Source organism: Melozone crissalis, unplaced genomic scaffold (genome assembly GCF_028551555.1).
Source record: "Melozone crissalis strain CALT ecotype California unplaced genomic scaffold, PUWL_Pcris_2 ptg000042l_1, whole genome shotgun sequence".
NCBI classification, from domain to species: Eukaryota; Metazoa; Chordata; class Aves; order Passeriformes; family Passerellidae; genus Melozone; species Melozone crissalis.
In genome coordinates, this window is record NW_026535820.1 from 40,255,194 (window position 1) to 40,322,242 (window position 67,049).

The 67,049-nt window shown below is 37.1% G+C and overlaps 1 protein-coding gene across 1 annotated transcript; it reads right to left on the reverse strand.

Moving 5' to 3' along the window:
* Positions 1-19,592: 19,592 nt before the first annotated feature.
* Positions 19,593-38,896, reverse strand: SPATA48 (spermatogenesis associated 48). Its single transcript, XM_054285446.1, is given in 10 exon segments — positions 19,593-19,696; positions 23,070-23,075; positions 29,713-29,819; positions 30,355-30,393; positions 31,504-31,571; positions 32,031-32,169; positions 37,809-37,974; positions 37,977-38,027; positions 38,030-38,093; positions 38,849-38,896. Coding segments are annotated over 10 exon segments (792 nt in total).
* Between the last annotated feature and the right edge of the window lie 28,153 nt (positions 38,897-67,049).

Here is a 67,049-nt window from a genome sequence, read left to right on the forward strand (position 1 = left end):
GCACAACAGAGCTACTACACTGCTTTCAATTCAGCCTAGGACTCCTCTGATGTGAAGGGATCTGTTGAGATGCAGGCTTTCTTTGGCAGCCTGGTATGCAGGGATGCAAACTCGATTCCATGTGGTCCCTTCCTGCATCCCATGGTAAGGATAGGTGCTTGTTGAAACACCTTTATGGGAAGCCCTGTTTAGAAGTTTAGATCAGCTGTGAAGTTAGGTGGCCCTGGACTTTTGTGCTTGGCATAAATATGTAATTTTTTACAGGCAAATGCACACAGTTATAACTAAATACATATTTTTTTTTCATGTCCTTTAATATTCCTTGGATTCTCTTTGCTGTAAAATGAAACACAGATGCCTTTATGCTAGTCATCTTGAAACTAGAAATGCTCATTACTAGACACAAATGATTGATATTTAAAACTGTGTGCTATTCCTCTTTGTGTACCAAACTAGAATTAGTCACTGTCTGGGATATTTATCCTACATCCATGGTCTGGTTCCCGCTTAAAAGCATGCAGCAGGAATCAGGATCACTCTAAAAACTACCTGATACCAGAAAGTACTTCTGTCCCAAGATGAAAAATTAGGATACCCAGGCAGAAAGCTACATTTGTAGAACAAAGGCAGTGACGTGTTCCCCTTGTTACCTAGCTGAGCTCACTGCTCTGACTGAGGCACTCGAATCCTTACACCATGCATGGAGAGAAGTCTGTGCATAACACAGTGTCCCACAAGAATTGCTGTCTGTCTGGAGTACACAAAAACTGCCAAGGAGGAGAGCTGCAGACCCAGCTAGGAGAGCAGGAGGCATTTTTCCTGCAAGGAGAAACATCTTCCCTTGCCCCAAGAACACGCTACAGAGATGTGGACCAGGGATTTGAGACAAGCACCTTGTCAGAAGGAGTGCAACCTCACTTGTAACTAAATGCTTACAGGGCTTTTCTGAATGCAAGTTGTTTTTCATCTGTGAGGTCTTACAGAATAACAGAATGGTGAGGGAGAAGAACCACAGTGAGTCATCCTGTCCAACATCCCTCCTCAAGCAGGGTCATCCTACAGCACATTTTACAGGATTGCATCCAGACAATTCTCAAATACCTCCAGATTTACAACTCAAACCTCCTTCTCTGGAGAAAGTCCCTTGCTGGTCAGACACAGGTCAATTTGTATATAAATCAGTCATAATTCCATGTTCTATTTTTAATGGGTTAGGGAAATACTTGTGGGTCAAAAGATGTCTCCCAAACTTGGAGCCTCTGCTTCCAAACCAGAGAGAAATTTCAGTGGCTACTAAATATTAAATGTCTGAATATACCTCTACTAGATCTTCTCTTATCAAGCTCTAAAATATCCACTTGATTTCACAGCAGAAATATTTTCATGTGCTATTAGACATCTTCAGACTGACGACTATGATGATTCATTTTTATTTCTTCACTTGCAGGAACCTTTTTTGAAATTACAGCAGATAATCACTGGTATTTCACATTTCTGCTGTAAGCAGAAGAAAGTGAATCTAAGTGTGAGTGAATTGCCATATAAAAGGGAAGTAGTAGCAGAAATAGAAAGCAAAGAGGATTTCAGTAATTTTTAAAATATTTCCCTTTCTTTGGTTACAAGGATGGATTTACTTTGAAAATAACAAATTTTCAATGGAATAACTATCTTAAGCAGTTATCTGTCTACTTTATAGTCTCTAGCTACAAATCCACTAGTTTGATTCTTTTTTCACTTACTTGCACAGCTTGCAGCAGACTGAATGCTCCAGGGATTTCACTGCCTGAATTCTGTGACTTCAGTGAGAAACCAGCTCAGCAGTCTTCTTTATCAATTGGTATCATAGTGTGATATTATACCTTTGGCTCTGTTTTCAGTGCAGATATGGTTCAAGTACACCATCTATCTGCCAGCAAAACGTCCTGTTCCAAGCCCACAGAAGTTAGGAACAGCCTTTCTGCTGGTTGGCCACGTCACAATTAAATAAAGTTCTAACACAAAGAAATCAGAATATTTAATGGCATGTAAGAATGCTAAATTAAGACAGATATTTCTTGAGGAGTTTTTTTTCGTTGTCATTTTAAAGTCATGTCTTTGGAAGAAGAGGCCAGGCTTTAGGCCACAGCATTGTAAGTCTATCTTACATCCAAGTAAGTGATGCATTAGTCACACCGTTTATCTGAACATTTATTATTCCTAACTACAGTACACACCTGAAAGAAAGCTCAGGTCCTTGTAGACTTCCATGAAAAAGAATAAAAGAACACTTAAAAATAGCAAGGTAGTACTCAACATACTGCTCATTCCAGCTGCCAGAGTTCAGAACACAGTAAACACACAAGTTACTCCAGATGTGCACACCAAACAGTATGGTTGTCACTGGGGCAGATGCATTCTCTTCCAGTTTTAGTCCTCATATGTATGATATCCTTTTCCTCCACCTCTTGAAGCTAATGTCCAAAGCAGAAACAAAAACCAAAACTCCAAACCAGTTCCCGTGTCTAGCTTCTTTGCATTTCAGACAGCTTAGTCAGGTTGGGGCTGTTCTCTTATTCCTTTTCTCTTTTAGTTTGAGGACTGGGGGGGGTGGACAACACACTCTCAGCATTTTCAGTAGAGCTGTCACTAGATAATGTGTGGGGGATTTTCAGGTGGTCAGTATTTGCTTGACTCTGTAATCACTGGTTATAAATTAACGCAATAGTAGCTACGTTTCTCTGTAGATTTTTCTTGGTTTTCTGCAAACCCAAGACCATCTGCTCATAAAGCCATGGGAATTTTGCCTTTAGTAGAAAAGAACTTTTACATAATATGCCTATACACCTATCCTTTCCTAGCTGTTTACACACCCAGACACTTGCGTCTTTTCTTTGACAAAGTGATATTTGTGGTCTGTCCATTAACTCACATTCATGTCTACATCTCTTCCTTTTACCTTCCTGCTGTCACCAGTCACTTTACCCTCATCGCCACTTCCCCATGTCATTGTATTTTCCAGCCACATCTCCCTCTTTCTCTAAGTTGTCAAGGTTGACTGCTTTAGTTGCACTCTTTCTCTCACTGTCAGCATACTCATTTCCTGCGCTTCTCCAAATCTTGATCATCCCTTACTGCTTCAATGGTATGGTGTGGAAGAGGTTTTACAGCAACTTCTGTGAGCCAGAGAGAAGTTTGATAAGAGGATCCATGTTTACCCCTGAAAGAATTTTCTACCAAGGTCATTAACATAGAAACCAAGAAAGAAAGAAGGATAAATAAGAGAAACCTGCAACTGTCTGTACCAATAAGCACTTCGTCTTTTCTGACCAATGAGTAAAGTGTAAGCTTATGAGTTTTGTAAGAATGTATAAAAAGCATGCATGCTATAACAAAAACGGTTTGGAGCCTTCTGAAAATGGAGTGTGTTGCTTTATATTGTCTCCATCTCAACTATGACAGTATGGCAAGGAAAAGCTTGTCAGCCTGGCTGTGGTGATAATGCCATGAAGGAAAGCAGCAATATGTCCCAGTCTTGAGCTTTCCCAGCACTCAGGAAAGCTTCCTTCCCTCAGGCCACCCTGCAGCCTCATTGAGGCCGCCTCCCTCCCTGACCTCTTTCTCTCCAGCAAAATTAAAATAGCTGGAAAAGAGATTATCTAGCCATTTGGTAGCCTTTCTTATGTACACATTTACTGGGAAAAGCGACTAATAGAAAGTCTAAAGTGATGAAGTTAAGCACATATGTATTGTTCACAGAACAAGGCCCAGCGACTGCTGCCCCTCTGGAAAATGGCGGCGCTGCCCGACACTTCCTGGTCAAGACTACTGTGGGAGGCTCCAGGGAACAAACTTGGTTCACAGCCAAAGAGAAAATCTCAACCCACCCTCTACTATATTAAACAACCTCAGCTATAATAAAACATAATTATTAAATCAAACTCGTTTACTTAATGACAAGAAAGCCAGAATCAAAATGAGTCGCACTCGGAGAAAGCCTTAAGGAAGAAACCGTTACAGGGTAATATTTTTTAAGACTAACTTAATAGAAACTTTCAAGCGAGCTTTCCACAAGCCCGTACTTTTAAAACCACCAAACCAAGACAATTTAAAGCACGTACCTTTGGGCAGCTGGGAGAGCTGTGCCGCTCGGGACGGAGCCTGTGGCCCGCTGCTTTCCGGCGTCACCGCGCCTCAGCAGGGACAGCCGGGGCTCGCCTGCTGCCCCACAGGCCACGGTCACCGAGGGCCCGATGGCGGCCGGGCTGCCTGGGTGCCTACAGTGGGGCCCTGGCCAGCGGGTGCAGAATTGGGTGAAGCCCATAAAGAGCCATCAGTGCTCTGACATCATTTTACAGCAACTCCCTGAGGAGGGAAAAGATTTATCAGCTCAGGGTTGGTCACCGCTGCAAAATGGCTGCCCCCCGAGAGAGAGGGAGAGCCCAGGGAAGGCCTCAGCGCCCATTCGGGTGCTGGCCCAGAGGTGGTGACATGGCACTGTCATGTCCTAGGCCATATTTGTTGTCTCCTTATAAAGAAGCAAGATGAGATGCTGTCTGCCCTTCTCTACCGAGTGGGAGATAACCCTCTAGAAGTTTCCAAAGCTGCATTTAAACTCCATTTTCCATCCAAAACAGTGCTTCTTTCAGACATGTCCATGGCTGCCCACAGTGTGCAGTGACAGTCTCAGTCATATGCAGCTCTAGCCAAAGAGTATCCTGGACCACATGTTTTTATTTTGTGGGAATGTTTTGTGAACTATATCCCGATGTCTTCTAAATACCTCAGGTCTTCAAAGACCTGAGAGGTGAGGCTCAGATCTCCCGGGGAAATCCCTGGTGGTCTGGTCCCACCTCTGCACAGGTGTAGGGTATGTGATCTTTCCTTCTCTGACTAAAAATAGTGACATCAAACTGCTCATTCATAAGAAAAACAAAAATAAATAAAAAGGAAGAAAAAAATGACAAGACCACCTGCCAGTTTAGAAAATGGTCTTGAATGATGTTTCAATGGAAGTTAGGGTTTTCACTAAATGCCAAAAGGATACAGCATATCCCCCCTGCTACACACTCTCCTTAATAAACTAGTCTATGACAGAAGTGTACCCCTCTACGTGTCTCTGCCAATGTTGTGCAATAATTTCCATTCTAACCCACTTTTCTCTGTCACCCACCTTAACGGCTCGTGCAAATTTTACCCTGCAGGGTAAAAATTTCCACGCCTGACCTCTGCATGAAGCAACATTTTTTTGGAATTATGAGGTAAACCTGTCTTCTGAGAATAAGAGAAAAGGCAAATGCATTTCTCTGTATAAAAAAGAACCCAAACAAACCTCACCCCAAAACAGAAAATAAAATTCACTGCTTTTTCACAGCTCTGGGGATGGTGTAAAAATCATTATAAAAAGCGTCTTGTAAAAGAGCAGAATATTGCCTATGCTCAAAGACCACTTCGTTGGACGTGACAGCACCATGCATCTGCATGCTACAGTAAACAGCTGAAATGTGGCTTTATAGGCTTTTGTATACATGTAGTGTACAAAGTACATACTTTTGACACTATGTGTCCTTTTATATACATGTTTATACATTCATAAAATAAAAATGTGCATGACTGTGTGTGCACTGTAGTCCATACAGATACTGTATATGCAAGTTTGCAAAGTGGCTTCTGCGAATCAGGTTTTTTGAGGGGAGGAGATGCAGTGCTGGGCACAGGCACAGCTGGGATGTGTCTGTCATGCACCAGTCGAGTTCCTGTCTAGACTGCTATAGGTAGGCAATGGTTCAGAAAGTACTGTTAGGGTCACTGACCGAGGGCCCATTGAATTTTATAATTTTTCCTCTACTTATTTTGAAAGTTTTAGGGCTGTGATTTCTTAAAGACTACAAACACCTTTGAGAGGAAGGCCTTGTGTTGGCACAGATGATAAATGTAGCTTCCCCAGCTGCTTATCTCCTCAGATGCCAAGGCCCCACCCTAATCACAGGCAAGCCAAGCTCAGGCAAATACCTACCAGGCAAGATCTTTTCTTTTTCAGAGGAACGAATTTTTATATAAGCTGGTGAATTTTTGGCAAGCTTCAGAAAAGGAAATAATTGTTTTCAAACGATTGTTTTTCTCTTTTAATTTTCTAAGAAATTCTGTAGAAGGATTTTGCCAGCAGAAGCTTGATCATGGTTAAAAACTGAGAAAATATTTTACGTTGTAAGTGCATTTAATCTCTTGGAAAAGAAATTGCTCAAGACAGCATGCCAGCAGGCAATGTCTGCTATAAGCCACTGCTGCTCCCTTGCTGTCACCCTCAGGTAAGCCATGACCTGGAGAGATGTTGACTTCAGTGACATGCAATCCCTTCAGAGTCATCATACCCACTGTGCTTCCGGTGATATTGACTGGCTCTTCTCTGCATTCTGGGGCACTCTTATAGGCACAGTGCTTTCTAAAAACAACTAATTTGAAGTTAGGACTGATGTCATTACTGACATTATGCTCTTTCCATTTTACATTGCGTATCTCTGGTTGTAACTAAAAATGGCACAGTTTTACATTTAATTTTAGAAATAATACTGAGTCAAATAATTCCCTCCTTCTATTTGCAGTTTCTTAGCTTCTCTTCTGAAAATACAAAAAGCATGCCTTTGACAAAGCTGTTTCAAGAAAAGACAGACAGAATTTATTTTCAAGTAGATTATCTGAAGCCCCAACAATTTGTCTTATTCTATCCATACCAAAAAAATTCTTTCTTTGGCTGTAGTGTCTTTTATTTAAATAACAAAGAATAAGAAAAAATGCTATCTGAGCAGAAGTTCTCTGTACCATGCCATCAGACCAAGGGTGGTTAGGAGCCCATGAGTTTTCTCCAGTTTCAGGAGGAAGAAATGATCCTATGTCCTGACTTTGCCCCTAGTAGGGTTTCAGTCAAGGTTCTGACCAGCATAATTCCTAGAATATCATGTGATAGGAGCTTCCTATCTTTGGAGAGGGCACTTCAACCCAGAATGAAAAGAGTATCATAAGAGAATATTTAAAATCAGAATTAGCTCTGTTTGTACAACCGTTGTGCACATGCTACTCAAATTCTATCGGCAGATCTGGCATCTTACAAATATTTGTCACACACTCTTGACAGTTTTGTATTTTTTGTTCTCTGACTCTACAACCTCATGACAAAATGAAACACAGAAAAGTTGTCTTAAAATATTTAGCAAAACTTTTAACAAAAAAGAGCAGGCTTATAAAATTCCATTGCTCGAATTCTCTGGTTCAAGTATTACTAATATGGAAGTTTAGTGAACAAGCAAAACTTCTGGACTTCATATGAGAAGGATTTTCAAGATTAAAATAATTATTTTTTGAAAGACTCAACCATTTGGGCCTTCCAGGTTGTGCTTTGTGTGTTCTGCTTGCAAGGTACACATGCTGTATGTTTGAAATAATTATTTCTTATGAAGACCAAACAGTTTAATAGAGATTAATTAAATTAATCTAATTCTAAACCACACGAGTTTCAATTAAAGTAATCAAACACCTCAAATGAAATATAAATTAATCACCTTGTTTAATTGGGATATCCACAACTCTTTCATGGTTCCATCATTTTGAAACATTATAAGCAATTTGTATTTGTGAATAGAACTAAAGAGCTTCCTGACTGCTGGAGTTGAGGTGGAATGGGCTGATAATAAAGTATCTATTAAAACATCATTGGAAAAAGCTCTATAGTTCATACATTGGCTCAGTTAATCTCTATAGATTTTTTAATGCTGCTGCTGGAAGGCTGGTGTTGGAGAGGGAGAGAGAAAGAATGCAACCTTCTTTTCTGTACTTCATGGATCTTTAACCCTTATTTAAAGACGACTTTGGATTTTAGACCACATAACTGCTCTTGTAATTATATCAAGCAGTTAAAAAAAAAGCTAGTTAATGATGTTCAACATAAGTAATCATGTTAAATAGTGAAATTTAATTTCTTAAAAACTTAAATCCTCATATCTTTTGGAATGCATTGTACTGTAGGATGTCTGAGTAAATTAAATTCTCCCCTGCACACTAAAACATCAATTTCCTTATGGTAATTATCTGCTAGATTGGATCTGTCAGTCGCAGGGAAGCATGCCTGACATTATACCCTTTTTACAAAAAATGATTACAAAAAATTAAGACGAATGAGTAAAATTAAGGCTGCGGCTGGTAAGCCTATATAAAGCTCTCATAGATCACTTTACATAAGCTACCATTGTACTGGATACTAAGCTTTTAATGACTAGTTGCATAATGAGGTGAAGGCCATTAAAGAACAGCAGGGGTAACCGATCACAGAGATAAGAGCTAAAAATGATTTTCAGCCAACTAGAAGCAATTTATTATACACAAAAACACAGGTCTAAATGAAATGTCTGGATAGACGAGGAACTTTTGAAAATTGACAGGATTTCCTTCCTAGGAAAGTTTTACAAATATGATAGGAGCCTGTCACTGTCATATTAGATTCTTTTTCTTTCCTATTCTGTGCTGCAGAATTGGGGTAGTGGGTTGGGGTTTTTACTTTTAAAGACAGACAGAGTGTAGTAATGCATTTCATTAGCCCACTTGAAAGGTAAATTAGAGTGAGGAGTAGCTGATATAAAGGAAATTCATAGCACTCTGCCAGCAAGTGTTATATGGAGGCAGGTTAGTTGTTGCAAGTCAACTGACACCGTGTCTGTGCTATAAAAAAACTTCATCCATGCTACAGAACTGCCTCTAAGAAAGGTTTAGGGTCGTAAAGTACTATATTGCTCTCAGACCAGTGCAAAAAATCAGTATATAAGTAAATTCTCTTATAATGAGCAGTCACTTGTGACCGAAAGAGGAAAAGAACCCAAGTGCCTTGAAGGTAGCGGAAGGTCAAATTTTGATGTAATCTCCTTTCATAGGGAAAGCCACATCCCTAATTTAAACAAAAGGAGTGTGGGGAAGGGTGCCTAAAGAGAGGCAGGAATGGCAGGTGAAGGTGAAAACCTGAAGCTGGGCTGTTTGAAGCACTTGGTGCGTAGCCACTTAACCTAGACAATGGGAGATACATATGTTCATATCTATACAGAAATGCACACACACAAATATGTGCATTAGAAGATTTACCCTGTTTGTGTAAAACCCTATTATTTATACTACTATAGCATTTTAACAGAAAAAAAACATCTAAAAAGGTTTTTCTAAGATAGGTTATGGAGTCTCAATTCTTGGAGAATTGTCATAATCCAGCTGGCAAGGCCCTGAGCAAAATGCTTTGTCTTTACCATTGGTCTCATTGTGAATTTGGAGTTTATACGGATGCTCCTCTTGAAAACAATTTTTTTAATGATGCCATGATTGTTTTCTGGGGCTTATGGCCACCTTATTCCCATCATAGATGTGAGTTCTATCCATATTTCTTCTTCACAAGGATATATCCTAATTCTCAGGGGACAGGCTGCTTGGAGAAACAGTTTTTTATTGCTGTTCATTTCTGGAACTCCATCTGGCTTATGTATGTACATTATCAGGTAACTATGCAAGCTCTGAATAAAATTTCTGCCATTTTGTCTATATAAGCTAATTAAACACCACTGGAGGCTGTTCCTAGCTATACTATTAGATTTTTAGTCTGGTGTTCAGCATATTTTTGCTCCATGCTGAATACCATTCTTTTTAACATACCCAAAAATTTCTCAGACCTAAATTTCAAAATAGACAGAAAGTATCACTTCCTCTTATCTGTGGTGCCTTTGTTTTGGAGTCTTGTCAACAGTATGGATATTGGCTATTCCTTGACCCAAGTGCCATCAAATGGCTTTTGATATATTTTAATTCACCATGTGAATTAAATGTGTATGGTCCCATCCTCAGTGTTTAGGCAACTTTCAGGCAAAAGGGGCAGCTTCAGGATATACTGGCAGTTGTGCAGCTTGATGTATATTGTGGGGAGGAGAATTAACCTCAGTTTTTCATTTGAATAATTAAGTCCAATCTGCTTTCTGGTTTAGGCATATATTGCCTTCCATGCACTGAATTTTTAGCCATTGGAAAGCTGCAGCCTGATTTACATAGTATTGAAGCCATTGGACACTGTCATTAAAGCTTTTCTTTTTAATCACTTGCATTTGTGTTGTGGCTTGCCTTCTACAAAATCTTCAGTAATTTCAATCATTCCTCCTTTATTCTTTAATTATTTAAAATGTAAATTAATTTGATCTACAGCCTGCTGCCTGTGTCATTATTTGAGATGTACATACTAGCACAGTTACTCTTTCAAACTGATAGTGGCTAATACAATTATATGCTTTTTTTCACTGATATCTGATCTGTTAATTAACTGGAAAATATTTTGATTGGGGTGACTGCCTACCCAAATTATTTAATTGTTCCATGCAAGGCTGTCAGAAAAAAAAATGTAAATCAGCCTAGGAAGTGCTATGAGATTTCACAGTAATAGCTATTCAGGTTAGGGCTAGAATTAGACAGAGAAATAGCTCGAGCAACTTGGAACCTGTAGGAAAATAAACTAGCTCACATTTTAATTTCAATTAAAAATAATAGGAGCACTTAGGTCTTGTCTATCTCTTTTCCTCCTTGATTTTCATGCTTTTTTACAAAGCAAGTCTCTCTTATCCCATACGAAAGGAGTGTGTGTAGCAAATGAAAATTAAGAGGACTGGGAGCATGATGTAGGTAAATTGGAAATTAGGTCTGCACCTAGTTAACTGGACAGGGCTTCTTTCTGATCTTAGGTAGTCTTTTTATCCTGAATTTATTGGCTGTCACTGGTGAACAGAACATGACAGAAAGCTGTAACCATTTTTTTTTCAGCAGAGAGCTTTATCTTTTCTTCATGCAGAATACTCTAGACATTCTTTCTTCAAAAATAAAAAGATCCTGTAAGAAACTTGGTACAGTTTTTGAGAAAATCTAATACTGATTTTTTTAACCTCACTGAACACTCAAGGCTTTTTGAAGAAAATTCATGGATTTAATAAATGTATTCTTACTTTATTGAATAACTGCAATATTTGAATGTTAGATTTCATACTAGCAACAAAACAGTTAACTAGCCTAGGTGATGTAGAGTGAGTGGTCTATGGGGTTTTTAGAGGTCATAAATATCAATAAGAAGGATTGATAAACTACAGGATTCAGCAAGGTGTATGCTGTTCTAAAACTGAGAGCCAGCAATGAGCTGGCAGACATTCATAATTTATTCCAATTCTGAGAATGTTGGAGTTCATGACTAAATCCTAAGATAATAAGTGTACATGTAATTTACATATACAAATTTGTTTCATACAGGATCACAACAAGAGGCCATACAATGACTTTTACCTAAAAATGGAAGCTGATTATTGTCTTTTTAATGGCTGCAAATTATCTATGTATAAGACAGATACTGCCAGAGGCTTGCAGGATAAGCAGAAAGAGCATCTGACACTTCAGTGCTGAATTAGTGATGCTCCAAAGTTGCTTTTGCAGGCAAACAAAACTACTGGTCAGTGGAACATGGATGCCTAAAGGCCTTCGACTTTTAGGGCCTATATGTGATAAACTTACTAGTGATGCTGATTTCTAGACCAAGGAATGAGCACAGAGCAGTTGCAATGGTTTTGTCTGGTTCCAAAAGCAATTACACTTAGGCTGGCTTCCTATTCCTCTGAGAAGCCCCCAGTGAAAGTCACAATTTGTAAATGAGGGATGGTTTGGGCACCTATTTCCCTTCTTAGCCTTTACAGACTATTTTCTAAGGCTGCTCTCAGAGCTGGTGTTTTTCAGAGAAGATGTGAGGCACAGTCTTGACTTACCACCATTAAATATCACACACTGGTACTTGCATGAGAAGGGGTGTCCTCAATCCTTACTGCAAAGCCAAGCAGTTACATGTTCCAAGTGCAACTGCGCATGCAGGAGGTGATAAGCAGCCATCCTGCCTCAGCACTTAGGTCAGTGTTTTGGGAGCAATCTCCTCTGGGATGGCTCAATAAATACTTTGCAGGGCTGCTTTGCATTCCTGCAAACTGGGGAAAACATAGAGCCCTGTTCTAAAGCGTAAGTCAGGCCTCTTAAACCCCACATTGCTGCAGTGGCAGAAAAGACAGCAAGGGCTAAGTGATGCTGAGACCCAAAACAAGGAGATTTTAGCCACCGACAAAGAGGAATACACCAAGTAAACTTTTTTTCTCCTCTGCTTTGCCAGACTTTGCCAAGTAAATTGCAGTCTCTCAGTTTCTGAGAGCAATACAAATTCTCTTCTTTTTCATGATGTTTTTCTGGTTTTAATTGCACTTTATCAAATAAGAGAAGCTTCCATCTACAGTAAAACAAACCAAAGTTGCCAGTTATTAAATGCTTTTGGTTTCTGACTTCTCTATAAGCACCTTATTTTCTCCAGTCATTTTCAAGATTTCAGGCTAAGATCACTACTGCCTCTTATATAATTTTCCTACCATGAAGTTGTTTATGTGTATTGTTTACCCAACAGACATTTCTCTTTCACTTGGTATATTCATTACTAAATAATTCTGTGAGAAGATACAGGCCACTGATTTTTTGCAATTTGCATCCCCATACTCTAAGCTATGTTGAAAGCAAAGCTTTTTGGTCCTCTTGCTTTGGAAGTACATTAATATTTCTATGACCTTTACTAGATGGCAGATGAGAAGCATTAGGAATAAAATAACAAACAAACCAGAGGAAACCAATTTTTTAAAATGTGTATTTCTGAAACGAGCAAGAGAAAAAAGAATCTAGTCTAAAAAATATGAACTTTAGCTAGAGTTATGATAATTGCTCTATTGTACCTATTTTCCCATAACGAAATGCTTCTTTATGATCAATCCACTCATCATAATGCATAAATATATTTGAAAAGGTTTAGTAGCTATGCATACAAAATATATATATATAGTATTTAGAGATATTTAGAAAGAAATAGAATAGTTTAAGACATTATTATTTACTGTGCACATCAAAGAGATCATATTAAAAGCATGGTCAATATACTAACAACTACTTTACACAAAACTACTTCAAATTAACTTCCAAAGCCTGCTGGTTCTGAAGAGAAATTTTGTGAAACAAGATGTAAATGCAGTGACTTGTGCGTGGTGTAAATCCTCTGCTTTAGAAGACTATACTTTCAGAGGCTTTAGATGACTGTAGGAGGAAAACCAGCTAAATTCTACCCAGGAAACCATTTCTCTCACAGCAGCATTGTTTTTCAGTGGTTTTACTATACACCGGAAGCCAACTCTGTTCCTGTTCATCTAGCTGTCGATTTTTGGATCTGTTCTCAAAGGAACAGTTCCAAAAATCATTTCTAGTGACTTGAAATTTGACTGCTTTATGAACCCCACATACAGTTTAACACCACCTATGATTCAGCAAGGCATTTAACAGCTGGAAAGCAAAAGTTGCCCCATGAACTAAAGCATTTGTTCGCTGGTTTCCACTTTAGGGAAAAGCGATTATCTAATAAAAACTGTCTTTCATAAGTTTCCTTTTTTACTTTACATCATATGATACAGCATCAAGTGAAAGGATATTCAGGGCAGGGGAAGATGTGTGGGTTAATTCTCCTTAGGGTACTGTGGAAGTGTTATAAAATTATAAAATAGCAATAACCAGATTATGATACCATGAATCTCATGAATCTAGAAGAGTTCAGATTAAGTGAAGTGGTACTAGTTACAGGATGGACATGACGGCAAGATCCCCTTCTGTCTTTACCATCAAGAGCAATGCCATTTCATCCAGTAGAATTGGGCTAGATCTTATATTGAGTGTGTCATATACTTCTTTTCTAATTACTACTCTTGTTATTTTTTCTGTATGAAAGTTTTCCCTCCTTGAGATTTCAGGGAATATTATATTTTAATTTTAGGGAAAAAATAGATGTTTTTATAATCATAAGGACTTCTTAATGTGAAAGAAATATTTGAAAACATGATTATTGTTTATTTAGTTATTTTATTTTATGAGAGATTTTTTATAGTTTGGATACAAGCACTTCCCTTGCACTTGGTCTTTAGGACCTGGAGATTTTTATTTTTTACTGAAAAGTTCAGAGAAACTGAAAGTAACTAGAAACTAACTTTAAAAATACTTTTCCTCCTCACTGTGTAGTTTTGGGGTTTTTTTCTTAGTAAATGTCCTCACCTTGACCTATCAATATGAAGAAGTGTAAAACATCCTTACTTTTTTTTTTTTTGTTTACAATTTGGATTTCTCTAGAGGATTTCTAAGACATAAATTCCTCTCATTAGAGCCAGAGGTTTTGGCTCTTAATCAATCCATAAAATCAGATGAAACTAGGCTGAGTTATCCAACTGAGAACGCACCCATTTTAAATATAGTTCCCATATTCATAGATTATTGTGCAATAATTATTCCATGTGTAAAATGTTTTTATATATAAAGCAACCAATCTGAATTTACTCAAGCACTGGCATCTGTCTTTGCAGTCAATGTTCTCACCCCAGTGCTAGTTTAAAATATAATCTGTTTTCATCAGCTAGTTTGAATGGAATTTAAATTTCTGTTCGAGGTACAGCAGTGATACTGCACTTGCATTGCACAGAGAGTTCCTGCATTTGTACCTAATGTCACATCACTCTGCACTGCACAACTGGGGATCTGAGAGATTTAATTGGAATCCTTCTCAAGCATAGAACAACACAGCCTTAGTAACCAGTAACAAATCTGCAAATATTTTTAAATGGTACATTATAATTTGATAGGACATAATAAGCCAAATTTGCAAAAGAGGCTATATTTTATATTTTCATCTAAAATATTCACTGGCTTGTATACATGTGTAGCTACAAATGGAGAAGAACAAAAGACAAAAGCAGGTTGCAACCTTCCTCCACCTCAACATATGCTATAATTTTGCACATGTACATGTTAGGTATACATTTAATGCATACAGAGAAAGGAATTTGATGAAACCAACTCTTTTAAAAATCTGGGAGTGGTGATTTTTGCACAAGGAAAATACAGAAAGCTGGAAGTGTAAAAGTTTCTGTGTAAGTCTGACATTTCAAGAACTGCCCCACCGCTGGATAAACAACTTTCTACAATCTTATTCGGGGAAATGTTATACCCTGGTATCTTAGCTGTCATCTCACATTCCCTAAGGAGTTGTATATCCTCTGTGAGTGAGATTGGCACAGCAATGTCAGGGATATGGATGCTTAGTTCCCATTATTGTTGCTGAGGATCTAATCCCTTTTTTAAGGGATGTTAGCGCCTTCTGCAGATTTTGTGCCTTTTGGCTCTGTCGTTTATTCTCCCTACCTTTCAGTATTTCCAAGAAGTCTTCAATCTGCTCTTGAAAGGGTCTCTCACCATTGGTGCACTTTGTAATCTTTCAGTGAAAGCCCTTAAGTGGCTGCAAAAAAGCTACTTCTTACAAATGTTTTGACACACGCTTCTACCTGGAAAAGCCTGGAGAAGCCTGTACTGGAGAAAAACCTCAGAGGTAACAGAGAAGGAATATAGATTATTCAGATGATAGCACAGACATCAGGACAGAAAATTCTGAGCAATCTGCAAGGCTGTCTGAATTAGAATAAGTATTTGCACTATTCTGGCCCCTGGACCTCAGTAGAACTTCCTGACTGACAAATTTGCATTTGATCTTCTCCTTCTCGGGTGTGCTCCTTCCTCACCTTGTCTACACCAACATAAGAAAATAAAAAGTACCAAGACAAATGCGACAAATGCTTAAATAGAGTTCCTCCATCTCCCATGTTTATATTTTCTCTATTCAGATTAAGTATAAAAGAATTTAAGCATGGGTGTAAAAGCATACGTTCTCAGCCTCCAAACCAGGGAACATAACTTGGCTCCTTTTATTCACTACACACACAAAGGCAGTTAAAGGTTAAAATCTCATTCTGTGACATTTAACCATCTTTGCAAGGCACCCTCAGAACAGCTTGAGAAGGTCTGCTGCCCTGTAATGATTTCATAGTTAATACATTCACATATGTGTGTCCACATTTTTGTGTCTCTGTGCATACACAAAATGTTCATGTCACTGTATGGAACAGCTACAGCATCATTTTCAACCTTACTTAACGAGGCAATCTAGTACAGATGACAAGTTTCAGGACTTTGAATTATGTCTCTTCTTGTTCTTAGTATGGTTTTAACTGTCAATGTTAGTAAGTCGTAAATATGAGAATAATGCAATAAGGGCTACCACAGACACCCACTTCTATATTACTTTATTTTTGTTCTGTATTTAAAGTGTCTGCACATCTTCAAACATTTCCTTCCTCCTCACTGTCAGACACTGAGGCTCTCAGTTTTTATCTAGGTAAAAAGGACTGGCATTCTCTAAAAAGTCCTAGTTGCTTTTACTGAGTCAACTTCCATGTATCTGCAGTCATATAAAGACAGGGAAAAATGGAATTTTAAAACATGCTCTCAATATTCCTAAACATTCTCTTTTCCCTCTCTCACTGCTTTCTCCACAAACACTTATGCCCATTGGCCACAGAGAATATTAATAATTTGCAATATTCCATAGTGTTAGAATCAGCCCCCTAAAGATCAGTGGTGGTAAATCTTCCGGAAGAGCTTCTCCAGCCTTTTTTGAACACAGACACGCAGACAAGACACACACAGAGACACAGACACTCACACACAGCTGTTTTACAACTAATGTGCACAGTACATGTGCAGACCTGCCATGACCATGCCAAATACCCTCAAGTACATGTGATGCATGAGGGTCATGCTGGAAATTTGGCTTTCAAGCCTTCTAAAAATACTTTGCTGGCACTGTCACATCTGCTTTAGATGCCCAGTTCTCATGGCTGACACAGAACTGACCACAGACATTATTTATGTTCACTCACTCTCCACATAAAAACCCATGGTTCTGACCTAGAGATAACTTTTAAAACCTTCAAAGCAACTTGCTTAAAGCTGCTTCTTAATCCTCTCAATATTTAAGAAAGTTATTAACTTAATAATCAAACAAAATCCAACACTATCTTAGATTAATTATGGTGAAACCAATGGGTTTCTGTGCAACCTGAGATGCAATTGGATTTTTATTTTCCAGGTAGCAATGGACACGGGAAAAAACAACACATAAAGCATTCCTTCCTATGCAAAAGCTAAACAAATCTGCCAGAATTTAATTGCACTAAGGAGACTTTAAAACATAATTTTCTGTCTTCACCTTGGGATTACCTGGAAATAAAAATAGATTAAAAATACATCAATAAAGTTTGACATATAAAAACACTATGCATGTTCAAAGATAAGAAAACCATATTTCTACTGTTTCATATCCTATACAATCCTGTTGACTTCAGAATGCTTGACACTGGTGTACAGGATTTTGCTGCACATCCTGTAGGAGCACTGTGCAACAGAAACTCCATGCAGAAATGGTTGCATGCTGCCTGGTTGGTCTGATATTGCTGATACCTTTGACAGGACTACTTATTAGACCAGGTTAGCAGTACACAAGAGACTCCATTTATACCTATAGTTGTCTTCAGGACACTGATCATATGTTGTAGACAGCAGTTATAGTACATCCACCACATGCAATCACTTGACACTTTCTGAGAAATTATTAAAATCATTGCTTGAGAATGAGCAAAGAGACAAAGAAAGGGACCACCCTTTTAAAAATGGTAAGGATGAGATCACATCCTAGATCAAAAGTACATGGGAGCAAATTGCCTGACCCCAAATTATGGGCATAATCTCTTTTCTCTTCACTTCTCCACTATAGTCTAGCTTGACCTGTGATCCCTGAAATCAGCAGGAATTCTTATAATTTATTTTATAAAGTGGAGGAATCAAATGTTAAGCAAGTCTCTTTTATGGGCATCAGTAACTAATGTTGAGGGGAGATTCTCAGCATCCATCGTAGTTCTATGTAGCAGTTTCATGAAGGACTAGGATGTTCTATCTTAGCTCAGTAAACACTAAGGACCATGGTCCTACTCCACAAGTAGGACCATACACCTATTACAATTTTGCTATCAGGGATAATATCTCCTCAGGGAAATGTACCATATAGGTACATTTGCTCAGGCTAAGGGTGGCAAAACCTGCTCTGCAATCTTTGGAGGTGATTATGCTCTCTAGTTTATTCCTACACAACCTACTTCAAAAAGGTCAGGAGATTCTGTCCTGATTCTGGAAAGTATCCATTAGCACAGAATGAGAACCCTGTTCTTGCTATACATAAAAAATGAAGGAAATTCTTCCACTATGAACTACACCCACAGTAACACCTGTGTAAAGTAAAAGAAAGTAGCTGATGTATTTTCTTCAGATCACAGTGGTGCCTGTCATTTTTGCTCTTGAATTCTGGTACCTGAATGAAGTCTCTCAATGATCTTTGCTAAGATGCATTTGCCTTTTTTATTTGTTTGTGACATTTAAAAGCAATTTAGAGTTGAATGAGACTGCTTTGAGTTCAGCTTTATCATATTATGGAGACTCAGGACTTTGTTGCATCTTTCCATTCCCTGTCAACAGCAGCCCACAACTACAGGTGACTGCCTATTTTCCAAGTATAAGCACAAGAGAAAAAGAGCAGAGGTGACTGGATGGGGGGCAGCAGAAAAGTAAGTTAGGTCATTCATCAAAATGGTGAAACTCTTGACAAGGTGAACTCTTTAAAAGCCACGCTGCTCTGTAAATCTCCCCGAGCATTTTCTGGGTACTTTTCACTGACAGTGCTGAAAAAAAATGTATGTGCTGCGAGCAGAATCCTAAGGCAAATTAAAAGTTTAATTAGAGGATCAATTTCTCAGGAAAACATGGAAACTTGGAAAAGTGTCACCATATCCTAGATCACTACAGATAACAGGAAAGCAGAATCTAAAGCACAAAATCATAAAGGAGAGAGGAGAAACAAATAGTTACTAAGCTATTAGGGAGAAAGGCTAAGTTTGCCAGCATCTGAAGCTTTTCATGCTAACAAAAGGAAAAGGATTTTTCAGCAATTTTGAAGTGTCCAGATCTTTTGAGATCAACAAGTTAGACATCTAAATACTTATATTGGCCCACAGGTTTAACCAGCCTTTTATGGAAGAGCAAGTGAGAATAAAGATTATTAATTCACTTAATGGGGCAGGCACGATAGGGATGGGGAGCTGTGATGATTTCACAATCACAGGGTCCCAGGCTATGTCAGTGTGGTAGCAAGGTATGACTTTGCTTCTCACTACCTTGTAAGTGAACCCACCCATTTTTAACAACCATTTTTTCATAGCAAATACCTGTTTCTTAAGTCTGCCAAGATCAATTGAGAAACTCCATACAGTTTTCTTTTGGGAATTGATAACTTTTATGCTCATGGGCCTCTTTGAAAAAACCAAAGACATTAATTAAAAAAAAAATTCATCTTCCCAACACATAACATGCAATGCTCCAGAAAAATTCTAAAACCTCAAAAGGACTTCAGATTATCAAGACAATAATGTAGTGGGATCCAACCCTAACTGTTCTGTATTTTAAAGTCAATAGAATATAATGTGTAACATTTAATTGTTCTTTAACTAAATAAATGCAATTATTATTTTCCTAGTATTTTTTCCGAACAAGCTGAAAAATATACCTCATACCTACCCATGCATTCCTGCAATTACTGATGGGGCTGCTGATGGAAGATTAGAATTTGCTGGGTGAGTTGCTGACCAATGAACCCTGCCAGAATATCCAAGAATATCTGGAGTGCTAAAGGAAATAGTTAAAAGGGGGATGGGATAGAGAAAGGGTAAATTAAATGACTATAGGCTTGTCATATGACTTATAGATAAGTTCTAAAATGGATAAGGTTTATCAAAGATGGATGGGGTAAAATCTCTTAATAATAAAATGAGAAGTGCTTAGAATGTATAAACTATCATAGCTTCTTTAAAGTCAGGGAAACAACTTTATGATGATCTTGCTGATGATCTGGGCTCAAATCTCTGGTTAGACATTATAAAATTGAGCTCTTTAGGCAATTCTTTTTTCTTCAATCTTCTTAGGTTTAGTATCTGTATAATATTCATGATTAGAAGCAACATTTAATCACAAAGAAGAAATGAAATCACAGAGTTTGCATAGACCACAAAAAGCAAGGACATATTCTTTAAACATGTGATACAGATTTAGCTCATATTTAGTTTCCAGCTTCAAATATGAAATTTACATAACAGATTTCAAGCCAACAGGTGTGATTTCTCATGGGCTAAAACATAAATGATTTCCCAAATTATTCTAAGGTTCTCTAAATTTTCCTTAAGAATTTATTAAGGTGTAGTAGTAACAACACTGCTTAGAAACCCACTTAAATTCTAGTGTGAGTGAACCACTGATCTGAGACAGTATGCACCCCATCTTGGAAAATGAAAGCCTTTTGTTAATTCTGATGCTGTTTTAATGTGTAGAGTAAAAAAACTCTACTTATCTGAAGCAGCACAAAGAAAATTTTGATAACAGTCATTTCAAGATGAAGCAGAGATGCACAAAATTAAAGAAAAAATAGGTAATATGAATTCAGATAAACCATGAGTATTAGAAATAAAACAATATAAAGCCTCAATATAGTACCTTTTTTGCAACTAAAAGTTTTTCAGAGTATCATTGATATTGTTCTGTATTGACATCTTAAAGTAGGACATTGTTGGACTATACAATTAAACATAGGACACACATATGCATATACATCCAGACTGCCCATACCCATGGAAGTAAAGGCTTACAACAAGCTGTTTCATCAGCTGACTCAACTAAATATTTGGGATTATACACCTCACCTCTGTTAGTCATTTGTGGGTCTTCACACCATATAGCACTGATAGCAGTGCTTCCTTTCAAATAATTTCTCAAGTATTCTTCATCTTCCCTGAACTCTCTGTAAAAACAAACAATTTCTTTAATTATTAAGTGCATAGAGTTACTAGTATCATGCATGTATTACTAGTATCATGCAGCTGATGAGCTCCTTCTCTATAACTAAGTTCAGCAGGGGATGCAAAAATGGACACATGTGAGAGATACAGTTTATCAGACTTTGTGTATCTCTGACTTTTGCAGTGGGAAACTTGGCTCTGAAATTCCTCACCAGAACAGCAGAGGTAATGACAAAAAGTGGTATCTACCTACCAGAGTTATAACACAGGACTGTATTTGGCATGGGAGCATTGGTGATATCTGTTGTAGTCCTTGCACCCATAGTTAGCAGAAGGACCACCTAATTATCTATTTCAGTTTGGAGTAACCTTGCACTAGCCCATACCTTCATATACTGCTACACTCCCTGTGCCATGCTCCAGTCTATGATTCTCCAGAGAGGATGGCTTTGTAGAATCAGTACAGAGGTTGTGGAGCACTTGGGAAGCTGTTGCCTATACGGAATCACTGAGTAGTTGGCCGGACAAGGAACAAATTTGCTCTCTGTCTTGACAGCAGCTGTGCAGGGGCAACAAGTGGCTTGAAAACTTCCTACAGTAGTAGAACATGTTTTCAGAATTGGCCAAAATGGGTTGCATTCAAATTTGCTTTTTCATGTCAAAGTAGACAACTGTTAGGCTAAGTGCACATTACGTGACTGTAGAAAATTCTTTCTGTCTATCAGAATCCCACCAAGGGACACAATGGATATTGGGTTGTTGTGACTGTAAGCACAAAAATTCATCCAAAACTGAAAATGTATCTGAAGGAATGTGTACCACTCTGAAGGAATCAGTTAAACTTCGAACCCAGTTTTATTACCCTGGTAATGTGCTATGTAGCAAGATATGTCTGCCACATGTCATGAAATTCCAGTGATGTCCTTGGAAGTGTATGGGGGTCACAAAGAGAAGTAGATGACAACAAGAAGTCCTATAGTAGCTTCCACCATTTTATGAGCCTATTTGAAGTTAAATCAAATAATAATTATACTGTTATCATAATTTTATATATTATATTAACTATATAGTTTAATATTATATAAAATACTTTTTATATTTTATACACTAATATTTCTATATTAATATATTAACTGTATTCTTATGCAGTTATATTATTATAATAATATAATTATAACTATATAACTGTTAGGAATCTGATTGATAAAATCTTCTCACCTTTGAAACTTGCAAAAGTAGAAGACAAAAGCGTCATAAATGGGCAAATGTGACCCAAAAGTCAATCTGAGAAATGACCCAAGGTGAAGACTTGTTCTAGACTGTCTGTTAGAAACAATTGAAGCTGGTACATTCATAATATGTGGGATGAATATGGATCTGTAAAAGAAGAGAGCTGAACAGAGAGAAGCTAAAGGTAGCAGGAAAGTAAGCAAGGTTACACTACTGCAAAGCAGCTGCTCTCCTGGGAACCTGCAGAGAAGATGCAAAACTGCGCTGCGGTTATGTAGGTGATAAAGCAGAAGAAACTGAGGTTAAAAAAGTACCCCTTTGTGTTTTTGTTTTTTTGGATCAGGCCGTCTAGCTCTTGTGCACTTTCTCTGATGAGCTGCTAACCTATTGCTGCTGCTGAAGAAAACAACTAAGTGCCAGCCTACCACTGGGCAACACACAAAACTCCTCTGTGGTTGTGCTGCCGTCATCAAGCTTTCTTTCTGTAACCATGACATCTTTCTTGTTCATACACTTCCTTGTTATCATCCTAGCAGCTCTTAGTCAACAGTAACAAATATATAGCGCTGACAGTTGAATCTGTGCAGGCATTAAGATTTTTCAAGTGAATTGTAGTGATTCTGGTGGCCTCTGCGTTGGTGTGCTTCTGCTTTTTATGTCCATAGAATCATGGAATCACTAAGGTTGGAAAGGACCTCTAAGATCATCAAGTTCACTGTTAACTCAGGACTGCCAAGCCCACCCTAAACCATGTCCCCAAGTGCTACATCTACGTATGTTTCAAATGTCTTCAGGGATGATGGCTCCTCCACTTCCCTGGGCAGCCATATTTTCTTGTCCTGTTGCTGGTTACCTGGGAGAAGATACCGACCCCCCACCTGGCTTTTGGGTAGCTGTGAAGAGGGATAAGGTTCCCCCTGAGCCTCCTTTTCTCCAGGTTAAACTAATCCGGCTCCCTCAGCCTCAGAAGACTTGGTGCTCCAGACCCTTCACCAACTTGCCCTTCTCTGGACATGCTGCAGCACCTCAGTGTCCTCCTATAGAGAAGGGCCCAGAACTGGACAGTGGATTTGAAGTGCAGCTTTACCATCTTGGCATGTCTTTGTAGATTTTTATTTCCTGGCAATGATCAGGAAGATCAATATGGATTTAATTTAGCAGGCCCTCCATACTGATATTTAGAGCTATTTGAGACCCCTTAAGGTCTCTGAGATAATTTTCTGTAACACAGGACTCACAGGGGATACATATTGTTCAGAAGCAGCAGCTGGAAGTGATGATCTATAGTGCCTCCAGGGTATTGGATGCCCAGGTTTGCCATGTAAATTCCACACCACCTGTTTGTATGGGAGTAAAATACAGATTTTCCCCAAATAATCTGTAATTCCTGAAAACCTTGGATCTAGCGCTTCAGTTTGAGCAATGGAGGTATCCCAGCTCTTTGTGGAAAAATTCTATCTAGTGGGATACCCAGTAGATTCTTACCTTAACACTTACAAGCAAAGAGTTCCTAACACCCTTCTCTTCCTTATAAACACCCCTGTAAAAATGCAATAGAACTAAATCACTATATGAAGTCATTATGCTTCTTCTGGTTTTTGCTACTATAGAATAGGCCGCTCAAATCTCACTCACAGTATATAAAGCTGTATAACAATTGGTTTCCACCTCAAATTCTCTTCCAAATGTAACACATTTGTGCCCTTGTACATCCTTTTTGCCTCTGTGATATTATTTGCCAAACAGAACAACCTGTGGTAAAAATGTCTCAGGCACAATCCTGTGTCAGGAAATTCATACACTCCTTTGTGTTGTGAAAGAACATTTCTAGGATTACTTGTGAAGACAAAACAAAGTGCTTTAATGCAGAGCAGAGAATAGGACCGACAGCATTCTGGGTTTCATTTCACACCCATCTCCCTCAGCCATCAAAGCACAATAGGGAATGGGTACTTAAAAATGGGTTTGGGGTTCCTGAAAAGATAAAAACATCAAATCGCAACTCCCTCAAATATTTTGAATCATGTTGAACTGGAAAACTTTGTTCCTACAGTTTCAAACAATTTTATTCTGCTTTCAAAATTTTCAGTCCCCCTTTGTAGTATGGGGCAATATTTTTCAGACACAACAAAGCATTTCAAGGCAGCAATAAAATCTCATTTGGAAAAGGCCAAAGTAGGATATTTCAACACACACTTGCCTCCACAGTCCCCTGAACGAGTCAAGCTGGAGAACTACTAAACAGGCATGTATGGTAGACAAGCTGTCAGTTTCTGAAGAAAGAATACTTTGTGAGAAAGCTCCACAGCAGCCCTTGGAAATGACTGTGCAAGGTGCAGGACAGCAGAGGGTCCTGTTCTCAGCTAATTGAGGCCTGTAGGGCTTCTGATAACTTGAATTTCCAAGGGATACATGCACATGGGCAGTTGGAAACTGACTACACTCAAGAAATATGCAAAGTTACTACAGATGTACTGATGTGATAGTAGCATTTTGCTCAATGTGCTTGAGAAACCATGAATAAAGGGTAGTTGCAGAGAATATCTTTGTGCAAGAACTGCAGGACTTGAAACACTTAGGACTTTGTCTTCCCAGCAACTGCATGCTTCCCATTTCAATCAAATGCTTTTGATCAGATCCTGTTGTCTTCCTCACACACCCAATGCCTCTGGCACTGGACAGGTCACTTCAGCCTTGTCAATCTGTACCTGTCAAAAACCAGCATTGTAATCTGTTTTACCAGCGTTCTGGCAATGCATTAGCTGATGTTTCAAAAGCACTGCTGTGTAACTAACCCTTGGTGAGAATGCTCATGCATTGTGTAAGCACTGCCCTCTACCGTGGATTAGGAGAGCTGAGGAATGAGTAGAAAGTTTTGAAAAGATGATGACTGCCCCATTTTTTACTTAATTGAGGAGGCAGAGGCTTGTACTGCAGAACAAGAAAACATAATCACTGTCCGAACTGCTTTTGTCAAATGCCAAGAGCAGATTCCAGTAGGCACAGCAGTGAATCAGGAAGTTGTTGTAACACCAAAGACACACTAAAGAGAGAAGCACAAGTCAGACACAGGAAATAAACCTGGATTGATATGAACTGTTGCTGTGCATGGTGGAACGCACTAAATGTGTTACAATATTACTACATTAAGTTCTGCCAGCTCACTGAAGGGTAAGGGAGCTCTAACAATATCTGGGAGAAGAGTTATCTGTGCCTGTCAGGCCAGAGCCCAGCCCCTGAATGCTGCAGAGGAAATCCCCATCACCAAAGCGTGGGAGGCTTTTTTCCATTGACCCTTAAAACACCTGCAGAATCTAAAATACCACATAGAGCATAACCTTGTTTCAGTAGCTGACTGGGGAAGAAGCCGACAGAGGAAAAATGCTGGTGGCCGGGGTGAAGTAGAATTATACAAAATAAAACATGCATATAAATATTTTTAAGAACAGCAGATGATTATGTTGGAAACCCACATGATCCAATAAAAGCAGTTCATCTACAGTTTTCAAAATTGTTCAGTTCAAAATGCACTTCTAAATAAGAAAGACAGTATTTCAAAGTAGTTGTTTATAAAAAGAAACAATGATTTGGGTCATTAGTTATTTTCACTTTTCAATAAAATGGCACCTCTGAAAAGTGCTTAGAGAATTTATCAGTCTGAGCCTTCCTGGAAGTCACTGTAGCTCTGCTGCAAAATTTCCTCTGAAAACACAATGTTTTTCCAGTATTTGGGCAGTCCTCCTCTTCCTTGGTGCCTATGTGGGTTGGAGCAGCAGTTAGACACAGGAGATCAGATTGTGGTGTTTGTGGCCAGATTTTCGCAGGATCTTAGCGATCAACGTGCACCCAGAATGTGAGCTCTTTCAGAATTCTGGTTTTCATGTGTGGTTGCTGAACTATTTTTGAAAGCCTGGCTAGCTGCACAAAACATACCCATTTAGCACTCAGTTGCTTACCTAGCTAGTATATGGGTAGTTATGTGACATATAAAGCCAAATGCTGTATTCATCTTCCACAAATAATATTATAAGGGAATTATTAACAATCAAACTACTAAGAAACAAAGCAAAAATAACCAAGGAAAACAGACACAATCACTTCAGAGTTTAAAGTCTTGTAAAAGAAATCCAAGAGGCCTCAGCTCTGCAAAATATGTGAAGAGATTTTCAATCCTATCCTCGTTCAGGAAATCTGGTTAAGCAGATACCTTTAATTCACTGATTACAATGGAATTTACACTTCATGGGTTTGAAAAAACAAGAATGCAAATACAAGAGATTTTACAGTTGGCAGACAAGTAGAGAGGGTAGGAAAAAAAAGAAGAAAAAGAAAGCATGGATTTTAAAAATGGTGCATTTCAAAATACCACAAAAGCCACTTGAGCCACTGGGCAACTGTTATCCAGTATATCTATAAAAATCACACAAGCAACATACGTTGAAAATAGAAAAAGATCAATGTATTCAGCTTGAAACATACCTCATTAATTGTTGGAATAAAAAGATAAGTTTCAAGCCTACACCACACGTGTTCTGACAAGGTAACCTACTCAAGCACTGAGCTGTACAATGGGATTATTAGTTTTCTTAAAATTTTTTTGAGGTCTCTTGGTGAAAGAGGACTCCATCAGAGAGAGATTTTCAGAATGCTCTCCCACAACAGCCTCCTAAATTTTTGACTGTCACTTTCAAAAAAGTAACTTATCTCTATGTTACCCTTGACAAAGATATGGTAGAAGATTCCAGCTTTTAGGCATACATTGCAGCATATCTGGGGATGAAAAAAGCAACAAATTAACTCTAAAGGAAATTCAGTACTGCATATACAAACCATGTATATTAAGAATGATGCTAGATTCCAGGGCTAGAACAGACCTCAAGAGACTATGCCATTCATTATTTTCCCCAAAGACACGTTTTAATAAAAGCCTGGAAGAGAAAGAGAAGAACTGAATTATGATCCAGGATTTTTGGTCAAGTGCAAAGATGACCCAAAGCTCTCTTTGGGCCATTTTCACAGATTATTCTAGACTGCCACCAGATTACCCACACAGTTATTAATAAATTCATATTCATAAATTTAGCACTTCTAGATGAATCACAATATTTATGGCATGGCTTTTTACATGTGCTGCAAGCTCCCACAGTTATTCCATATCTGAATGACTGAGAAAAGCTGGATGACACATGATTATGATTCCTAAATTTTCATTTTTATTTCAGCCTAATTTTTAAGAAGTATGACCATCACTTTGTCCTAATTAATATTATATGAAACCAAGTTTGAGCAAAGAAATATTTTAAAAGCCTAAATATGAGAGTTCAGTTTAAAAAACAGTGTGTATTGGCTTAGGATATGTGAAGCATTTTTCCTAACTGTGCTACAGATTCCCAATGGGAATTTGGTGAATGACCTTATCACATTGCCCCTGGATTTACATCTGTAAGACTTCCAAGTTGCATGGTAAGGACTTCACAATATAATCTAGAGTGCTGGATATACGTACAGCAGCTCTTCACAACACTGATCTTGTATTAGGCGCTTTTAGGCTCAACTACAGCTCAGGTTAAGACTTTTATCTTTTTTCTAATTCCTTAAGAAAAAAGAAAAACAGAAGATGGTTTCCTGTTCTGCCAAAAGGAAGAGAGGGTGGGTGCAAGGCTACCAGAAAAAACATGCCCAGGTTCACCACTCTTCCTGTTTGTCTCTGCAGCTACATGACAGATGACTCTTAGTGACTTTCAGCTTTGCTTATAATTTGAATGGCAACCACTTTCTTGCATGGTTTGGGGAAGAACAGTGTCTCACTCTGGAGTAATGCCCGGGCACTGATGCTGTTGCCCAAGTGCTGCAAGCAGGAAGTGCTGCTGCTACTCTGTGAGAGTGAAAGTGACTATTTACTAAAAGAGCTTTACACTTTATATTTACGAATCATATTTAGACTTCTCAATTCAAAGTATATATCTGACTTTTCAAAGATTTTGGTTGAGTTTAACGGCCCCTACACATGTTTCCAAAATTACTGGCGAACACATGAAGTGAGAAAAACAAATTATAGGCAAAGTTTATGCCTTCTGACTTCCTTCTTTCTTCTGCTCAAAATCATAGCAATCTTTATGTCTGACAGTCATGGATGGATAACAAGTGTGAAAAACTTCCATTTTCCAGATGGAATTGAGTTTATTACGACTGGGGTTTTTTTGAGCTTTATGATGTCATAATCCTTTAAATCTCAGAGATCTTGGTCTCCCTGTTGCCAGAAATCAATGAAAACAGAAAAATGAGATGCAAGATTCCAGAGAAGGCAATATAGAATCACTTGCTCAGACTTACAAATCCTCCATGTGATGCAAATAGTCCCAGATAGGATGTCTGCCTGCAACAGAGTGCACACATCTGCTTCTCTTCTTCAAAGTTCCACCATAACAGCAGTACAACCTAGCAGAACTGAGGGTTAATGACTTTATAACTTCACCACAACCCAGACAGCACTATGCTGTATTTTGTATGTGCTGTATTTTGAAAGCACAGCCATTTCTCAATAACCATTTTAAACTGTTTTTGTCATAATTCAAGCAGAAAAGTTAGATGTAGGCTGTGAGAAACCAGATGACTTGTGCAGAAGGTGAGATAAAATAATCAGAATGGTGCATTATGTCATAAAAACTTGGGATTAATAGTCTTGTTTGCAGTAATATGGATCAAATGTTACCTTATAATCTTACAATAATTAGCACCTCACTTTACCTGTGAATCTGCTGCTGTATGAAGAATGATGTGCTGTTTCCCACACAGGTAACAGCAGGTGATGCACTGCAAAAGGATATACATTCACCCTGAAACAGATGTAAGAAACAATAAATGAACAGATCCAAGTTGTAGCTCAAAAATTCCAGCTACTCATAGGGCAGTTCCCAAGAACCAGGAGTGTTTAGCACATGCTCTGATGTGAGTAACACCCAGCATCAAGTCTTTCCTTCAGAACAGGGAGGGCAATATTTCTACAGCTTCTGACCCTCTGCTTTACCCAGTGAAGTATCTTTTCTGTACTTTCCTCACAAATGTGAGCTGGAGAAGACCATTTTAAGGACACACAGGAAAGGCTGATGCAAAGAGAAATCCCGTTTAAATAAATTAAAAAAAAAACAGTCTAGTTTCTCTCTTGTTTTATTATTTTAATTCTTATCATTAAGCTGCTATTTTGCCATTTCTCAAAAGTTTGCAAATAAGCACTTAATATCAGCTCAAGCTACTAAAGACAGGTTTAGGAATGGCTTAAAGTGAAAATCTTCAAAGTTAATGATCTAGCTAAAAATATAGTTTTCCAATAGCACTCAGGGAGCTTTTGCACACTCAAAGGCCATCTAGTGACTAAAGTTAACAATCACACACATTTGACATGGCAATATTCAAATCATATTACTCATCAAACATGCAACAGATCATTATACTAAAGAATTTTGGAAACATTTTAAGTATGAAAGTATGGCACAGTTTCTAAATAAATATGTTTCCATTTTTTTCACCCAAGATCAGATTTTTACCAGTTTTTCCCTTTTCCCAAGTAACAAGAATGCAAGAGGAAATGTCAAAATCATGCTAAGAAGTGAAACACAGTGTGCAGTGCTTGTGTAGTGAGGTTTGGAAGTTTGAACATGGTTAAGTAGGACTAAGTCTACATCAGCATTGCCTTCAAAATTTACTGCAGTAACACAGCAGATAGAAAGTAAATCAAAGGCATGTACATTATTCATAAGACAGCTGGTGGAGGCAGCTGAACCATACGCTGCATGCTCCAAAATTCTAGTTATTTATTAAAATGGTCCACAAGAAAAGAACACAGAGATGAATGGCCCTATGTGCTTGGCATATCCCAAGATGAAAGCAATCATCTGCTGAACTTGCAGCACATAAAGACTGACAGCTCTAATGCATATGTTCAGAGAGGCTTGGGGGGAAATGGAAATGAGACAGAAATGTGTGATCTCTCGTCTTTTTGGCTATTCTTATCATCAGACTGGGCTACTCTTGCAAAGTGGACATACAGATTCTGAGTTCTAGTTTATAGGTAAAAAATTGGAGATACCCACAAGCAAAGGAGACTCAGCATACACTCTCCTCTGCCACCAGAAAATGCCTTAAGTTCAAATAATATAGGCCAGCTACAATTCTTGTGTCAGAAAACGAGAGAGGGACTGCTTGGGCTTAATCAAAAATGGCAAAAGTTGAAACAACCCAGGGACACTGAACTTACATATACAAAGGGATTTGACAGGTTTAAGAGCTTTGGCTTACACTTTTAAATACAAAATGGATCAATCACTTTTTTTTTTTTCACCAAACAGAACATTCTGATGGAATATTTATGAGGTCCCAAAAGACAGGTGGTGACAAGTCAAAGTTTTGCTCTTGGAATAATACAGTGCTCATTTGAATTTGGTAAAAGACTGTGGCAAATATTTAGTTTGGCATATATGCTAAATGAACCAGATCAGCAGGCAGAATCTTATCTTTTAACCTCTGCTGATATTAGGGCTTCAGTAAATTTCATAGGACAGTATAAGCAAATTTTCTTTAAAATTTAACTACTTCCCTTCTAGCAACACTTATTTCACTGAGTTCTTGAGAATACAGGACAATTTAACATCAGGTCTGAATTTCTTTCTTGGTCTGTCCCTGCAACCAGCTCTCACCATCCACAACTATATTCCCTTGAAAGAGCGTCATTCAGGAAACCATGATAACATTATTTATCTATCATCTATCTATCTATCTATCTATCTATCTATCTATCTATCTATCTATCTATATGCCTGACTCTGCCCAGAAACTCACCTATCCATTGAGTTTGCCTGAGCAAACCTTCTGACTCATAGTCTGGAAGGGAGACATATTCTTATTTTTCCATCGTACTTTGACCAACTTTTCTTTATTTGTCTCAACTTAGCTCTTATTTGACCCCTTTTAAGACTTCTGTGACCTTTTCTTGAACTCATCTAAAATGCTTCACTCTAAGATAGATTTGAATAGATGAAATACAGAGTAAATAAAAGACACCAATGTAGAAGTGATAGTTTTGGACAGACAGCAAAAACTCCCTTGAGTTAGTGCGTGGGTACGATTACCATGGTGTTTTCATAGATGTCATCTCTTAATGCAAACATCAGATGTAGGAAATCATTACAATCATTACCTTTACATGTTTCTTCTGTTCTGCTTTTTATATTTAACTCTCTCACAGGAGAAGCATGCAGAAAATATTTTTTGATACAGTCATTAACTGAATATCTTAATTTCTCTAGTTGCAGAATGCTGCTGAATTTAGTCTGCTGAGATAATTAACTGCCCACAGACTTCGTAAAGGACTGTTCAGACAACTCCAAGATTCACAAAACCTGAAATTTACAGACCACCAGATCTCTGTGGAGAGGTAAAAGATCTTGTTTGGAATCTGTCCCAGAAGCCTCCGACATCCTAAAATCATAATTACGTGCTTCTTGTATGCAACATTAGCAAATTAATCTGACTTAACAGTTTCTTCAGGCAGCAATCAGAATCAATTGTAAGAATGAATTTTAGTTTTATTAAAAATAATAATTGTTACAGTTAATAATCACACGTAAACCAACTTAATGTGAGATTTGTTAAGGTAGATAATTCGTATCAACCAATTTTTCATCAATATCCTTGTACTCTGTTTTGACATTTTGCATGCCTGTCTTCTGTATCAATTTACAGGGAGGGCCAGGAAAAAAATATGAAACATGAAATAATGTGAGGCAGTTACTGGCATGTGGTGGTGACCCTTATGTGCACTTGGGATTATTTTTACTTGAAAATATTTTTGTGGGTTTATTTGTATGCCCTACACAAAATTTAGGCTCCCTTTCATTAGCACACCTAAACACAGTTACAAAGAAATTGTTCACTGACTTGGCTTATTTTAGGTTTGGGATTGTATCTTCTTTTTGTGAAATACTGGGAAACAGCATCATCCAACATCTCCCCTGTTGATTTTGGAGGCTGTATTTTGGAAGAAAACATATTATCCCACGGAACTCCTTTGTAAGCCCTAGATCAACAAATTTTTTAAAAAGTAGAGAAAAAAGTTCCCATATAATCATTAATGAATGACACTGGCAGATAGATATAAGGACTATGTGATGTAGATGTAGAAAGTAACAAAAGTATAGACTTCTTTTTCAATGGGAAGTGAAAAGCTGGGGATTATAAGCTGCTTGCTAGGGAACAAGTAGTTACTGCACAGGATTTTTCACAGGATTGTCTTCTTTAAAATGGTGTCACTCCCCAAGTGAAAGAGGTAGCATCTCCTCCAATAAGCTTACAGTGGTGAAGGGATTTATTTTGTCTGAACTTGAATAATCAGTTAAGGGAGAGGAGACATAAGTAGAGACTGGATACCAGGCACATCGTGCTCCTGACAGGTGCTCAAGACAGATGTACAGCATGCCCTTTTGGAAACTACAGTTTCTCTTCACTGTCTACAGGGGAAGTGGAGATGAAAGGATAAAAGCTTCTAGATAACTGAAGTTCATGAGATGAATCCTATGCTAAATGCCATTAAACAACAGAAATTCTGATTGCTAGAAAATTTTTTTGTAGTCTTGTATATTCTGCTACCTAAAAGTGCTTAGTAGCACCTTATAAGATAAAAAAATGAAGTAAAAACAAAAGCAAAAACGGTTTTAAAAAGAAAGAGCTAGTATTTGACTTGTAGACACTGTGCATTGTTTTTGACCCTTGTATTTTATAATTAGGAATATTAACTTTAGTAGGCCCAGCAACAGTTAATGCCAAATAAAAGACTTTCAAATTACTTTTCCAGATTCTTTCATTTGATTCTTTGGTTAATTATTCTATTTCTCTTTATATACAAATGCTAAAGATATTACCATTACTTCTTGTCTCTCTTTTAGTCTTTTGAAAGTAAAGGCTACAAATGACTCCCTGAAACCTACTTGCAACTAAGCATAAACCTCACCAGTTTATATTGGAGAGAACATGTGTGGCAAAATAAGCAACAGAAAAAAACATAAGTTGTTTAATTAACAACAAATTATTCTGCTATTGGGCAAGGAAGAACAAATGCAAAGTGAAATATATGAACTGTAAGCATGATAAATAATCTAACCCTTAGTGAAACAACAATTGTTTTATTCAATGGCACTCAGCCTTAAAGAGATTATTTCAAGTTTTTTACATTATTTCCAGATGACCTATTAACTTATTAGGCAGTATGTTATTACACATTTTCATTGTTTTATGGGTATTTAATAGCACAGTTATTTTTGAATATGCTGTAGGACATTTTTCACAAAATCAAAAAATAAACTGACTTGGAAGGGACCCTCAAGGATCATCAAGTCCAATTCCTGGCCCTGTACAGGACCATACCCAAGAGTCACACCATATGCCTGAGAGCATTGTCCAAATACTTCTTGAAGTCCCTAAGGCTGGTGCTGTGACCACTGTCCTGGGGCCTGTTCCAGTGCCCAAACACCCTCTGGGAGAAAAACCTTTGTCTAATATCCAACCTAATATCCCCTGACTCAGCTTTACGCCATTCCCTCAGATCCTGTCACTGGTCACCACAGAGAAGAGATCAGTGTCTGTCCCTCCTCTTCCCCTCCTGAGGAAGCTGTAACTGCAATGAGATCTCCCCTCAGTCTCCTCCAGGCTGAACAGACCAAGTGACCTCAGCTGCTCTGCAAAAGGCTTCCCCTCCAGACCCTTCACCATCTTTGCTGCCCTCCTTTGGACGCTCTCTAACAGTTTCATTTCTTTTTTATATTGTGGCTCCCAAAACCCCCAGCACTCAAGGGGAGGTCACCTCTGTGCAGAGCAGAGCGGGACAATCCCCTCCCTTGTCTGGCTGCGATGCTGTCCCTGATGTCCCCCAGGACACACCTGGCCCTCCTGGCTGCCAGGGCACTGCTGGCTCATGTTCAGCTTGCCATCAAACAGGACCCCCAGTTTCTTTTCCATGGCACTGCTTTCCAGCATCTCATTCCCCAGTCTGTTCATACAACCAGAGTGCAGATTCCATCACTTTCCCTTGTTGAACTTAATTTGACTGGTCATTGTCTGGACATCTAATTTGTCAAGGTCTGAAAGTTTGTAAATAGTTCACTTGTTTTTCAAGTTGCACATTTCTTTTCACTTTACTTTGCATTTTTTTGTTTCTGATTAGACTTTCTTCTTTCTATTTCTACAGGCAGTCAGAACTTTTAACTTACTAAGTACCTAAATACTGCCTAAGGTAATTTTCTATCAATATTTGAAATGGAAAAGAGGCTAGAATCCTGCCTTGAGATACCTCTCAGTCAATGTGATGATTACTTCTCTGGAGTAATGATTACTGTGGAGAAAATGCTTACTGCTTCAGCAGAGGAACCACTGGGTTCCCTATACAAAGGCCACAGGGAAATTAACATAATATGGCAACAAATATTTCACTAAGTTCTGCATTAAATTCTCCAACTGAGCCTCTTAAAGATACAGTAGAAGAAAAATAAGATTTTCTCATGGATAAATAATTGGTTAGAAGATCACAAATAGAAGGAAAGGATAAATAATCAGTTTTCCAGGTGGGGAGAGATCACTGGTAGAGAGACCTCCACATAACCCATCTGGGCCTACGACATTTTTGCCTAACATATTCACAAATTAGCTGTAAGTAGGGAGCTGGAATGTAAGTGATGTGCTCAAAAAACAAATGTATATATTCATGAAGACAAATCTTTGAATCCATGACTATTAACTAAAACACACGATCTCCTGGTCATCAATCCCTGCTCAACAAATCATCTCATGATAGCAAAAAATTTGGAGGAAGGATGATGACTTTACCAAATATCCACAGTTTTGGATGAAATGCTGGACTACATGGGCTTTTGGAGAAATCAAAAAATCTAATAGCAGCATGAGTAAACTACTTATATCTTTTAAAAATGGTTACTACCAAGTCTATAAGTTAACTATAGTATTTCCTATTTCTCATTTCCCAGCTTTGGAGAAAACTGTGTCTTTAGATGCGTTAGCTTCCAGCAGGGGCAAGAAATCATCTCTGCTCTTTATCAGACTTGTCAGATAACCTGGTTCATTCTGCAATCCCCATAACCTCTGTGTTAAGGCCTACAAATAGAACAATATCTACAAACTGGGTGGCAGAATTAATCACCAGGTCTTCAGTACAAATACGCCTGCATGGTTAAATTCTGAGGTCATCGTCCTCCTAACCACTGCAAAGAAAAATTGAGACCACAGAGAAAACGGTAGAAAATTCTGTTGTCATATGAGTGAGAGAAGGGGACTCTACAGGCAAACACTATTAAGGCCTGATCTTCTAGCACAGAGCACCTCCCCTGCATGGAATAAATGGAGAATAGCTCCTCAGCTGTTGTCCTTTCTCTGATTCTTCAGTCCTAGAACAACCTTCTTCACCAGCTTCTCACACTTGCTTTGCTATTACAGAACTTCGCAGAGTTTGCTTTGCTCAGCAGATGCAAAAGTCTGCTAGAGAAGTTCAAAGTTGTGGACTGCCAAAGCCACAGTGCTACATCTTCTCACAACAGAGAACTCTGTCTGCTGCAGATGTTTTATATACCACAGCTCATCTGTCTCAAAGGCTGTTTCTCTCTCTTTTTTTTATGTTCATCCCAGACACAGTGGAGAAAGTGACTGTAGAATTTGCTTACAAAATGGCTGACTGATCTCTCTTTCAGCACAACTTCCCCAAATGACTTAGCTGTGGAATGTCTTGGGACTGGTATCTAGAAGGGTAAGCAACTTACATCACATGCCTGAGGGCTGGTAGTTGGGGTCTGAATCATACAGCTAAAATCTGGAATTTGTTTATGCAGTCACGTTAAAAATAGTACCTAAAACCCCATCTACTTTTTACATTAATATTTACACATTTGAAGTTAATATCTCAGCATCACAGAAAGCTTGTAAATGCATATTAGGTTTGGAAGAGCACTTACACCATTTCCTTAAGAAATTTATGCTGCACTATATCTGTTTCAAGGTTTGTCCCTGAGTTCAGTTTGACTTTTCCTGACAACTTCATCAGGGTCAGCATTTTAGTCTAACAGTGACCTTTCCTGAACAAAATAACATCAGAAAGCCACCAGTTTCTATCTGCTTCCTGGAACTACTGTCCATTTCAGAGCACTTTCTCGACTGTAACCCAGATTACTGACTTGATGTCACTCAGTTTCAGGTTTTGTCTGCGTTCATTTCAGGTGTGTCTCTATGGGCCAGAGTATGTCTCTCTCTGCCTGCTTTTCTTTGCATTGGAAAAATTATTGGGCAGATAAATTGCTTATCTCAAATCTTCCTTCCTCTTCATTTTTCCAGAGGCTTGCAGAGAAAAACAGCGGAACATTTTTGACTGATGCCCGTGGTTTAATTTTCATATGTAAATGAAGAAAACAGTAAATGAAAAATAAGAGTGAAAATTACATGATATGGGGAAAAAAAAAAGAAAAAAAAAAGAAAAAAAAGAAAGGAAAATTATGTAGTTTGTTTTTTATCCCTTGTGGTTTCTTGGGTTCCTTACAGTTCTTTTATATGGCTGTATTAAGCAAGAAGTGTTTTAAAATGCAAAGTTTGTACAGAAACTGGGAACCAAAACCACTGCCAGAATTTATGGTACTTAGAGACTTTTTGATTGCAATAACATGCATAAAGTATTGTTAACTGTGCAGTAACTGCACTATTTCATAGCAAAATGGAACTAGGAGTTAATTTACATTTTGTCACCATGTTCTAAGAAATGCCTCTCCTCATCTATGAGCATGTAGCATGACATACCATAAAATTTTGTTCTAGCCTTAATGAGCATTTCTCTATGAAAGTCCCTGAAATTAACTTCAAACATATTGCTTATTGTTAATTATGTCCATTCTTATAAGTCCTGGGCTGGTATTTCTGCTTTCCACTATTTTTGTCAAAAAATTCTGAAACCATCAAGCCAATTTTATTTTATGTTATAAGGAGTGAATTTCCATTTTGGTGCTACAATCACTACAAAATAATCAGACTCAAATTTATCTCTAAGGCAATGATATAAAACAAGAGGGTGATGTGGTACTTTGACCAATATGTAATGGTAGTCTTTAAAAACTACTGTTCTCTGATCAGCCAGACACTGGAACAGATCTCTAAATGTGCTGCACTGCAACTTGTCAGGAAATACTAAAAGACACAGAAATATCCAGGGGATTTCTGGAGTCATTTGAGTTTCTTAGTTTGCATTAAAGTGGGTGTTCATTAGAACTATGATAAATAATTTCACATTTTACATAAATAGATTTTTTAAAAAACAGTAATTACCTTTGAAGTTGTTGTCATTTTTTTTAGCATTAGAATTCTCATTATAATTTGCTGACTGGTACCTCTTGGCTACAGCAGGAATAATGAATTATAAAAACACTTTACTGCAGTTGCTACATTCAGTTTCACAATGTAAGATTGTTCCTTTAGTATTGTTCCTTAAACATAAATTGTTCCTTTAGGACACTGGGGAATGGAGTTCTGAAACTCATTTTATTTATTTGTTAAGCACCACCAGTTTCTTCAATGATTAAAAAAACAGTTTACCTCTGAGTCATACCCTGGACTTCCCCCTTCTGTCCTGGCTGGTTTGCTCCAGGGGGTCTCCATGGTCAGGCTGGGCTCTCTCACCTGTGCTGGGGACACTGGGGAGGCTCCCTATCGCTGTAGTCTGCCAGGGATTCGATTGCTCTTCCAACACTGCGCTGCTGTTCAGCACCTGCTGCTGGACTCACAAAACCTGAGCAGGGATCTGCTAAAGGCACAACATCCTGGTGTGGAAATAAAGGGTATTTGTCCCTACTGGAGGGGTGAATAGATAGAATTTAAGGAAATAAGAACTGTTCTCTTTTCCAAGATGGCAAAACTGCGATTGCTCTCAAGATCCCTCATAACAGACATACACATCTCCTTCAACTTGGTTACCCTTGGTGATCATCTTGTCAACTGGTTCAACTGGCAAGGAAGTTGAGGACTTTCCAAAGGCACTTTTCTGCCATTCAGGTCCATCAGACAACAGTCATTCTCTTCTGTTTTCCTAGTGTGCAGTAAACTTAAAAGATGCAACTTGCTCCTTTTTCTCCAAGATTCTGAAGTCCCAGCCAATAAATCACAGTAAAAGCAGAGGCCATTATCCAGAAAAAACAGTGTACAGAAGAGCATGGCAGTGTTCAGGTACTGGATTCTTTACTGAATTCTCTGAAAAGAGATTTATTAAGTATGGTACAGAAAGAACTGGGCCATTGAGTGCTCAGCTTTTTTTCTGTGGCTTGGTAATGATGGAAAGCACCTCTTAGTGAAATTTCTCCTGGTGTGAAACTTGGTTCATGCCTACCACTGTAATGCAGTCCTTCAAGGGGACACACATAACAAATTGTAGTGACAGCTGAGAATGTTTTATATGCAGTGTGGGCACTGTAAGCCAACACACTGAAAACACAGAACTCTGCCTGATACATCCTATGTCCACTTTCCATCATAATTCTACATTTACCTGAGTGAAAAAAAAAAAAACTTCCAAAATTTTACTTCTACCAGTAACAAGCCTTTAAATGCCATACTGATGTCTGTATTTACTGATTCTTAGCAATTTCCATATCAAATATTATTAGTTTTACACTAAAAATTACATTCAGTGGTGCAGATTGATTTTATCCTCCCCATCTCCTTACTTCCTCCTGGAAAGCTTTAGAAAGAGACAGCAGGAGAGGTAAAGACATCGGACCTAGGTAAGGCACAGAATGGTAGACATCACAAGGATGGCTCTTGTTTTGTTGCATTCATCTTGTAGAATGAAATGCAATTTAAGCTGTCTTGGATTTTATTGACAGGGATTCTATCCTGTTTATCCTGGTAAGGGAATTTGCCAAGGAAGGCTGAATTACCTCCATTGTCAACATTGTGAAGTGATCCATGCCTAAAGAAGCACATGGATGAAGTGGTTTTGTGTCCAAGCTAGTCCTCTCTGCTACATCTGCCTTTTACTTTGCTTCAGGATTCCTGTGGGTTATTCTTGATTCTTTGACATAAAGAACTGCTTTCATTCTCTGGAAAAGTAACAATATACCAAATCTTCCACTAAAATGACATTTTTCTGTCAGACATTATTTGCTCCCCACAGAATTCCTTGTGTCTCTCCCCTCTTTTCCTTGTCTCCATCTTTCAGAAAATTCCTTCTCTCCTGCAGCACAGATTCTAAATACTCAAATGCCACAGGAGAATGCAAATGCCCTTGGATTCCAGACATTTTAATTGTCTTTTTGTAGCAGTGCAATGAAGATGGAGCAGCAGAGCTATGGATGCCCACATCAATGTCTAGTTTAGCACTCTAGTTCTTTAGCTCTGCAGCCAGGACTTCCCTGTGTCCTAGGGAGACATTTGATGCTTGTATCCCCATTCATGTGTGTTCTGTTTATGCTGGATATTATGTTCTGTGCCTTCAAGACTGGCTCTGAAGAGTGAAAGTTTTGGTTTCTTATCAGCTGCTCCCCCATGGCTGGTGGGACACACAGACGGGGCAGTATGTAGTGCTGCTTTTGCTTTTTGCTTTGCTCTTGCTTCTGCTCATTAGTTAGTTTAACTAAGCAATCCAAATTTTTCCTGGACTGTTTCTCCTTTCCCTTTTTTTGGACCGAGTCGAACCTGCTCTGGGCTGGGACCTGGGAACACCAAGAGTTTGCACCCTGTGGCTGCAGCAGCTGTCCCAGTGCTGGAGGGACTGAGAACAGAGTGACCATCCCCAAGAGAGACTTTCTGACTTTGTCATCTTTTTCAGAGCAGTGAAAGAGTGGTGTCATCTGGTATTGTTCATTTTGTGTGCTGGGGGGTGCTGTGCCTGTTAAATTAACAGGTTCTTTCCACTTCTCTCTGAGGGATTCTTCCTGAACTGGCTGGGGGGAGGGGCCGTGTGGGTTTGCTTTCTGAAGGGGCCCTCTTTTGGAGGTTTTCTCCCAAATTTGCCCTAAACCAGGACACCCTGGTTTATATTATTTTAAGAAAGAGCTGCCGGGAGCGCAGTTCCCCGTTCCCCTGGCCGGGAGCAGCCCGCGCTGCCGCAATCCTGGCTGCTCCAGAGGAGTTGTCCCTGGAACGGGGACGGCTTGGGACAAGTTAACCAAACCCAGCTGCGGGACGATTTCGGATGGCGCCGCGGCAGCAGCAGCAGATGTTTCCCTGGGCTTTGAGGATGTGAAAGCCTCTGCTCCGCTCCCCTCCCTTCCCTGCTTTCGCCAGAGGTGAGGGCAGAGCTGGCGCTGCGGCCAGGAAAGCCCCACGGCCGCCCCCGCCCGGCGCTGCAGGGCAGGGAAAGACGGTGAGCCCGCCCTGAGGGGCCGGGCGGGGCGTGGGGCCGCCTCCCGGCCCACCCCTGCTCCTTCACCTCCTCCTCCTGCCCACCCTCCTGCCGGCGACCCACGCAACCTGTTCCAGCACCTGACAGCCCTTTCAGTGAAGGCATTTTTCCTGTCATCCCATCTGAACCTCCCCTGATGCAGCTTGAGGCCATTTCCTCTGGTCCTGTCGCTGATCCTTGGGAGCACCCCTTGGCAGCCTGGCAATTTGAAGGCTTTACCCATCTATGCTCACCCAGGGGGATTGAACTTCCTTTTCCTGTATGAATTTGCAGATGGATGCAGGTGTAGCCATGATATTTTCTGAAAAATCCTTTCCTTAGGATTTTTTTCTCCGGAGAAGCTGAGAGGCCTCAGGAACAAAATGTAAACAATGGTTATCTGCTGCTGTGGAATGCAACAGGTGCGTCTGTGATTGGTCTCATAGAGTTGTTTCTAATTAATGGCCAATCACAGTCAGCTGGCTCGGACTCTTTGCCCAAGACACAAGCCTTTGTTATTCATTCTTTCTTTTTCTATTCTTAGCTAGCCTTCTGATGAAATCCTTGCTTCTATTCTTTTAGTATAGTTTTAGTATAATATATGTAATAAAATAATAAATCAAGCCTTCTGAAACATGGAGTCAGATCCTCGTCTCTTCCCTCATCCTCGCACCCCTGTGAACACTGTCATGTGCAGGAAAGCTAAAGGATTATTTAATTTGATTCCTTTCCCCTGCAAAAATGAGCAAAGACTGCTGGAGAGAGGGGTATTTCACCTTCCCATGTGCCAAAGGAGTTGCATGCCAGGGTGGGGGTAACAGTCTCTGCTTCCTAGTGAGGTTTGGAAATTCAAACACAGTAAATTGCTTAAGCTTTTTGGTAGTATTAAACTAGGTTATTTAATTGGTGTACATATGTGCTGGATCTTATTCTATAGTCTGGTTGTGATCAAAGATGAAATTCAATGTTCTACTTTCTGACAATAACGGGAAACCCACAAGCAGTATTTTAGTACATAGTCACTAAAACATCAGAGTATTTATACTGTCTTTGGTTTGAGTAGGCATGAAAGACATTGTCTGCTCCAGAAAAGACATTTCCATTTTATTGCACCAAAGTGTTATTAGTACAATCTGAGTTTCAGACTGATGTAAAGAACATAAGACTTTTAATTTTAGTTTGTTTATTTGTTGGGGTTTTTGTTTGATTTTTTTGTTTGGTTTGTTTTGTTTTCCCCTATGGGTTTTTTGTTTGTTTGTTTGTTTGTTTTGGTTTGTTTGGGGTTTTTTTGTTTGTTTTTTTGTTTTTGGGGTTTTTTTTTAACTTACTAATGTTGACAGTTTTGGCATTAAATTTGACCCTAACGGAATAATTAAACTTCTTGAGGACAATGTAGAGTGTGTTTCTTCAAGTGTCTTAATTACATTTGAGTTTTCTGAGACATCTAAAGGAAGTTTTGGTCTTACTGAAGAGATACTGCATTTTTAACTTTGGCATGCTATATGATAAAGAAGTTTCTTTTTGAACTTAGGAAACACATGAGTGGTGTATTTGTCAGAAAGAAAATATAGAGATCCACTTGCAAAACATAAAACAGCTTATATCTTGTAGGCTTTTTGTCTAAAGGGTTACACTTAGATGAGACAGATTAGAAACTGAAATTATTTCTCCTGTATGAGTTAAAAATGACAAGTAATAGTAATGGTAATATTTCTGCACAGCACTTAGCATGAATAGGCAATTTAGAAATGCCAGCTGTCATTAAAATACTTGGATCTAGAAAACCAATCTTGACTATTAGCATGATTGAGAAAAAGAATTTAAGTAAATAGAATTGCTATTAATATAATCTTTTGGTACAGAGATCTCTTTACTAAAACTATCTCAAAATATAATTACTTTAAAAAAAACTTTTGGCAGTTACCATGACTTAAATATTTTTCTATGACTTTATAGAATGTTAATTTCTGAATACATGAATTAAAACAATGCCAATTGAACACTATAATATAATAATGCATCAATTTATTAACCAATAAATTGACTGTTTAATTATTTAAGGCTCATTCTAAACTGTTTCCTGCCAATGAAGGTTCACACTAAATTTAATTTTCTGATACATTATTGTGAAGATACTTGATTTTGCAACTCTAATGCTGATTTTAAGGTGGAAAGATTCAGAAAAAAATATTTTATGAAATATTAGGCATAGGAATAATGTTAATTTGGTCTAATATATCCTGATTCCTCCTTTGGACAAGAAGTGGGAAGAGAGCCTTGTTTACCTGAAGCTGTTGTAACTTATTCCTCAGGATGGAGCAGGAAGGTTTGTTTTCCTGTGTGGGAACAATCCACATACTATTTTTCATCTTGAATTGAGGCTCCTCCAACATGCAAAACCCCTTAGAAATACAAGAGCTCAATTTCTCTGTGTTTCAGTAGTGTCTATACTGCTGCCCAAGTAGATTTTAAATGCATTGAACAGGATGTTAGCATTTTGCACTTGAATTTAACTCACTGCAGGCTTTTTTGGCCTGTTTCCATGTCATAAATTGGTAGCAAAGCTGTTGAATTAAGTCAGTCTGATTTTAAAGTTGAGCAAGGAATCCTCAAACAACAGGTACTTTATATGTCAAAAGTACCTTTTGAGGGCATGGTCATATAAATCTGGGAGGTTTGAACTACCCTGGACTTGGAGTAAATTGCCCCAGACTTCTATGTGTCTGATCACTATGTAAACTGTTTTTCTTCATATATGTTCTTCTGCAAAAGGAACTGCTGTTCATACTTTCTATAATGCCTGTAAAAAGCACAAGCCATTGAGGAATCAGACCCTATATATTTCTAGTGTATTTGGCTGATTAAAACACTTAATTAAGGCGTTAATTCAGAAAGTCATTTATTTTTTTTTTCTCAGAGAGTAGTGAAACAGAAGATTTTTCCTGCTGCTTGCTAAGGATGGGTTCAGACAGAAGAGATGGAATAATATATTTAATTACTTTAAAATGGGGTTAAAGCAGTTCCCTTGTGCTTCATTTTCTGTGGCTCTTTCTGTGGGACTTACTGAGTTCTTGATACTTTATTTTTTTCCCTATGGAATGGGAGTCTTTAACCTGGTCACATTCACTGTTTAAACAGAGAGAAGGGATGGGAAAATCATTTGTACTAGACATTGCTGCAGCAAGTGCCATTTCAATTCCAAAGGAATTCCAGTAAGAAATCTAAATAAAACTTTTAAAAAATAATTTGAAAGACTGTCTCAAATGTGAGGAAAGAAGTGTTTGAGACTTGGAATTCATTTGTGGACAGGAAGATTTGCAGAGTGAAATGGCTGCTATGCGAGTAAAATGTGTGTGCACATGAAAGAGAATTTAAGCTGATTTTCTCACAATATAGCATGCAATGCCATTGAAGATGCAATCCAGAAGTTCTACAGTATCTTCCTTGGTAACTATATTACTTTCACTTTTTCAGGTTCTTTTTAAATAAACAGTTCAAGAGCTCCATCTTTGGGTTTAAGGTGTTACTGTAAAGAAAAGATTTCTTTTTATATTAATTACTACCTAAACCTCCTACAAGTTATGTAATGTACATCTTATGATATGTACAAACTGCATATCTTGTCAGTTTGCAGTGCTTAACATTTCTAGATACATTTATTCCATTGCAATTTGATAAACTTTGAACACTCTCTTTTTAATATTACTGTTTTCAGTTTTTCTTCCATTAACTCACTTGGTTTTGGTGGATTATTTTTTCCTTTTCAATTATGATACATAAATCAATTTGACATTTCATAAAATATTTATGGACCATGACAGAAAATAGTGGCAGATGGAATTTTAAAACAGGCTGGTTTTCAGGTAGGCTTTGTTATTTGTTAGGAATTAGTATGCTTTTATTAAAATGAGAACATATGCTGATTTTTGTCAATGAGGAATATGTTCAAGTTCTTTTGGGAACAGAATTTTAATGAAACAATAATTTTGTTTCTGCCAGTGCAGCAGAGTTCTAAAAGACTTGAATATTACAGTGAAAAAAATTAATCAATTTTATTTTTCAATAAAAAGCCTCTAATATTCTATGAGGTCTTTGGGGAAAATGAAATTATTAGAAAAATTTTGCTCCTCAAACAAAGTTGTGAGACTGGTACATAACAAAAACATATTGTGAAGTAAATTAAACTGGTAATCACAGAAATCCACCACCTATGAGATACTCTTATCAGTATCTTCTGTCTTTTTTTTTTCCTTCTCAAGTGAAGTTTTATTTCTTCCTATTTTCTAGGTATCTTCAGTGGCATACTTTGCTGACATTCTGACATGACAAGTACAGGTGGTTCTTTAACTTACCCTGTTTGTTTCATCCTTAGAGCCAGAGAATTTGCCTTGCTTCTATATTTTCCATAACAACACTGTAGAGAAGTACAATTGCAATTTTTCTAATAGAAGGGGTGACTTGATGGTTACCCATTATTGCTAAATTATTGTTTAAATCAAGATAAATCAAACCCAAGTTGTGATTTGACCTCATATTTCTTCTTTTCCCCAGCAAACATCTCAATCTGTAACCAGTTCATGTGACTATTTATTGTTGCTATTAGTTTTTGACTACTGAATCTAACAACAAGCACCAATCTGGTGTCACATAACTATTTACCTGCCTTCTTAAAATAATGACAAATATGTTCAGTATTTTATTGTTGCCTTTTGTATTTGAGAGGTTCTCCTCCATTGTTATTTATTTTCTTTTCGAGATTTTTCCAAATGAATTAAAAATTGCAATGCCTTAACTCCCTGTCACTGACGTTCTTTCCAAGCAGAAGGTGGAGACAAAGAACACAAAATGCTGAGAGGCTGAAAGCTGTCCTTGTCTTCCTGCTGGTTCCTGTTCTGTACCTCAGAAAACTCTGTCAGAGAACCTCAGATCTGACCTGTACTGGAATGCCGCCTGAACAAAATGTCAGTTTTCTTCCAGAAGCCTTGAGCATCTTGCAAATCCCTGCAATCTTTATGAACGTTTTAAAATTCTATTTAAAATACATGCAAATTACAGCAGAAATAAAATACCTTATGTTTCATCTCCTGAAGAAATTAAGAAGGTCACAGTCATGACAGAACCCAAGTTGATTGCTTCATTGAGGGGTGATGTATAAATGGATTGACCTGCTGCCTGAGGGTATTGGAACAAGGCAGCTGAATTTTATCCATGTTTTGGACAGTGCTTTTTCCCCTTTTCCTCATTATGAACAGTCTTAATTTAAAATATGGCTGGTCTTTCTTAAAACATGAATATATTTAAAACAAAATTTAAACTTAAGTGTTATTTAGAATAAGGGTGATTTTTGATATTAGGCCTTTGGCATTGTTTTTTGTTGCTGCAATGAGTCATGGTTGCAAAGATACTAAGCAGACATTAACTGAATTGAAGAAAACAACTATTAAAAAGTTTAGATTAACCTAAAATATGCTGATCATTTTTTCTTATAAATTAGGTAGTTGTATTAATGTCATTGTTCTGTCTTCCAAGTTCAACTCTTAAAGAGATTCTAAGTGTAGCACCAAGACAAAATAGCTTAAAAATAGTGGGATATGTTTTATTTCCACTGTTTTTCTTTAAATATAAAGTAACAATTTCAGTAAGAATATTTTTAAGAGAAAAGGGTCTTCTTTATCAAATCCCTTTTTACTGAGTGGTTTTAAATTATTTTAAGTATTTTGATTAATTATAATTCTGAACTGACTGATGTATGCTTATTAGGTCATCCAACAGAATATAACTATTTTTTAAATATTTCTTTGGCTTCATGCTCATAATTTTAATGAAACCAAGATAATTATTTTCTGTGATTGTTGTAACACTAACAACCTTCTCTCCACTCTTCCACTTGTCTGTAGGACTGCTTCAAAATATTGCTTTTTTTCTACAGTAGGTATTCTGACTTCATCTAACTTGTTATATTCACAGAACCTGAAGCCTGAAGTTTATGTTTTATTCTGAAAAAAAAAAAAAAAAAGGAGGAAGAGTTAAGAATGTATTGCTTTCTAAGTTGCATGTATCTAACTTCAGAATACAAAGTTACCGCTTTATTTTCTCATTAAACAAAACAATTACTGGAAAATCTGACAGTTAAATTTTTCTTTAAAGGTGAAACAATTCTGGGAAATAAAGATTTCTTTTATTAATTTGTAATATTATTTAATGTTCAATAATGACTCTTAGTGGTATAAATGTTTGTCCTATTAGTGTATTTTTTGTCCCTTCTGACTTTAATACCTGTAAACATGACTACTACTTGAATGGCTCAGTGAAATTTGGAAGTTAAAAGGTAAGATGTAAATGTTTTATACCAACTCTGTTTCTAAACAATTTAGTATTAAGAAAGAATATTTTTACTATATCTGGAACGGACCATTGTGAGTATTCTAGGCTTGGCTCCAGTGTTCTTTTGAGATCCAGGGCAGCATCTTTATTTTACAGTGTTTTTTTCTTTTTCCCCCCAAAAATTTGGTTAAATACAATCCTGCACTTTTTAAATCCTCTAATTTTGAAATACCTGACATCAATGTTCTTTTTTTTGGAACACTATCTAATCTAAGATAAATATTTTTATGATGTAGAAAATATGAACAAATAAGAACCATAGAAAAGAACTTTTAATTAAAGAGTAAGGCTTTATTTTGAAAGGAAAAAGGAAAGGATGCAGTTATTTCTTTCAGCTTTCATTTTCTATCAGATGCCCTTCTGTATCCTATGATACATGCTTACAAAACTGTCATGGAAATTTACAGTGGTATGATAGAATTTACCACCTTGGCAGGTTATGATGATAATGACACGATAATTTTGTTACTTATGGATACACATGGGGCTTTTTTCCCATTGCTCCAAGAGACAACAAAGTGACTTTGAGGACATTAAAAAAGTGTGAAGAGGGAAATGTGCAACATATAAATTTTTTCCCCAATAAACTAATAATAAACCTGCTGCTTGGTAAAATTTGAGAAAAAGTATTAAAGATTTTTGCATTGGAAAATGACTAATCAGATTGGCAAATGCATTAACATGTAGAATTCCTAGTAGTTTTCATGCCTCAAGGTTAAAAATGGACATCTGTAAATGGCAGGTTTTTTCCATGATAAGGTATTGCACAGTTGGAAATGTATAGTATGCTGTTTTCTGCATTATAAGGAACAGTAAAAAATCTGAGTATTAGCTAGGGTGGTCTCCTGATCTTAAGAATATCAAAATTCTTTTTCAGAAAGATACCTCTAATTATGTCATTGTCTGAATAATCTAGTATGGCATGAAAATGCCATATCATTATTTCTACGTGGAATATGTTGGGTTACTTGAATATTTGTTGTTTTTCTCAGATAATAAGGAGATTGCTTAGAGATCATGACTGCCTCATCAACAATATCTTTTGAAGTCTGAGCAGGGAACCCACGTTCTGCTTTTTTTTTTTTTTCCTTCTATGCATGTCTCAATTCCCCTTTAGTGTAAGTTCATTTCTTACAAAGAATAAGAAGAATGTTATGATTAAATTTTAAGCCTGGTTAATCTCTTCTTAATTTTACAATTTCACATTTTAGAATGTGAATCACTAATCCTTTTACAAGGCAAATCCTATCCTATTTGCTTTCCTCTTAGTCTATAGTAGCATCTATCAGAACTCTGTTCTTGGTCTGATATTTTCCTATTACACAATCTGAAAAACTATCTATATCATAGCTTTTATTTATTCTTAATCCTGTACATGACAACCTCCATGGCAGAGCATCTCTCATTTATGTAATTTTTATCTAATACTGCCCTGTTTTTTGCTCTCAATCTGATGATGGACTTTGTCTTCTGAATTTTTAGCATTCTTTCCTCAAAATGGTTTTGTTTGTATTTAAGGCTGTGGGCAATGTCCTTGTAGTTGAAGCTGCCAATCTCCCTTTGGATGCACACACTCTGGTTTTCTGAGTGCCCTGCACTGTGACTGAGATATTTTGATGCCCAGTCTGCGATGCATGACAGACACAGCCAGGAGTGTTGTCATGTGTCTAAGTACTGAACCTTATCTGATCTGACAGCAGAAAACCTCTGATTCACAATTAACAAAAATTGCCCATTTCACTCCTCTGGCTTCTGTTTACTCAAACTGCAGTTTCATCTGTGTAGAACAGAAAACTATGGAGACCTCAGACTTCTTCCAGTTGACAGGGTTAAATCCCTTAGGGCAGATTGCCTGAGTAGTATCCCAAGTTGCTATGCCAACCTTGGTTCAGCAGCAAAAAAAAAAAACCTATGGTGGCAGGGATTCTTGGCTTTATGGCAACTTCAGGTGTACTGCAGTCAGCAGCAGGAAGGCAAAAACCACTTCAGTAAGAGAAGAAAACTTATGATTCCCTGATTTAACTTTGCATGGGGATGAGTTATGTTTGGGAAAAAGTATTTTTTAAAAATGTTAATCAAAGGACTTCCTCTTCAGCCACCACAACTTGGTAAATACCATGGAGACACTCCTTACTTTGGAACTTTGATAGATTTTTTTTTAACTATTCAAAGAAAATATAAACAGACAAAAATCTATTTATACTTTCTAGCTCATTAAATGTTTGCTATATAAAAAGAAGAATTTGATCATTTGGCCTCCTTTAACAATGGGTGTAATCCTCTACATAGTAAAAAAATCTGGGGTTTTGTGTGACTATTGAGTCTTCTAATACCTGTTATAGCAAGTCTCCATTACAATAAGAAATTAGGATTCATAAACTTTGCTTGATACATCATTTTATTTTCAGTGTGGTTGTAGGAAAGAAAAAATGGAAATGATGAATTATGAATCAAGTTTTAGGAAAGAGTAATAAAATACCTCTTCTTGGGATGCTTTAAAATAAATAAATGCAATTGTTTAAGCATAACATCAGCAGGAAGAGAGCCTATCCTTTATTGCACTGTCAGAGTTAGAAAAATCAGCTTCTCTTTCACACACACTAGCTCTTGAAACATACACTCCCTAAGAAGGTGTTTTTTGCCCTAAAAGTCTGTCTAGCTACATGCATTCTAACATCATGACTACAATAAAAGCCCACAAAGTGCAATAAACACTTTCCTTTCAATAGCATTAAAACCCAGTTGTTTTTTGAACAAGCAGCTTTGTTCACATATTGTTCCAATCCTTGTAAAGAGTTATGAAAAATTAAATACTGCATGAAATTTAATTTAAAATCAGTAAAACTTTAAAATTAGCAAACCATTTTTCTTCAGCTGGCATAGTGGCTCTTTTGTACTGAGATCTGGAAATTGTACTTTGAAGTTTTTGAGCAGCTGTTGGGCTTGCTGAGAATAAGAGGTTTTTAAAATATACTTTGAATGGAGGGAAAAAACTCTTCAAAATAATTGCTTCTTAAGTTCAGGATCTTAGAGTTTTACTGTATTAACCAGAATTTTTGATCTTCTAAGCAGCCCAAATAGAACAAAGAAAAAGATAATGTTTCAATTTTTATTTCCAAATGCAAACATTGGAATAGGCCTGTTCCAACTGGGTGAAAATGAACATAGGAATTTAGATTTACAGGAAAGCCACTGCTTTTCATACACATCACCCCCTAATATATGCATGGAAGGAATATACGTGTGGCAAGATTGTGAATGTCCTTTCACACTGAAAAAAAGAGCATCCTAGTATTTTTTTAAAACAAAGCAAATGAATAACTGAGAAATCAAAATCCTGCAGTCAGCCTCTCAAGTACAAGCTAAACCCCAGACATTCTAAAACCTTCTATTGCTAAACAAAACAGTTCTTCTGTAGATAGGATACAAAAGAGAATAAAAAAAAAATATGAAACAGTTTACAGAAGATGGGTCTCTCCTAATAAATTGTACATGAGTTATTTCCTGATAAGAGTGTCAGAGTCCAACAAAACAGAGTGTATTTTATCCCTAAGAAGCTTTTCAGTTAACTCAATATATATGTACATAAGTACATATATATATATATATATATACATATAAGTTATATATATATATATATATATACACACATATAAGTTTTATATATACATGTGTTACTATATATGCTACCTTTTGTTTCTGTACATGAATGATTAATCACTGAATTCGGACATCTTTTTATATTATTTAAATTTGAGCATGCACAATAGTTTAATCTGAATTTATGGTTTGGATTGATAGCTGTTTCTAAATGTCTAAAAATTCTAATTCTGAAAAGACCATCAGCGTGATTCTGTTGTCATTTAATTTTGTTCTTATTGTATAATTTCAAAATACAAAAGTTGATCTACCATAAAACTGATCTAAATAAGAGATGGGCTGAAAGGATGGGGACCAACTTCATTTTTTATCTGAAAGAACTGGAAGAAGAATCATTCTGTTGGCTTTAAATTGAGTAAACACATAAACTAAAAATAGGAACATTTTCTTCAAATAAAATTACACAAAGTTAAGGGATTCATAAACCTTGCTTGATACATCATTCATACTTGTTCAGTGGGATTTAGAATCCATAACAGAGTTCTCACAGAAGCAGCTCTGCTTTGCATCCTTCTAATTCCAGAGGGTCCAGGGAAATGGTCTAGCTCCCGCTCTATCATTAATTTAAAAAAGAATTTCAGTTTTAAAACATGCCAATTTCCACCAGCTCCGGGGAATCTCTGAATTTGCATTTGGTCCAAGGTGCATGTGAAAGGTGTCCTGTGTAATACAGGCATATTCACAGAATCACAGGGTCACAGAATAACCTCAGTTGGAAAGAAGCCACGAGGATCACTGAGTCCAGCTTCTGGCCCTGCACTGCACCATCCCCAGGAATGACACCATGTGCCTGAGAGCACTGTCCAAATATTTCTTGAGCTCTGTCATGCCTGATGCTGTGACCACTTCCCTGGGGAGCCTGTTCCAGTGCCTGACCATTCTCCAGGTAAAGAGCCTTTTCCTGACATCTACAGCAAATGAGAGGCTACATGTAATCCCAAAATCTGCAAGACAGGTTTACCTAAGAGAACTGCCAGAGGTCCATTTCTAGTTTTGTTTTTCTGTCTCTTACAGTGGCATATAAAGGATTGCTAGGGGGAAATGTAGTAACAGACCAAAAATGAAATAAAATTTTCATGGTGTTGACTCTTGCTCTTGGCAGTCTGCAGTTTAGAGATACCCTGAACCAAAGTCAGTGACATTAATTTCTGACATTACTTTTATAATTTTTAACTACTTTTAAAACAAAACTCTAACAAAAACAAAAACCAACTAAACAAATCAACCTAATAATATAATAATATAAAAAAAAGAAACTAACAAAACAAACCCCCTCACCATTCAAGTATGTATAATATTAAAAATCAGTGGGTTTGGTTTGCTTTAAACTTATTTTCAATGGGTACCCCTCTTTTCTATAGCACAACAAGTGCTGAAAAAATGTTTCCTTTACTCCCTTCCGCATTTAGTTTAACAGTTAGCAGCATCACAGAATGAACTCAGTTGGAACTAACCCACAAGGGTCATCAAGTGCAACTCCTGGTTCTACACAGCACCATCTCCAAGAGTCATGTCATGTTCCCAAGAGCATTATCCAAATGCTTCTTGAACTCTCTCAGGCTGGGGCTGTGACCACTTCCCAACAGGGGAGCTGTTCCAGTGCCCAACCACCCTCTGGGAGTAGAACTTTTCTCCAATATCCAATCTAAACTTCCCCAGACTCAACCTCAGAACATTCCCTCAGGTGCTCTCACTGGTCACCACAGGGCACTGCTCACTCGTGTTCACCTTTCAATCAAATATATTGATTAATATTTAATCAATATTCACATCACAAACCTGCTCATTTGTACTACTGAACCTACTGCAGAGAAGTAACATGAAAAAAAATGCAAGATTTTAGGGAAGGGTGGATACCTTAGTCACTTTAAAAAATTTGCTTTAAAAATAACTGTATGTGAACACAAATTCAGCTGAGTAGGCAGTATTCATTTAGATTATCCCATGGAATAAGGCATTTTAGGTCTGGTTTCCTTCATAAAACTAGAGGGAAAAAACCACATAAACCAACAATATAACAGGCTCATAATTACATGATACGAAAGGAGATCCCTTACACTCAGACATACCATTAAAATAATTAATGGTTCCCATGCAGAAATTCTGATTTTTTTCTGGTATATGAAGCACTCACTGTTCTAGGTAGCATAAAAATTCTACAATAAAGTCAGGGACTCAGTCCATCAGAAGAATAATTTACTTTTACATTGCTGCTGATGTGCATTGAAAAAATATTTCTGATTTTTTCACTGGATTTCTAAGCTTTGTCTTTTGCAGACTTCTTGCCATTTTTGCAATTCAGTAACATGTTATAAGTATAGCAAATCTGTCCTTGATACATCTTAAAGGTGTTCCAGCCATCAGTCAACTAACAGTGTTCTTGCTTTTGGCCCACACAGGACAGTTGTGTATGTCAAAGATCAGAACTACATGTAGTTGTTAAATCTGTGCAGTTTTTCTGACAATGTGAATCTATCTCAGCTGTTGCAGCACACAAGAGAAAATGATGTCTAGCTCACAGGCTAAAAACTAAATCAGCATCCAAAAAATGAAGGACACTGCAGCATTATTGTAAGAGCCTAGGCAAATATGGAATCCCAAACCATTCTTGCCAAATAATTTGCATTTTCTTTTTAATAGTGCTCCTTTTTATTAGCAGTTCAATTTTTTTTAAAACACAGTCATATATATAAAAAAATAATTAAAAGCTTAGTTTCTTGTGGAACAGAATTGTTGTATATCCTCCTGCAAAGTACTCGAAGAGATGCATTCAATTGTGTTATTTTTATTCCTCAATATCTTTCTTAAAATCACAAACCAAGAGAACCAGCATGTGTCTACATGTTGTTTTGAATAGAAGTGTGACTTTGAAGTGAATTGCTTGATTGTACCCACTTACCACATTTTGTTTGGATCATTGTCTGGTTTCTTGAGTGCACAAACTGGAATCATTTTGGATGAAGCTTATTGAAGAGGTTTGCTTCAAAAAATATGTGGTCAGCCTGTAAAGCCAGATTAGGACTGGTCTGAACTAAAAGCCCTAAGAGATGTGTGATACAGATATTTCATTGATTTTTTTTCTCAGTCTAAAAATACACAGCTTTTGCACCACACTAACTGTCTGAGCTTGTGTTGTCTACATAAAAGGTCTGAATTATTTAGATCATTAAAACTCTTGGGGGGAATTTGGTCTGAATACGAAACAAAATATTTTTTCTCTAAATATTTTACGAAAGTGATAATTTTACCTTGAAATCTATTACAACTGAGTCCAATAAAATCTAATATAAACTTTTTCAACAGCAAGATGGGCTGCATATCATTATTATTAAACCTTTATTGGTACTGCCTGAAGACTTTTGAGGAAAGGATGCAACAAGTGTCATCAAGTGACCCACATGCACGGTCAGTGCTCAACCCAGGCCTTTAACAGTGCTTCTCTTTCAAATTAAAAACTCAGTTAAGGAGCCATGCTCATGATCTGTCCTTTGAAGAAGAGCTACTTCCTCTCTGCCTTGAGCTAGGGAGATGTGTTAAAACTTTGGCCTCCATGACAACGAATAGCTTTTTATTCAGAAGGATTAATTTACAATATTAAACGCATTTCTTATTTTGGCATAGAAATACAATTTTTGAAAGTCCATTGTGCAGTACTTGCTTAACATAAACTTCCTGTCCTCCTCACTTTGATGTTTACTGCATGTGAAACACCACCAGCAGCTAGCTTGTAAAGCAGTTCTGAACACTGAAAGGTTGCTAGTCTGTTTTACTTTATACTACAGAGGTATAAAGAGACTATTTACACACTTTGTCCTTTTTTCTAGTAATTTTTTTGAGTAGAGTCTGCATTTTTTCCCATTATTTATAAACAGCAGTGAAACCTGATAGAACCCTCATAATAAACTACTTCGCTTATGTTGTGTTATCAGTCTAGGTAAGTGGGATGGTCTTGCCTTGAAGAAGTTTTACTTTCTAAAATATGTCTCGCTAATTTAAAATAAATGGGCTTATTCAGAATTTAATATGCAGAGATAGGAACATTCTGTTTCTCTGGGAAATAGTTTTTAATATTAGTCACTACCAGGCAGTTCATTTAATGCCATTTACACAGCCTGAAGTGAAGCTCAGTGGCTGAGAAACTTATGATACAGCTCTTGACTAAAAAAAGAAAAAAACCCCATTAAATGTAACAAACTGAATAGGCAGTAATCCTTAATAACATTAAAATACCATAATTTTAAATAGTTACTCTTTAGGAGATTAATTTTAGCACAGCCACATGAATTCATTTCACACATGTTAATGCCTTGATTATTATCTGATTGTGTTTTTAAAGAACATATAATTTAATGATGTATTTCTTGTAGCTTTTTTTTCCTGCTCTGATTAAATTTTCTTCTGTGACCAGGTAAAAAAGTCTCTGATAAAATGAAATACTGTAAAGGCAACATTATTTATTAATCACTAGCTCTTATTTTCTTCTTTAAAGGATATTGTATTCTGGGGGAGATGTAGGAAAGAGCTTGTGTTGCCCTCAGCAGGAACTACATCTGTTCTTTAATTCACAATGCATAGCAGTGCTCATTTAGAAACACAGTGCAGCCCAATAACTTCATTTAACCTCTGAGGAAGTTTAAAATTTGGTCTTGTAGTCTTCATTCAGAATAATCATGATTTTAGCATCTTGACAGAACAGGATATGAAAAGGTTTATTTGAAACAGTTTTGACAGAAATGTTACAGTTTACATGTATACAAAAAAATGTGAAATATGCAGCAGCATATTTCAGATAGAGGTTCTAATAAGCTGCCTCAATTTGGTACTATGTTTTTGGTGTTCTGTTTCTCCTTTTAGCTGATTTGTTTTCTATTCCTTTTTTCTTTCTTGACATCATCATTTCCTTATTTCCTTATTTCTATTTAGCAATGTGTTGGTCTTCAGCTTTGGATAAGTAGAGTGGTTATCATGAAATAACTAGAAAAACGTACATGGTACATTGGATTATTTGTAAAAGATGCTCAGTATGCATTTAGCTTCACAGTAAATGTGAAATAGCCAATCCATCCATAAAAGCAAATTTCTTACCTATACAGAAACAGTTTCAGTTGCTCACAGAGAAGGAATTCCTGTTCATTTATTAGTTCATCTAGTAGTTAATCTTGCTCTCTGGGGGAGAGGATTCAGTTTTTACGCCTCTGAAAGTACTTTTGTGGTAGTTGACTAAAAACATGTACTATAACTGGCCAAAATATGTGACATGAAATATTGTGCCACAAACTAAAGTTTATTTTGCATGTTTCTTAACCTTAGAGTTCATATTCCTGATTCTCTTACTGTAATCTTCTGTTAGTTTAAAAACTATAAAAGAAAAATAACAATAATAAAGAGTAAGACTTACTTATGCATGTAAACAAGAATGCTGAATTGTAAACATCTCTTTAGTGTTTTCAACTGGCCCAGCATATGCTATTTTATAATTTAAAATTCTGTATGTATTCAAAATAAGTTTAGTTTATACATTGAAGATTTAAATTGGAAATTTTATTTTCAAATATGCAAACACTTTTCTTCTTTTGATTTTATATTTGTTCCTCATCATCTTCCCCATTTTTTCTTGAAGCTTATTCTGACTCTAAAATTTACCATGAGTTCATAGCCTGGTATCAAACAGCCCTCTGCAGCAGTTTCCATAACACTTCTGAGGAAGTATTGCTTCTGATACTAAGGAAAGTAGTTTCTGAACTTTGTTAGTGGCCATTAATTAAAATCAACTTGCCATCATATAAAAATGCAGAGAGGAGGTCTACAGCACCTTACATATTCAAGTCAAAATCTGCCTTACTTTAAAAGCATGATTAGAATTATTATTTTTAACAGTATTTACTGCTTACATGCAGAAAATACTGTAAAGATTTAATAATAAAGTTTCTCGACTGTAAAAGTACATCCAAGTATTGATTGTGAAATTCATGTCAATCGCAAAAGGATAGTTGATCTACTCAAAAGTGCATATTTGACATTATTTGAAATATCTTTAGAACTTCTTATAGCGTTTGATTGATGAAGATGTTTCTAATTTTGTATCATAAACCATTAGAATGTCCCTTGTAACACAGGAATGAAAGTGATACAGTGCATTCTTTAACTGCCCCGAGAGCCTTCATCCAGCCACGTACAGCAGGTGTATAAATCACTGCATGGATGCACCTTGGTCTTTATAAACAGCTTCCCAATGATAGACTAAGGCTGCATGTCTGATTTTCAAGAATTTAGTTGAATTAGATGAACCTAAATAGTTTCCCCTCTTGAAGTGGCACCAGTCAAAGGGAGAGATGTTATAGTTTTACATTTCTTTAAAACAAAAGGAGCTTAGAAAGGACTTGGATAAAACTGAGTTGTCAGAAATATTGAGTTGGCTTGATTTATGGCAAGTGATTAGGTGTCCTGAGAATATGTCACCAAATTTCAGGATATTTAAGGATTCTTAATGAGTGTGATTGTGTATTCTAATAATTATAAAACTTTATATTTGATATCCGGGTATTTAGATGTTTGAGTTTATACATAAATGAAGACCCTTCAGTGTCTTAGTTATTAATTCGCCTTTGATAGTGTTGTTAAAAATACATTTTTGCTTCAACATGAATTTGCTTTTATAAAATACTTTCATTAACAGATTTTCACTAAAGGTTTTCAGTGTAGAAGTCAGAAATCTCAGTGCCATGTCACTCCAAAAGAGATATTTTTTTCCCTGAGATTTTTTCTAAAACCATTCATTCTAAACACTGAAGCCACATGAAAAAAAAAAGAAGTTTCATTTATGCTTTGAGTTCTGAAGGAACCTGTAACAGAGTTCCAATGCAAAATCAGTTCATTGAAGTGCTTTGTTAGTAAAAGAGATATCTAAACCCCAAGGAGGTGCTACATAAAATTGTTGAGCTGAATGTACATTAGAACATCTGCAGTATTTTCTTGGACTTACTGTTTCTAATTATTTTGGTTCTAAAAAGGCCATTGTTTCCCTATATTGCATTAGATTAGTCATTATGTATCAAGGTTTGCAATTTGAAAAGATCTCTTTCTGAACAAAGTGAACCAATTATGCTTCATTTTTTTTTTCATTAAAGCATTGAAATCTTTAGTCTGTTGTGTTTCTCTGAAAACTGTATTTGTAGTGATGTACTTGAAAAATCTGCTTCCTCTCATAGGTAGTTAGTCAATTCTAAGGCTTTTGAGACTACATAAATGAGATCTGGCCAATGTGCAGGCTTTACAGAATATTGGAATGTTAGTAGGAGAAAGTCTTCAGTGAGAGATTTTGATGAATGTAAACTTTGACATGAGCCAGTCATAAACTACATGGCCAGCTTCAAGTCTTAGGAAGTATTTCTTGATTTCTATTTAGCATTTGGTATTTCAGAATAACTTCTGTGACAGAGATAGGTAAAGCTTGTAATATAGAGTTAAATTCAAATGCTAACAGTTTATCTCATTCTTAATATGGCAGCTTACTCTAATGTCGGTCCTGGAGAGCAGTCCAGCAGCTTAGTTAATAATTCCCCAGGTCTTGACCACAACATGTTGGTACTAGTCGGCTGATAAGGAGTGTGGGGCCACGCAAAGGGATTTCTAAAATGTAATTATGCTTCTTCTTCAGTCTGTTCTTGAAATCTCCCTTTGTTCCTATGTGTCAGAGACATTCCAGGGAGAATATAAAGGGTTGAGTGCAGGAGGCTCAAGAACTGATATGTTTGTGTAGGGGGCTGGAGCAGTGAAAGTCTTTAAAAGCACTAGATATTAACCTGATTGATTGCTCTTGAGGGAAAACTCGAGTCCATAACAGAAACAGCCAGGAGCTGGAACTGTTATGGTTCCTGTATGACTGCCTTATAGAGCTGAATCTTCATAAAACCACAACAGCAGGGAAGCTGAGAGGGAATAGTTTATTTTTTTAAGCAATTCTGATTATATAAATCTGGGGAGAGGCCAAAAGTATACAGTTCCTTGCCATTAGAATTTGCAAATAAATGACAGTCCCCATTAAATACTTAAGTATATTGAAAATTAGGTATGGATGTGTGATATTTATTAGAGGGATAGATTTCCTAAATACTTGCATCAAAGCTGACTAGAATCTTAAACAAGTAAATAAAAAAAATAATTATTTCATTGAGTTTGTTCTTCTATAATCAGATTATGTTTTGTTACAGTTGCTTCCTTAGACAGAGAAAAAAAATCAGCCTGTGTCAGCAGAGTGCTTGTGATGCACCTCAGAGACTAAGCAAGGTATTGTAGATGGAAGCATAAAACAGCACCTAACATAATAAGCCACTCTCACAATAAAGAAAAACAGCACTAAAAAAATGAAACTGCCTTTGTTTAGTAAATTAATAAATCGATAGAAAAGTCCTAGTGGATACAGAATTTTATCAGTTACAATTGCTAATATTCTATTGCCATCATGGGTAAGGCACATCACACTATCAATCTATATTAGGAGCATAAAAAGTGGCAAGCCAACCAGGAAACTTTGAACATGGTCTAGGCTATCTTATAAATAACCAACATGCTGTTCTGCAGTGCCTTTCCATCACTTCAAAGTGATTTTGTTATTGATTGGGCAGAATTTTAGCTGCTTGAGGGCATTTGGCTGTTACACTGAAGAAGCAGAAGCCAGAGTCCTGCTTACCAAGTTAAGTGATAATTCAAAGATTCTTAAGAGGGGAAAGTACAAAGGGGAAGGGAAGTATGGGTGGATAGCAAGAAAGAAGTATACTTTTGTATACATATTGTGCTTTGGGATTCCAACAGAGGGGTGAGGGAGTCTAAAATAACATTGTAGTCATTAAGCTGCTTCCATCTTGCCCACTGAAAAAAGTCTAAAAAAATCTGTAGGGAAAGCTTGCGACCAAAGTAAAACTTTTCAACAAAACGGGATGAAGTTATGATAGCATGAATAAATTTGTGTTTGCCAATTTGTGTGTGTACTGAACCTTGTAAGCATTATAAAGACTTTTTTTTTTTTGCTTTTTCCTTTTAGCTTTCTCTCTGCATAACTAGACGCTTTATACAAAGAAAGCACTGTGTGGATTTGCAGCACTGACAAGTTTTAATGTCACTTTTTGTCATATTGCTTTTTTTTTTTTGTTCTGTATTCCATGTATTTTAGCCAGTTGGAAGTCATATCTTCAAATTTAACTGCTATGACTTCAAACCTTTAATATTCAAATATAAAATAGTGTATAAAAATAGTCCAAAATTCATAAGAAAGTAAAGCATTTTTAAAAACAAACATTGTTTTTGGCTAGGGAGATGGAATAGATGCAATGGAATAGAGCTCCTTTACATTCTAACATTTATGTGATTCTGTGCTGCAGACCCTACTCTGGTTGAAATGAATGTTTTTCATATCTAGGATTGTATTTGTACAAATATTTTTTAATAAGGGCATTAGTCTTCCATGATTATATTTGATTAATTAATCATTATCATCATCAACATCATCACCATCATCATCTTAATTTAACTTGGCTTCAAGAGACTTCTGGCATTTTTCTTTATTGAAAGAAATGGCTAATAAAGATGGAAAGTATTTCTGAAATATAAGTGGACATAAACAGTAGTATTTATGCAGATGGAAAGCTCCAAGTCTACCGAGGGTGGGCTCCAGCTCCCTAATGTAGGCAAGGTTGCCTCAGATGAGCTTTGAAAGTTCTATTTGTATAATCCTGAACACTTTCAAAGACATTGAACTACTTGATCAAGGTTTATCTAAATTAAACCGAACATATCCAAGAACATTACTTGTCCTGTTTCCATTTAGCCACAGCCCAAAGATTCAGTGGTACATCCTTTACATCTTAATTCTAACTCATACCTAGATGGTTTTGTCTTTTCTTCTATTCGGACCCCTTTAAATCAAAGATTTTAAAAAAGCAGTTTGCTTCAATTTAGGCAAAACACTGTACGGGGATGTTTTCATTGTGGAACTGCCTGAAGTCAGAAGGGAAAGTCCTGATTTATTCCCCATAATGAACCACACTGAAGCTACCCTACAAATGGCAGGAGTTGATTGCTACCATCCCAGGAGTACGCAGGGGATATCCATGGAATGAATGTTTTAATATATCCATATTGTTGTCTTAAGTGCCAAATTAATTTATCATTGGAAGTACTAAATGGTATAATGGTTTTTTTTTCCTCTGATTGGACTCAGTACTTTGATACTTAACTTCATAAGATTATTATGCCAGACTGTTTTGGGACAAGCCTGTCAAGGTAACAAGCACTAGATCAGGTTAGAACTTAGCTAGAACTTTAATAAGACCTTGTTGATTTAGATTTCATGCCAGACCCTAAATTTCTATGGCCTGATTCTAATTAAAAGCAATCAGATGGAGTTCAGACCTCTAAGTAGCAATGATATTTTTTTTGTAATTAGGATATAAAATCTGTAATCTGACAAGGTATGTTTCAAGGTCTCTTGTACAATGAGACAAGCAAGATAATTATTTTTGTTCTTGAATTTATAAAGGAGATCACAATAATGCAATGTTTTCATCTAATTACAAATTCAAATGCCCCATTCCAAATCTAAGTATAATAAGGATAATAGGTACAATAATTGCTCTGTATAAATTTGCAAAATAAATATAAATTTGAAAATCAAGCTTAGAAAAGCAGGGTTTTTTTAGGATCACTTGCTTTGCATGGACTGCACTTTTGTTTTGGGCTTTCCCTCAGAATATTTTACTCGAGACTAAGCTAATTTGCATTCCTTTTTTCTTCAAAACACAACTTTCATATTAGCTCTGGTGGCTGTTTAACATAAGTAGCAAAAAATAACACTGTTTTCTTAGCTTCCATGCTCCATTACCTCCTGCACTAGACAGAAACATCACACAGCCCTAACCCAGCATCAGCCCAAGGAGCTGATTCCTGTTCAGCAGGGATTGCAACAGACACATCTTTGGCAGAGGCTTTGGCAAGCTTTCAGATTTGAAGAACCCTAGAATCTGAAACTGCCAGTCCTGAAACCTGAGTGCTGCTACTTCCCATGGTTGAGGATGTCCCATAGTCTGAGTGTCAGCATGCTCAAAAATACACCAGTTTCCTAGGCTGACGTCTTGGTAAAATCAGGAATTTCCTTCCCCAGAATCCAAATCACATTGCTTATCATCCTCTGCTTATCATTCTACCTCAAGACAAGATATGAGCTTCAGTTATATCTGAGAGATGTGTCCTCCATAAGCTTTAAAAACCTCAGCAGGCTACACAGACTCCCAAGGAAATAAAACTCTGTACTGCACATCCTCACCATTGGAAAGCAAACCTGTATCCTGCATGTCATGTTTGATTTTAATATCCTCACACAGGGATCACTAGATTGTAACATGGTATTTCATATGAGCTCTTACCAGTGCCTTTTACATCATTAATTCTTTTCTCTTGGTCCATGGAACCTCTTTTGCCAAAGATGTCCTAGCACACGCTTCCCCTTTCCATTGTGACTGTTTGTGCCCACAGTCCTCTTTAATCAAACAAATATACAGGCCACTCTCATTCTTCTGTTTCTTCCTGCCTATTTACACACTGTCTTTATTCATGGCTTCTCACACTTTTATTGTCAGGAATGTCAATTGGGACTTTTTCTGATAATCGTGTTAGTGGAAATATTTAGTAAGCCTCTCTAAATGCAAGCTCCTGAGTAACCCATTTAGCAATTTCTCTCTCTCATTTCCCTTTTAGGATCATTCATTTTTTAAATTTCATTCTAAGCATTGTCTTTTTTTGGTTAATTACATTTGCATGTGATGCCTTATCAGGCACCTTCAAATTAATTACACGTTTTCTTAAATTAAAAACACATCAGATTGTATTTGCTTTACACTTACCTGCATGGTTTTCAGCAGTCATTCATGAAGTCTTTACATGTTACATAGGTCTGATCAGCTGGTGTGTGATTTCTTATTTTTCCCTATTCTGAAACTTTTATAGTACATTTCTTATCAGTCATAGGCTATCACCACAGACACATTGAAAACCTCATATTATCATCTGTGGGTCAGTCCCACTTTGGAACATGCAAACAGATGTCACTCAAGAATTTCTAAAGTACCCTAAACTTTGAGTAAAGCATCTTTTTCTAGTCTCCATGTCTTGATAAGGACCTGAGAGAAGGAAAGAGGTTATGGAGTAGGCCCAAGAGCATGGAAAAATTAAAAAACCTATCCATAGTCTCTGCAGGTTTCATAACCAAGGGTGTTCTATTTTTACTTCTTAATACAGCAAAATAGCTTGATGTTCAGTTACACCTGTTCTCTTTCCTCTATTATTTTTAGAATATCTCTTTCCACGTGGTGTTTCAGTAGTTCTGCTCCTGCATACTGTTGTGCAGTGCTCTTTTGTGCAATGCATCATTTATTTCACACTGCCCTCACACAGTCTGTGCACTAAGCATGAACCCCTTTCACTTACTGCATCATCTGCCAATCCAAATCTTTGTATCAGAACTTGCATTCATCTTCTCCATGCATCAGCCTCGTGCTCCTCAGTATCAAACAATATCCTGATTTGTTTTTTCACCTCTACTTTTCTACTAACATGGCAGGAAACACTGAACTATTGTCTCAACTTCTGTTTTGTATTTTAAATCTCTTTCTGAATCAGTTAAATGTGTTACCCTGGTTAGCCACTGTGTGCTGTACATATCCATTGAGAAATCTTTTTGGCAGAAAACAGAGGTGGTAAAACATATCAAAGTTTTGTTCATCCAGCACTTGATAAGCCTCAGGCCAAGCTTTTACTGAGCAGTTTTGTAGATGCAAAGTCTTCAAGACATAGAGTTAATGATGATTAGTAATTCCATTTAGTGTTCTGCTTCTTTTAAACAGTCTTGAATAAACAGAATTGATAAGCACAAGCATCTGAGAAATTATTTAATATAATTTTGTATTAATTTTAATGTTTTTCTACTTTTAAAATCCTGTTTTATGTTAAATAAAGAATGTTACTTTAGAAAAAAAGTTAATTAAATATTTTGGCAACGTGTTTGATCCACCATTAAATTTTACTTAAGATAAGCAATGGAGTCACTTTCATGTCATCAAAACTTTTAAATATAATTTGTATGCTTTACAAATATATATTATATATATATAAATCATATGCAGCTGTGAGATTAATACAGTACAAAATGTCATATGTTTCTTAGGTCTTCTCTGAGGAGAAAATTTGATCTGAGATGCCATAGTAACTTAATGAAATATTTTTATTCTGCAGAGCTTGATTTCTGTGTTATTTTTAGTAGACCAGATACTGAATAGTCAGTTCTAATTTGGTTTTCTTCAGCTCTTGCTCACAGTATGGTGATTATTTTTACTGCAGACATACAGTAACTTGAAAGTTCAAAAGGAAAAGCATTATTCAAAGAACATTGAAATAATCCTAAAAATCAGAAGAAAGTGCAAAATACTTTTTAGTTTATAGGATACAAGAACAGATTAGGACGTGTCCATTTTGGTTCTTACTTCTGATTCCTTTCTGTTTTTCATGTTTTCTGATAGATAACAAGCAGATGACACTTCTAAGAAATAAAGTTTTTATCCCATTGTAGGAAAAGCCCACCTTCCTACATTTAAAGAAGTTGAAAATTCTGAAGGATTTGCTAGATATGTGCCTATAATCTTCAATAAAAAGACAAGAATTATTCCTCTGGTGCACATGATGGATTTTCCAGACAGAAAGGTTGGAAAATACCTTTAGTTACCTGCAAAGCTTTCTCTTTCCAATGAAGCCATCTTGGTCTGCTGTACTAATGTACAGCAATGTTCTGGCATCACCTGAAGAAGAGGACTCCTTCTCTCTCACATTCCATAACCTCTAAAACCCCTTCCATCAACAGCAGTGGCAAAAAGTGCTTGGTGAGTTGGTAACAGCCCCTGGGAATCCAGGGAATCCTGCCAGCCTCAACAAAGATAAACTAAACCAAATACTGAAAATCCAGCTGGAGGTTTGTGCAGGAGTGACTGTGATGTCAACACTGAGACTGGCAGCACCCAGTAACAAGGGAAATGCCAACACTGCAAAAGGGAAGAAGGCCCTAATTATCTTTGCATACTGAATGCAAATGCTGTTAGTTAAAGGTCCATCCCAAAGATAGGCTACCATTGCCAAATCAAGGTATGAATTAGGACAGTCATAAACAAGTAGTTCAAATCCTGCTTTTTTCTGCCAAGAGCACAATGCTGAGTTATTCTTCTGCAGTGAAGTCATTCTGTAGGTGACTGCACAGACTTTGTCAAATGGCATGAGCCAAGAGGAGAAGAAGATTTCATTCAGAACATTTGTTCTGCATCATACATTGATTTCTAATTTGATGTATTATTTTTGCACTACTTCTTAATAATTACCAGTGTAAACTTCAGCTTTGTTTTGTCTTGTAGTACTTATACAAGGAGCTATAGAAGTGTATTTAAAATATTACTGCATAAAGGCCATGTTAAAATGCAATTGATGGGCATATCCCCATATGTAAATGGAGTAAAAAGTGAAGAAAATTATGGTTTAAGAAATGGATGATGTAGAAAATATATACAATTTTTTCACCATCAACTCAGAATGCTCAAGAAGCCTATTTCAAATAAAGATGGGCTGGTGTAAGGAGTCTGTACTGTAGTTTTCAGCTCCCTGCCCACTCAGTGGTTGGTTTAGAGGATTAGAGTCAGCAGCTCATTGTGTACGTGAAAGGTCATGAATGATGCCATGTAGCCTCTGATGCAAAAACATCCTAAAGTCTTTCTTTCAGGGTTAACTATATCACCATTCCTGACCCATTGGTAACTTCTTCCCAAAGGATTTAACATATCCACTTGGGTCAGTCATCTGTCCAGCTTTAAGAGACCATGTTGAGCACAAGACTTTTGCTCTTACTGGAAGAAAACAAACAGCTACATGAAGTACTGTGATACTTTTCCTGACACTCATCTAGTTTTGTAAGACTGCTCAGAATTACTAAGTGGTTGACTCAATGCATTCCTTGTCATCATCATTCACTAAGTGCCTTGTTAGGCATTCACTAGTGGATTCCTGTTTAAAATCCTATTTGTTTTGTATTTCCAAATTGCTTAGTTTTTAATAAGTATTACAGAGTTTATAATCTTCCACTTCTTTTCCATGTAATTCATGTATAACAATCAGCTAGATGTGAAGGTCATTTGGGCTGGTTTTGGCTGGGGTAGAATTTATTTTCTTCACAGTGGCTGTTATGGGCCTCTGTTTTAGATTTGTGCTGAAGGTTGATTATAAAGAGATATTATTGCTGAGCAGGGCAGTAACACAGAGCCAGGGACTCTTCTGCTTCTCACACTGCCTGCTGGTGAGAAAGCTGGGGATGCTTGGGAGGGTGGGAGGAGACACAGGCAGGACAGGTGACCCCAGCTGACCAAAGGGATGTTCCAGATCATCTGACATCATGCTCAGTATATAAAGATGGGGGAAAGAAGGAAGAAGTGGGAACATCTGGAGTGAGGGTGTTCGTCATCCCAAGTAGCCTCTATGTATGATGGGACTCTGCTCTCCTGGAGATGGCTGAACACCTGCCTGGCCATGGGAAGCAGTGAATTAACTCCTTGTTTCACTTTTCTTTGCATGTGGCTTTTGCTTTCCCTGTTAAACTGTCTTTATCTCAACCCATGTGTTTTCCAGCTTTTACGCTTCCGATTCTCTCCCCGATCCTGCTGATGGGGCAGTGAGCAAACGGCTGCACAGAATTTGGTTGCTGGCTGGGCTGAAACCATGACACCATTTTCATCTCTTTGTCATATCTGGAAAATGAGGTTTTTAGGTATTTGTTTTTTCAAGCACAAACATGGACCACAGAGGTAAATATGAGTCTTCAGAAACTCTACTCTGAAAAAAAGGACTAAAAAGAAATACTGTCCTACATCTAAGAAATAATTTCTCAATATGATGTATTATATCTTAAGATACTATACTATAAGATACCCACTAATATCCTGTTAACATGACAGAATCTGAAGCTCCAATTATATTGTATTTTGATGTGAAGGACACCAAACTGAAAACAGTAAATTTGAAAGTAACTACTGAGACTGTATTACTTGCCTTTCTGGTTTGAATTAAGTATATATGAAGTTTTTTGTATAAAACCTAGGCAGCTAAGGCCCTTGGAAGAAAATGGAAAGAATACATTTTCAGCATTCTATAGAGTTACACTGTTAACTGCTCAAACATTAGTATAAATGGCATAACTAGCAGAATATATAAAATAGCTCTTTTTATTAAATGCTATTTGAAAATAAATACCTGGGAAAGAACATTACAAACTGTTTGGCATTTAAGAAATTGAATTGTCTTTTACTGTAACCCTTGGAATGACTAAAGGCCACCTATTCCTTATTCCTCTTGTGATCACCAGAATTGAACAGACCACTGAGTTGTTACATTAGGCAGAAGCACTGCATGTCTGTGTTATCTCC